This window comes from Larus michahellis, chromosome 9, assembly GCF_964199755.1.
Source record: "Larus michahellis chromosome 9, bLarMic1.1, whole genome shotgun sequence".
NCBI classification, from domain to species: domain Eukaryota; kingdom Metazoa; phylum Chordata; class Aves; order Charadriiformes; family Laridae; genus Larus; species Larus michahellis.
The window spans coordinates 12067909-12124802 of NC_133904.1; the positions used below are offsets into that span (position 1 = coordinate 12067909).

The 56894-nt window shown below is 35.9% G+C and overlaps 1 protein-coding gene across 1 annotated transcript; it reads right to left on the reverse strand.

The window, feature by feature from the left end:
• Window positions 1-1182: 1182 nt before the first annotated feature.
• Window positions 1183-31072, reverse strand: FGF7 (fibroblast growth factor 7). Its single transcript, XM_074601347.1, has 4 exons — window positions 30882-31072; window positions 29800-29994; window positions 2657-2760; window positions 1183-2259 (listed from the first exon to the last, which is right to left on the reverse strand). The coding sequence occupies exons 1-4, from the start codon at window positions 30919-30921 to the stop codon at window positions 2065-2067; spliced, it is 534 nt and encodes a 177-aa protein (XP_074457448.1). The 5' UTR covers window positions 30922-31072; the 3' UTR covers window positions 1183-2064.
• Between the last annotated feature and the right edge of the window lie 25822 nt (window positions 31073-56894).

Below are 56894 nucleotides of genomic sequence, written 5' to 3' on the forward strand. Positions count from 1 at the left end.
GCTTTTAAGCACAAACAATCTCAATGAGATTTTGTTCTTTTAATTTTTATTTCAAAGCTTCAACTAACCTAGTTTAGATCTAGAAACTTTTGCTAGTAAGTTAATGTTGATAATGAGTATGAACTTTGTTTCGGTGTTTATATATTCACAGAAAGTGCAGCCAGTTAACAGCAAAAGAGTTTCTTTGATAGTACAGTCTATTGTGTTCGGTGAACAAGTAATAGATAAACTAGCAAAAGCACAGTGAAGGTTTACTGATATAGCTGCATTGACCTTTTTTTTCTGCATGCACCTGCACGTTATGGATATAAATATATTTGATAGATATTATATTTTGATATTAGCAAGTCAAAAATCATGAATTATTTCCAAATTTTAGTATTTGTTAAACAAGTATTTTTTAAAAAAAAATTGTTAAAGAGAATTGTTACCATTTTCTGAGAGTGCTGTTGTAAAGGAAGTGTCTCATGTAAGAATAAATGGATGACTCTAGACACTTGTAAGTAGAGGATTTAAGACCTGTAGTAATTAACTTGACTCCATACCAGTCATCAGTCATCTAGCAGCTGTTTTAGCTAATTTTTTGTGATCTTTATCTAACAGCAATTATCACAATACCGAGACAACTTGTAGGCAAACTGAACGGAATGAAATGATATAATGCGTTAGTCATGTAGGGCTCAGTTGAACACTTTAATAGCTAGAAAATTAAGACGTCTTTTCTTCATCAGATCACATTGATTTTGGCTGAAGTTTCAAACTAGTCATGTAGGCTCTTACGTATATCTGTATCTGTGAGTATAGCTTCTACCATCTGAGGATTAAGCCCAGTACCTGCTAGAACTGTAACCTTCTTTTACCTGCTGTAACTCTGAGCATGCTCTTCAATACAATTAGCAAGACTATGTGGCAAAGATTTCTTACATTTTTGCATTGTTTCTTTTGAGATGTCCATTGTGCGATTTGCTGCAGGCTGTCATTTTTGTCTGCCATCCAATGTATGTTGGCAAGAAGGTTGTGTACTAGTCTTTGTGTCTGGTCGCAGAAAAAAATTCATGCATTTCAGCCAGACCATTTTGTTATTCCTTTAGAATTAAAAGCATATGAAACAGATGCAGCTTAATAAGTATTTTTTTTTTTATAAATAACATTTAAATAACTTAGAACAATAAAGTTCAAATACAACTTAAAATAAAGTTTAATGCTGTAACAACAGAAAAAGCATGTATAAGGATGGAAAAACATTATTGAAAGCTGTATGCCCTAACAGGAATTATACAAAAGATAGGATATGTTACATAAAAAACCTTAATATGTCTGAATTTTTGCTTCATCGTTATATAAAATGTTAATTTGTGAAAAGTGAGATGAAGTACATTATTTATTCCTATTCTTATTTTACATACACTATTTGAAACATCTTTTAGAGCAGCATTAGGTATTTGTTTCATTAATAGATAGGAACATTTTGTAGTAGAGTAAACTTAATTTTTCCAAACTAGCTCTTTTATCTGAATACAACAATAAACATTTACAAGATTATATATTTTTTTCTGATCATATAGTTTATGTATAGGGTATCAGTTTCTTGGGGAAAGTATTTAAAATACTGCTCAGCCTCCACGTTTACTATTGACTTGATAATCTGACAACTCATTCCAGCAGCCTTAAAGTCTGACATATTTTACACATTATCATCTGCTTATTATTATTATAGCAGCCATATTTAAGAAGCAGATAGGTTTTTTTAAATAAAATATTATCAGATAATCAAGTCATGACTTATTCTTCAGGGTAAATTAATTTAAGAAACTACCCAGTTACAATGACTAAGATAATGATTGTACAACTCTTTAGAATTTTTTACAACTTTTAGTTAGTAAATCTGGTTTTGTGTATATTTTCAAATCTTTTTTCATGTAGTCTCTTAAAAATAAACATAAATGCGCAAGTCCAGCTTGTTCAGTTTCTCAGTAGTATTCCAGCCTCTCTTGATATCTTGTCAAATAGTCTTCTTAAAAATAATCTTCCTGCTGGAACTAGTTCTTTATAGATCATTTGTGATTAGGATATTGCCAGAGGAAGAAAGTGGGATGCTCTGTGTTCTTTCTTTGTTTTTTTACCTTTCATGGGGACCCCTTTGTGGTTTAATGTAACAAACATCTCCTTTCCTTTGTGTGTCCATTTTGCAGAAGCATATGTATTATAATGGTTTTCTTCAATCAGTTCTATGAAGTTGCAGTCCTCATTGCATACTTTCTGTTCAGAGTAAATAATAAAATAGAGTGAAATAAATACAAGTGGTTTGTTAAATACTTAGATTAGGGAAGATGTGAGAAGAATATGCATTATAAACCCCGCATATTATTAATATTTTTAATAAATAAATTGGACATCTGAAATCTGAGGATTGCATATTTTAGCTTTGTGTCCCCCATTAGTTTTCCACATTTTTAAAAAAGTATGTAAGCTCTAATCACTGAATTTATTAAGTGGACATAGAAGCCTAGTATGGGATGTATGGGATAAGTACAGGATACCTTTTAATTTTTTAGGAATCTCTTTTATACAAACTATACAAATGCTACATCTAAAAATATGTATCTTTAGGACTGTACGTGATGATTGTACACACAAGAGAAGTTTGCATCAATACCTTTCCATAGAGTCTTCCTGACTTGTTCATTGCCAGAAAGTATTCACTCTCCACTCCTTTGATTGCCACTATTCCAACTGCCACTGTTCGGATTTCTAGAATACCTGCAAAGGCACACAGTAAGGGCTGTAAAATGGTTGTTTGTTCTCCAGTCAACTTAGAAAGGTTTAGTTAAACTAATATACTGCAATACTTCTGTGTTTATTGAAAATCTGCAGCAATCATCCTTAAAAACCAGAAACATTATGTATTTATTCATGTGAAGAAGGGGTTAGACTTTAAAAATCATCTGTATGTGATCATATCTCACACAGCCACTTCAAAAATTGTACAGTGATAATTTTAAAGTAGGTACTGAAGTTGCAATGTTAGTATACGTAATTTTTCTATTTTCAAAGAATCAGTGTATCTTAGAATTTATCAGGCTCAGGGTTTCACTTGGAAGATTTATATACACAGCCATCAAGGTTCACAGAATTTGTGTAAAGCCTTTATTTTGAAGACTTATGTATTAGTATCATCTCCTTGAAAGAGTGTAAACCTTAGAACTTGCGAGTGATAGAAAACAGACCACAGTGTCTTAAATAAGATAAAGTATTTGCTTGACCTTTGTATGCTTTTATGACTGACCAGAGCTGTAAAGATACGTGTATTTGAAAATCATTAAAAGCTGCTCTGAGAACTTATTTATTCAAAACCAGAAAACATTTAGAGTTGTTTTTTATAAATTATTTTCATCTAGCTCATGCATATCTGCAATAGCTTTCTGGAGTCACTATGATACATTTAAGTTACCTGCAACACGAAAAATATTCTTAGGTTAATTAAAATAAAACAACTGAGCAAAGGCAGGAGGATGGCACAAGTTATTAAAAAACACCAGGTTGTTTTCAAGCTTAAATAGTATTGTTGTTGTTCTAAGCGATTGTTTGGAGTTAAACTTCTGAGTTTGAGCTGTTTTCTTCCATATTGAGTCACCCACAGAACTGCGTGCAGTAGCATCTGTACTGTCACTCGTTCTCCAAAATGGGGTCTTTCAAAGCCAGCCAACTCTAGGCAAATTCCAATAGCTAAGGATGTGGGAAAGAAGTGAGGCAGGGGGAGAGAGAGGCTTGTGTTACATTGTCACCTGAGAAAACATATTTTTTTCTCTTTCAAGTTTGTATTGACCCTTCACAGCCACCACACATAATAATTTTTCGTTAATTGGGTTTTTTTAGAAAGGCATGAAACATATATGTTATTTCTTCTTCCCTATGCTTTATTTATCTCCCGATGTCCTTTGCCTTCTTTACTGTACTATTTTGCTTTCTTCCTTCGTATTACTGATATATCAGTCCTAGCCTGTATTGCTTACTTTTTTATTCCTGTTTTCCCTACCAGTAGATCAGTTACCTCTTCCCGTGGTGTGTGCCCTGCTGGTTGTTCATCTCTGAACACTTACATTTCTGCACTTCTCTATAATGCTAAGCCAACTTTAAGCTTTTAGAATTCTTTGACAAGTTCCACTCTGCTGCAGGCCTAGCAGCAATTCTTACACAGGGTAATTTCTAACTGAAACTTACAAAAATTATATTAACTTTCATTTAAATTTCACTTTAGAAAAACCACAGTGAGGCTGAAAAACAGATGAACATCTGCATCTAGCCAAACAAAGAACATAACAGTGGAAGGGATCTCTGGGTCATCAAGTCCAGTGCTCTGCTAGCCTGGGAATTGCATCAGATAATTCTCTTTTCATAAACTTTGCCAATACTAAATTGGAGTTGTTATTTCTTTGCCCCCAGTGTTTCCGCCGAAGGCTGTTCCAGAGTTTGATTTATTTTAATGGCTAGAGACTCTGTAGTAATTTGCAATCTGCATTTTTTCAGCGACAGCTTATATCCATTTGTTCTTTTGCCTGTGCTGGCCATTAACTTAAGGAGAGGTTTTTTTAAAAAAAAACCTATGTTTGAGTTTTCTATTTATACAGAATTTAAAAAAATGAAAGATTCGAAGTGACTTTTTAAAACAAGTCATGCTAGTAGGAATTGAGAATTCCTTGAGTAAGCTGATGTTGGCTGAAGTTTCAGTAGTACGAAATACTACTACTTTTAAAAAGGAAATGCCAGAAGCTTTTGTCAAAGGCAATATTATTACTGTTCAGTTTTTTACATTATTTTTTTTTCTTTTTTTTTCTGAAGTGGATGGTGACATTCATACTAACTTGTAGGAATTATTTTGGTTTTGAGTACTTGTTTTTCTGCTTTATTTTCAGTTGAGACATAAATGTCTTTCATGTGGAAACTTTACACTATCCATATACAATTTGGTACAGGATAGAAATTTGGGGTGTAAAAATATTTTTATAAGCCTCCTGTACAGGAAATTTGAATGGCAAAATAAAATTTTATCTATCAAAGTTATATTCTACTTATAATTTACAAGGGCACTGCATGTAATAGGTTTATTGTATTCAGATCTTTACATGGTTTTTCATCTTGTTTGTTAAAATCCCAGTGTGCATAAAAAGCAATGCATTTTAATTAAAAAGATAATTTAAGATTCCTAAATTGTTATGCATAATCAGTACTATTTGCTATATTATTATGTGCTTTTCACAATTTTAAACAATTATTTACCCCCAGAATTAGAGCTAGCTCTCACATAAATAACATTTGACACCTTGACTCAGAGGTGATATGAAATCCAAAGAAAGTTTTACATCTTTGAATGGCACCTTTATACAGATACTCTCTCTGTGCATCTCTCCATGAAGGGTAGTGAGGGAACACCACACAACCTCTCCAATAACTACATTTCATTAAAAATGTTGTAATATTAGCAATGTAAAGAGTAAGAAAAAAGACCATGAAGTGTTCAGTGGAAATAGAGCTTGTGTGTTATTGATTCTTTGCTCAGACCATGTCTATCTCAGAATTAAATGGCCCATCATAAACTGTATGTGCTCATTTTTCTGTTCCCAGTTCTAGATCATGTCTCATCTGTTGTGATGTGTCTTAACATATCCCTGAAGGAGAAACAAAGCATGAATTTTCCCTTTTCAGCAAAGCATTTGTGTGATTTAGGTCTCTGAGGCAGCATCTCACATGCACTTTTGTATTTGATGTGCAAGGAGGTTGTGCATCAGTAATTCAGAAATGTAGTGTTGCTGCAATTCATTGCATATTTTTTTCTTAAATTAAATAAATTATATAGGAAATGGAAACACGATTTTTAGGAAACTGGGAAAGTAAGACTTTACTGTGTAGTTAGAACTGTGATGGCTGATTTTAGCTGAGAATTTGGTTTATGATCTTTCTTTATATAGTCTTTTGTATGGAACTCACCTGTTTTTTACATGACATTGCAAAATGTCATGGACATATATGACCTTAAAATTTCTTCCTTTATGTACAGAAAGTACGGAAAGAGACAATTAAGGTTGAGAAGTCATACACTGAAAATTTTTTAGTTTATCAGGGTCAGCATTGCAGTTGTATCAGATGCTTAAATTTCGTATCCAATGTCAGAGGTCTCTCACAGACCAGGAAGAAAGATTCTTGAGTAGTATTCAATTTAATACAGACAGAGATTTCAGTACTGTAACTGTTCTACAAGGTGCTTCTGAACTTACAAGATTTATAAGGTGACTAGCTTTTTCCTGCACACCTGTTATGCGCTGCATAATTCTCAAAGCACAAGTTGTTTGAAGACGTAGTTAATGGAATCTGTAACACTTATAAATAACATCTAAACTACTTTTCTATTCTTTGCATGCTCAGTTTGATATATAAACACTCAACAGAAACTTTGAGGTTAAAGAGATACGTGGATAATAGAAATCACTGTCTCTTCCAATTATAATTTTATAACTTATATTTAAATATAAAAATGATCTATTATATTAGTATTATAGCACCAAAGCAGGAAATTCCTAAAGGATATGCCAAATAATAAAGTAATAAATCCATAAAATAGAGAAAATAAGTTGTGTTTTTCCCTCTTTGTTTCATTTCCTTTCAGTATCTCTGTTAAGTCAAGATGTCACGTTATATTACACTACATGATATTATAGCCATATTGGTCTGTCTTTATTTTGTATGTGTTCCTGGTACACAATCACTGTAAGAGAAATTACATAATAGTAAATAGACAGTGGAATGTGTTGTTGCAGATAGGAACCTTATTCATTAGTAGGTGTCAAGAGGTAATAAAACTGTTTAACTAGAATTTTGGCCAACTACAGATATTTCCTGTTTCTTCTATATGTTCTGTAATCATCTGCTACTGGCGATTCTTGCCAACAGGATGTTGGGCTAAATTAAATTTGGATCTGAGCTGATATGATTATCCTTGTGCTCTTAGTGTATACGGTTTGTTATACAGTTGTGACTGTTGCATTCAGCCAGGTCTGTGAATGTCATCTTTTTAGTTAGTTTGGTTTTTAAAAAAAAAGCTCTTATTTTTTCTCTGCTCTTTTGTTTTGAAATTCTGCGTCATTGCAATGCCTTTAATAAGACTAGCCAGGAACAACATTTGGTGTACTGGAAAGTAACCCAATAATCTCATTTTTCCATAAATGCAGGAAGAGCTTTGCATCTGAGCAATTGACGGTATTAAATTCGACAACAAAACAATAATATACTCTGAAAATTAGCTTTATAAGAATGGTAACCTGAGTTAAGCAACTCTTCGAAGCTAAAGAGTGTCTTTTCTAGTATACCATTTTTGACTGCCTTCAAGACATGAACTGATTTAATATGTATTAGTTTCATTGCTCCTCTGCTGTGAACCTATGTGTAGCTGAGCTTCAGCGTTCATGCTAATTCTTGTTAGCTGATTAATTGGAAGGAGGTAAATCTCTATATCCATAGAAAAATGGTAATAGAAGTAAACCCACTATGTTCAGTTATGTTGGCCATTTTATACATAAGGGCAAAAATTCTATCCTCATTAAAGTGAATAGTAAGATTTCAGCTAACTCAGTAGAGCTGGGATTTCATCCCTAAGGTAGTTCCTTCAGTGAGGCAGGAGATGTATAGTAAGCTAAAATTTTTTCAGAAAAAAAACCAACACAGGAATAGAGCAAAATGCTGAACAGGCACCCATGTGAGATTTCGTCTGTGCCAGTTTCTAAGTGTCAGTTTATGTAGCACCAGACACTCCAGCGAAATGATAAAGAACTAAAATCTACAGTCAAAAATTCTACTAAAGAAAACCTCTTCTCCTCAGTCTACTAGTATACCATTCCCTGTCTTAAATTAGCAAGTCCATTCTTATGTGCTTCCATTTAAAGTAAAAGGTTATAATCCTGTCAATCTCTATTCATAAAAAGGTAAAAGTCACCAACAGAGTGGGAAATAGAAAATTCTTATATATATAGATTGCTTTTTTAAATACCCTCAGTTTAAAAATTAAAATGTAAACTATGTTTTTCAGTTACTTTATCTAAAGCATCCACATAAAAGTTCAGAAGAGGTTTAAGAGAAGACTTGAATATACCACAAAGTAACTGGGAAAGAAATCAGATTAGAGCCAGAAAGATAAAAAAAACCCTGAAAATGGGCATGCAAAATTGAAAACAACTGTAATTTCTATAAAATCAGCATGAAATTCCAAACAATTTTATATGGTTGCATGGTCAGTGTAACAAATGTAGCTTAAAATTCTGTCCAGTGTACGTGAAAGACAGTCAGTGAGGTGGGCTATATTCTCTTTAGAAGAAGATGACATGGATGCTGGCAGCAGCCTTTTTAACCACTTGGTGCAAAGTAAATAACAGACAGTTGGTACAAAATCCAGCAGAAAAAAAACCCCAAAACAAAACAAAGAAGCAAAACAACCCTTTAGGTTGACACAACAGTTTCAGTGGGTGAAATATATATCATTTTTTGGAGACAATTTACATAATAAATGAGGTGAGTTTCCTGGCATTCTGGTTTAGAATGACAGTTGCTCAGTACTTTACAAGTAGACACTTTTATGTCCGGACTTACTCCATGGCTGTGGCCTGGAAGTCAGGACAGTATGTCAGGCTGGAATTTTATGTAGAAAAATTAGCATTTACCTACATCATTGATACAAAATTGAGCATTCTCATGCGAGATAATTCTTTCCTGGCAAGTGGTATTTGATAATTTGTTTTTAATCACCTGATATTAAGTATCTTTTTCTGATTTAATTAGTATTTTCACATTAACATTTTCATCTTTATTTGTTAAACTTTTTTGATTTTACAATGCAATAACACCGTGACATTTTATTTGTTTTAATAAATCTTTGCTTTTATTGCTACATAATCTGTTCACACATTATATTAAACTAATTTCTAACTGTATGCAGCCATAGCTGAATAGGCAGAGTTTCTTTGTGTTTGCCCGTGATATCCTCGAATAACAATATCCTATCTATAACAAAGTAGTGAGAGCCTTGTGATTTAGCAAAATTGTCTTTAATAATTTTGCAGCCAAGAGGCCGAAAGGGCAATTGCAATTCTTGCTTCTCAGAGCTGTAAGGAAACCAGTAAGTGCAGCACATTCCTGAAGAGCAGCAGGTGGTAACAACCTGTCCAATGGGTCTTTGCAAGTGAAGAAAGAGCAGAAACACTGAGCTAGGTATCTTTTCACACACTGGGGAACTGCCCAAATATGTTGGGTGATAAGATTGTTCAGGAAGAGTTCAGAAGAGGTTTTAAAGTACACATTGTGTTCAGTCCCTCATCAGCTGGCTCTTTTTCTGAACATTTCATATGTTGATGATACCCCTCAATATCTATCTCCTAGAGTTTCTGGTCACTGCTTCTCGATTTGTTAGTGTCAGAGTTTCTGTAGACATTAATTCAAAGAGAAATTTTGCCATCCATTATATTTTTCAGCAAGGGCAACAGCAATTTCTTCCCAGTATTTTTCTGTTCTGTCAGGTACCTATGTTATGAGAAAATGTTTAAGGGTAAGATGGAAACGGCTAAGAACAGCTTCAATTAAGACTTCTGTAGTCTTCTAAATGCTGGAAAGAAGGGAAAAAAAAGAAAAGGAAAAGTATGTTTTTTAAGGAAAGAAAAGCAAAAGCAAACATCCAGAAGCAAGTTATGATTTTACATTCTTGTTATTTCTTTTTTTTTTTAAATAGCTAACAGATACTATATCTAATGCTGATTTTAAAAATGAATCTAAATGTTTTACAATACCTAATTTTGTGTGGTATTTACAGCACTGTATTTCTTGTGGCCTCTCTGTGCACTGAAGTTGAAAAAAACAGTCTGTTGCTGATTTTTAGGGGAGGGAGGCTGACACTGACAGTTCAGCACTTGTGAGGAGCGTCATTGCAAAACACCCTTTCCTAGGCAGAATTGTCCTAAGATAAAGTCTGTGGAATCTCAAACAGAGAAAGAGGGGGCAGAAAAGACTTAAGAAGGAGAACAAGTCAAAACAAAATGAAACTTCTAAATTTCACTAACTGGTGTTTCTAATCAAATTTAGAGTACATATTTATGAATTCAAGTGACCTTTGCAGATGATTCAAGGCCAAGAAAAATGCTCTCGTCATTGCTTACAAGACAGTGTTTAATGGTATTTAGTGCAATTTGTTCTTTTGTTCTGAGATTTAATAAGTGAATATTTGTGCCTCTTAAAGCAAGAAAGTACAAATCATGATGGTCAATCATACAGTATTTTGGAAAACTTTCATGGTGTTATTAGCATGTGCGTGCATTCCGTGAGCCAGCACAGTAAATACATTCATTAGCTGGGTTATTACACTCGAAATGTTTTTCCAGAGGAGTCTATCAGTATTTGTTTTCTGAAAGTAAATGAATACTTTCATTGGATAGTTTTGTAAGTCACTGGTTTCGGGAAACGTTACCCCATTCTATCTGTTTTTTAAAAATAATGTGTATTTGTGAAGTACTTGTTTGTGCTTAAGTTATTTTGATTCTTAATAATATTTTTAAATGGATGAGTCTTAAAGTTCATTTTTAGGTAGAGCAATCTGTGTGCTCATTTTCTCTCAAATATAAAATCTAATGGTAAAAACTTTACTGCAAATAAAGGGATTAAGTTACGATATATTGTAATATGATTTAATTCTTTTTTCGCCCTTTCCCATTATTAAATTTCAATTGATAGAATGTAGAATTTGCATTTGTATTTTGTACTTCCCTTTTCAAGAGAATGAAAGTTTCCCAGATGGTACCTCATAGAACTTACGTTCGTAAGTTTTGTAAGTAGAAATAGATATACAAGTATACGTTATAAGAATTTTCAAAGCAGAGATAAGATTGTCTCCACCCCGGGAATTTTCTGTCTATTGATATGATTTTAATCAACAGTTAATTATGGTAACAGAAAACAAGCTGTTACATACATTCCCTATCACTTTCTTTTTTCAACTAACATATAATTGCTTCTCCTTGCGGTACTCACAATTTGGATTCATGGCGTAAACACATACGAAATATGTTGCTATTTATGTCATGGGCCGATATGGAAGGCTGAAAATGCTTCTATTTAGAGGCGTTGTGCTGTATCCCTGCATGCATTTGCTGTGCATGTGTAGCCTATCTGAAGCGCTTTAGATATGAATATGACTGTAAAAATGATCTGCACATAAACAATGAATCTGTCAAGGATTTTCAGTAGAACAGTTGAAGCTACTGCTTCAGGGAGGTGCCAGACATCTGGATATCATGGACAAATATTCAAAGCACTCAAAACTCCTGGTTTGTCCCGTGTGTAATTTCCAAGCAGGAAAAACTGTAGTTGTCGGAGGAAGCAAGATTAGTGCTAGAGAGCTATTCCTTGAGACCTTGATGCGGCATATTGTTCATGCATCCTCAAGTAGCAGAATTTGCTTATAAGATTTAGTCTGCAGAACATATTTGGTTAAGCGTAAGTAGCTGATGTGTAATTAACTTCTTGCAATTCACTGGGCATAAAAACAGTAGGCATACTGTGTTAAAAACAGTCAACTAATTGCTAAACAGAAGTCCATCAAAGTATTTTTGTACTTTGTTGGATTTTCAGTTATTGATAATTTTAAAGATTCCTTACTTGACATTACATTATCCATAAATTTCTCTACTGTTTGCCAGTCCTACAAACTGATTAATACATGCATTGCAAGATAGAATATAATAAACCATTGTCCTGGTGGTATTCAACAGTGGACAAATAAGTTAGTTATGGAATTTGAGCCATGTCAAGGTTTCTGAAAGAAACTGCTAAATTGATAACTGTGTGAAGAAAGTATAAAAAACGCAAGATGATAACCAAACAGAAGAGAGAAGGTACAACAGGCAACTAAAATAACTGTTTAGTAATGCTGTTATTTTACTTACAAGGCCTGTTCTTTGCATGTGTACTTGGACTTGTGGGTGTTTACCTTTATGACAGAGAAGGACAGAGTAAGCTAAGTTCCACTTTAAGTCTGCGTTGTTCAAGGTGTTCACACAGTTTCACACGCATTGTCAAAGGTATAATCTGGCCTTCTGAATTTGTATTATTGGCACCACAGCATGAAAAGGAAAGTCTGGTTTGAACTTTCTGATCGATGTTTAGGAAATATACCTTACTATTTCCTTACCAAGCTACCACATTTGATCTGCAGTGGGAAATATTAAAAGCCATAACTTTTCTAGTTGCTTTTCAAAGTGAGTAAGTATAAAGCAGTGCTCATCCGTTTACAACACGCCGTAAAGCTTACCTCCACTAATTACTGTAGTGAGGATTTCAGTGACCATATTGCAATGAATTATTGCTGAAGAGAAATAGCTTAGAATTTCTGAATATTTTTCCTTATTGTACAACCTGTTTGGCCTCAATTTTGTATCAACTCTCTGCTAATGTGGGTGAGTTGTATAGGTTTGTAAATCAAATGTTTCATTCTAAATGGTAGTGTAATAAGAATTGGTTTAGGGTATTCTGACTCTAAATTGCCTTCTCTCTTTCTGTGTGTGTCTCTTTGGAATATTAGCGCTTTGGACCATTGTCTTTCCAATCTTTCTCTTGATTCTCTTTTGATCTTCAAAACCAAAATAGTGAAGTAGATCGTAAAACTATGGAACTTTTCAATTTAGAAGTCTGACTTGTGAATAGCAGTATATAGTAACAACTGAATAACAAGCTGCCCCAGGCATTCCTTCACTTCTGTATTTCTCATTAAACTTAGAGCCCTTCACTTTGCTGATCTCCACTGTGCATTTCATGTAAATATTTTCTTGATCAGCCTCTTATACAGCAAATAGTCATTTCTCATTTTTGCAGGAAACTACATTTCTCTCCAATAAAAGTTGCCTTGGAGCTAAACATATGGTTATAATGAAAAATAATATTATTCTTTAGAATTAATAATGTCATGTAAAATCCAAGTCTTAATCCTCAGTCTGAAAAAGTACTCTCTTATTACACCATTAATAATTTACTGATATTAAAAATGTAAAAAAAGGGTGGAATGACTGTTTTCAAAATATAATTGTTTCCAAGCAGTAAGAAAATTAATGGTTTAATAGTTTAGGGCTAAACTTGTACAGCACATACTTTCCCTACAGCTCAGAGGAAGGATATTTCTAGTATTTAAATCTTTCGGGCTAATTTCACTACGATAAATGGTCTTTTCAAGCTTTGCAGACTTTTAGAATCTAACTTCAAAATCGCAAAAGTAAATGTAGACTGCTGCTAATTAACCTTTTCAAAATAAATTATATATATCCATTTAGTGGTACAAAACTTCCCAAATACAGAGTTTCAGTACCTACGGCTATTTTGATTATCTGAAACTTGGAAAATCACACATAGGACCAGAGCCTCCCATCTCTCTAAATTGTTCTGTAATGCAAAAGTCTTTAAATATATTAATTTGTTCTTTGATATTTGTTACTATGCTATTTTGTGGTTTCATCTAGTAAAGAGCTGGTGTCTTGTTGTCTTGCATCAGCATCATCACTGATTACATTTCCTTCCGCCTTTCCTGGGTAAAATCAGTGATCATAGTTGACATAAAATTAGTCATGTCATTTCTATGCAAGATTTTTTCTTCTGTTTTTCTTAGAAAAACAGGAGTGTATACTCATACACCTTCTCAGCGTATAAGAAATTGAATTGAATGATTCATTATCTGAATCGTGTTCTGAATTGTGTTCCTCTTTTCTAACAAAAAGAGGAGTGCACATTCACATACCTTTTTGGTGTTTAAGAAATTGAATTATTCATTATCCGAATTGTGTTCTGAAGAACTTCAATTCCAGGTGCATCTCGTTTGCTATTATGGCTTATCACCTGTATAAGCTGGCTGCAGGCAGTTGCAAAGATGGAATAAATATAACATGGCACTGTGTGCTGGACTTATTCAGTTAAAGGCGGGAAAAATACATCTAAGACAAAACCTCTTCTTTTTTACATGAAGTGTTCCTTCACCCTCAAGGTCTGGCTGTTTTGTTCTGCATATTGTTCTGTCTCCAGCCATTCCTGTGGCAGCTTTTCTGGTCCCTGAAACAGGCTTGACAAAAGAAATAGCAGAGCCATATTCTGGGGACAAACTGAGTCTCAGAACTGCCTTCCTGTTCTTTCAAGATAATTTAGAGTTATACATTGTTGACAAATATTACTAGGAGCTATTATTAAATGCTCACAGAATGACCATAATGGCCTTCTCGGTGCTGACTGTATTATCAGTTTAAATATAAAGTAAAATGCATTTTTAGTAGTGAAAATGTTCCCAGATATAGGTAATAACTGAATTACTTAAAATAAGAAAATTCAGAAAGCGGACACATAAGAAAGAAGATGGCTGCAGTGTTCCAGAGCCTGAATATATACTTAGGGGCCTCTGGCATAGGAGCAAAGAGTTTTAAATGGTTTAAAATTTTGGACAGTAAAATTTTGTTTCACACAGTTAAGAGAGCACTTCATTCTCTTGTCTACTGCACTCTAAGTAGTTATGTCAAATGTAGGGCAAGCACTACCCAACTGAATACATTTTAGTTCAATTTCCAAATCAGATCTGCTACTTGGTGCAGGAACAGCTGAAGCCAGACATCTAAATATATCAATTACAGCGTCTACAAGAACACAAGCAGGCAGTACATAATTCCTTTCAAGGTACAAAATGCAAGAAGCTGCTAAGAAAATCATACTAACCCCTTGCTGCACCAGAGAGTGGGGATTGATAGAAACCATCTGGCTCACTCTTTCTGCCTTCAAAACACTACTGGACATATATTTATACAATATAGTCTCTCAAATTGTTCTGGTTTGCTGCCGACAAATAATTTAGATTTAGTTGAACTTTCAAAATCTATAGTAGACCAAACACTGAAATATAAACTAATAGATGGAGAAAATTTAAAAAAATCCTCAAAATCAAAACCAATCTAATAATTTAATTCAATTATGATAAATAAATTGGGATTTTTGTACATGGTGTTTCTCCTGTCTTGCTCAGTATAGGGATCAAAATATGTGTCAATTATCCAGCAATCTTTTTTTTTTTTTTAAATATCTTAATAATACCGTGTCTTAATTTTGCCTAATGTCATTAACTTACTTCTAGCCACACACTGGTTTTACTTATCTAAGATGAAAGCCTGATGAAAGGAAATTAATAGAATATTTGCCATTACACCCAGGCAGCACTTTGAAACCTCTATCTTTGTTTACATGATCAGATATTTATAAATGTGTTACTGTTGTCCAGTTAATCTTTAGTTATCTTCTAGTTTTACAATTCCGTATCAAAACTGAGAAAAACAGCAGCATCAGCAGCAGTGGATAAAATTGTTCCTCTCATTCAGGACCAATTGCTATTACCAGAGCAAATATACTATGGGAGCTGTAGCCAAATTTCTCTCTTATTTTGTATTTATTTGTGTGATTTTTAATCTGCCTTTTTAAATTCAGCTGAATTATCCAATTTAAAAATCAGGGGGTTTTTTTTCAGTTTTGACTTAAAATGCTAGGATGTAGAGGAAATCAGGCATTAAGTGTTTGAGTTTGATGATACAAATATTCGTGCACACACTTAGTTTTGCCCATGGACGTAATATCAGGAAGTCAGTGAGAAAACTAGAGCAACTAGTGTCATGGAAATATTTTCTAGAGTCCACAGCCTTTCTGTGCTTTGCGTTTCTCCAGTGTTACGTAGAAATAGCGTCCTAGCTTTTTAGTGCAAGTTACTTTTACCCTAAAAGTAGAAAGAAGGACTCTAGAACTGAGGGCTGCACACGTTCCAGTGTGTTCTGATAGAATAACATGATGTTGTCTTCTGAAGAGAAGTTACCAGTCATAGCTAAAATGTAAAAAGTCATGGAATAAAGATAACATTACGGAACAGTTAACAGAGCACAGGATTAGCCAAATTATAGGAAAAATTTCTTTAAAATCTTTAATAACTTTAACACATTTTTATTATGTGTTGTTGGTTTGTACACAACCCAGTTTCCCATTGTTTTTGTTCTAATTTTTATATCCAGATGTGTGAATCAGTGCAGTTATGTTTATTTCAATTAAATTGTCGTTGTTTATACCAGATAAAGATATATAGAAGGGACATAAAGGGAAACAATGAAGTTAGAAAGCTGCCTTGGGTTGTTAGGCACGGTTCCTTTGCATTATCACCAATAACCCCACCTACAGGCTAGTTTAAAAGAAGGGTTTTCGTAAGTATCTAATGCTGCCTAACTCCACCTTTAGTTACCGAAACAGTCTTAAAAACCTATCCCTTAGTGATTTAGAAGATCAAGTCTCTTTAAAAGACTCTTCAAACATTTTGGCAGGAATTGCCCTAAAGCAATTAAATCAAATTTTAAAACGTTAGTAAAATCGGTATGCCCTAACAGTAATCTCTTAATTAACCAGAGGAAAGTATTTAAAATGTGGTAGAAACTACTTCAATTTCTTTACCAACTAAGGAAAGTTTCTTGTGGCCCTGAACTGCAGAAGGAAGGATGCGAGCTCTCCTGTGCCTGTAAATGGCAGTAGTAAGTTTTCTCGGCTCTCAGAGCACACAGGTATTACTATATCACTATATGGTGACTGTTTATAATAAAGTTACCTGTGAAAAGTCTGTTAAAGGATTTGATCTCTTAAATTGGGATCCGACCTGGCAGACATTATTATTATATTGGCAGAATTCCAAATTTCCATCTCTGACAATAATCAAACAACCTGTTTGATAGACTACAGTGCAGTGCACTGGTATAAGCATAAAGACGTACTTTTCTCTTGATCTTGAGACAATTGTAAGATTTCATACCACTCAAGCATTTGATAACAGCTTCAGCCAGGGGCCTTGGGAATGCTTCGCTTTTCAATTTCTCTGCCACAATTTGCATAATTCTTATTTTGTTTTTATATGTATTGGTGTCATGAAGTTTTGATAAGCTCCACAGAAATAATACATAAGCAATCTGTAGCAGAATATACGGACCCCGTTAAAATCTGGAAAACAGCTGGTCTATGATTTGTAGATGTTTGAAAACATGCATTTCAGCTAGTGGGCTTAAACAAGGGCCTTGTTCAAGCAGGGAAGAGTAAAATGTTTTCCGTAAGGAAGGAGAGTAACATGGTAGAGATTTCTTCCATACGTTCATAGGGCTAGGAGCTGGAGAAAAAGTACCAAAGTTGACTGAGAAGGTGATTGTTTTTTACCACACAAAATAAAACAAAGTGCTTCTGCTGTTCTTAACTTGGTGCTTTTGTGCCACCTTAATTCCTCCATGACTATCAAGGTATTCTTGATTCATATGTGAATGCAAATGTTATACGGTAGAAAAATTTTTCAAAAATAGATTATATTTCTACTATTAAAGATACATTCAGTATAAATAATCAATTCAGTTTCTACTCAGTATAAAAATGTGGATCGGTGGTTTTAATATAGCTCCAAAAAACTTAGAATAAACTTCTATTTATATCTTTCATACAGAAATATAAATTTGCCTGTATATTTGAGAAGGAATAACTATTTTTCAAGTCAAATATCCTAAATTGGGTATATTCTGGTGTATTGTTCTCTTAAGCCTGTATCTTGACTAGAATAAATATAGATAGCAACATTACCCCTAGATGGGTGTTGGTAAGACACAGATAAGTCATTCTGACTTGAAATTCAGGAAGAGATCAATGGTGGAATAGGAAATTAATTTTTCTTTATGCCCAGTCTGTATTACCAATGTTATGAAGCTGTATCTTAAAGTAAAAGCGCATGGATTTGCAGAAGCAATAATTATTATTTGGCATCTTTTAAAATTAACTCCTCAAGCCATTGATAGGCATCAGTAACAAAACTCACTGATTTCAGCAGAGCCAGGCTTTTACAAATGCCATATATTTGTCTCTTTCCTAATATGGGTCTTTCAACTCTTGAGCAAATTTTTCCTAATGAATCACAGTGTTAGATAGCTTTTCCACTAGTCACTAACTTAACTCCTCCACAGCTGCACAATATTTTTTACTTTCAACAGCAACTATTTAGACTATTAATGATAGTTCTCTATAGTTCACCAGTAAGTCAATACAAAGAAAACGGTCATATTTTGACTGTATGTTGAAAAGAGCTAATTCTGTACTTCTCAACAATTACTTTCTCATGTTGATTACATCTCTGTGTTGCTGAGAATGTATTTCAATCAAATACCATGCACACAGGGAAGGAAATATTTTTTTTCATGTAGAAATCTATGTTAATGAAATAAATATGGCACAGTCTGCACATCAGAATTTTTAGTGCAATACCACCTGTGAGGTAAATTGCAGCACATATGATTACAATAGATGATGTATATATAATTCTTTAGGGATCCACTAACAGAGGCTAGTTTGGGATGCGGCTGCCAGATAGCTGCTAAGGGGAAAACAGAGAAAGAAACCATCCCACTGTGATGGGTCTGGAGCTGGAAAAGAGTAAACTCATGAAACAGGAGCCATAACTAGCAATTCTACTTTGCTAAGCTGAGTTCAACTGAAAGTACCCATAACTGCATTGCTGAAGTATGAACGAGAAGTCAATATAATCAGTTGTGATCAAAAATCTTCAATATTTACAGTGCTGTATACAGGCAGAAATATCCTGCATTTTCCTTCGTTGCCTACAGTGGGGCTACAATACATTCTAGTTTTGGAATTCACGTTGTTAATTGTTTGGGAAAATAAGCATGATTACTTTCATGTGCAATTTGTACAAAACTAATGTTTGTTAAATATTCTCATATATGGATAAGTATACCCCAAACAAAATGGTATCACAGACAGAAAAAAGTGAAGAGCTAATGTGAAGAGGGAGAAAGGGAAAAAAGGCTTTTGTAATGGCAGTCATATATTTTAATTTATCCTTAGCAGGGAAAAAAAACTGTGTATCTTATGGATACAAGATGATCACTTGCAAGTGATTAGGAGAAAGTCAGGAAATATGGGTTCTATTATTTATTTTGTCTCACGCAGTTGCATAACAGTGGCTACTTGCACATTTTTGAAAATACCATCTGAAGTGATTTAGAAATGTAAGTACCATATATATGCTGTGGGGTTTAGACATAAGTTTTGCTTTTTGAAATGTAACTTGAAATGTCCCTTGAGTACTTGTCAGCACTTTTAGAAAATTGTCTCTGGGACAGAGACAGATCCTATCTGAAAAGGACAATGTACAGACAATACTGACTTGTGTTTAATAAGTATTTTGTTATATAAGAAGAAAAAGTGGGATTAGTATTTAATTTTATTTTGACAAAGATAGGTATTTATAACATTCCAAATGTTAAACAGTTCTGAATGATTTCTCCATTAATTTCTCACAATAATTATGATAAATATATCTTCTATCACTAGATCATTTTCTGCTTAAATGATACGGCCATTGAAACTCATCACGTTCTCTTAAATATAGTTGGATCAGAGCTAGGCTGTTCACCGCCTTACTAAATTAGGGGGTTATGCCTCATATGTTATGAATCATCTGAAAAATTCTGCTTTTGGTCTAGTTCGGTCTAATGTTATTTTTATCATTTTGGTATAGACCGGTTTTCCTTCCAGTGCTCCTTCTGGATGAAAGTGCCGTTTCAGAAATTCTCATTAAATTATTCAGAACGTGCCCTAGAACAATATGATTAAAATAGATGGATTCAAATTCAAAACACTGGATTACTTAGCTAAAAAAATTAGCAGAGCATGATTTCCTTGAAAGATGTGGTAATAGTTTCCTAGAAAGATGTGGTAATCTTTTTTTTTTTCCTTTAATTTTGCTGCATGACAGTTACGTTCAGTAATATAGACTGAATTTCCCAAGTCACACTCAGTTGCAGTCAGAAATGAAGTCATATTAAGTAATTTTAGTTTGGTATTTATAATCAAGTAGCCTGAGCACCAGTTTGCTGATTTGAACCTTCTGATTGAGATTGGTGTATGCTAATTTAAAAGAATCGTTTTATTAATACCTGTATTATTTTCACTGCTCAACTTAAGGGGAATTTAAAGGGACAGGTATAAGTCCCCAGTAAGGACTCTTGACATTTACTTTATAATTTGAGCAGACCCTTGTAAGGCTACTCTCAAAATTCATGTAACATTTTGTTTCCTTTGAACTAATAAATATTAACTACAAACTCCAATAACAATTCACCCAAATATATGGCTGTTGCACTATTAGTAAGGTAGGAAACATGCCAGACTGTTTGTCTTTTACAGCCTTAATAAGAAAACTTCCTGACTGCTGACAGAGGTGCTCAGACGGACCGCTCAGCACTCAAACCCATGGTGCCAGTGCTGTAGTGGTGGCAGGACAGAGGCTCAGAACACCTGTGTAATTGATTACATTAGTAAGTGGGAGGAAGGAAGGCATAGCCAGCCCCTTGTAGCTGGCCAGCAGCGAGAGAGGAGGGTCCCTTACAGGCTCCATGTGCTTCCCACTCTGGTTTTCTCCACGTTTATTATGTTGTCTCTTACCTGATGAGGTAGGTGGTAGTATTTGTTTCCTGACTGGTCTTTTTGGAATCACAATTTGGACATAAGGTATCAGAAGGTTTCTTTCTTTTTTCTGACTTGTATACAGTGTTTTAGACCACTCTAAAGAAGAATTTTCTTGCCCTGGAAGTTTTGTACCTTTTAATTTGGTTTTAGTTTTCAGCCTTTGTTGGAAACACTGGCCAGGATCTCCATGCTCAATAAAAAACATAGAAGGTTCAGTTAGAAGAATGGAGCTTACTTTAATGGGGAGAATGGCTTTTTGTCACCAGTTAGTTTGAAATAGCCTCTTGAAGCTGTATCCAATTTAGTTTTTGATTAGTAACAACATTGTAGGCAGAGTACTGTTTGAGTATTTGTTTTTCATATGTTGTCAGACATGGTCTGAGTACGTCATGGAGATTTCATACTATGTTATAGCACAGTATTGCTAAGATGATGCTAAACTAATGCAAGCGACAGTGCCGTGTGGGGAATTTAATTGGTGATATTCTCACTTTGGGCACAGGTATTTGTCCCTGTCCTTATGTAAAGGTAGTATTACAGTTTTTTGCTGAAGCCTTGGAAGTGATATGGCTGTGATGACTTCAAGGCTTCTCAGGTGTAGCTTCCCCACATAAGCCAACATAAAGAACCCCTGCTGAGGAAGATCTTGTACTGGCCTTTCCCACAGCACAAATCTGTCCCTTATTGCAAGGTGGCCCTAACAAGCAAGTCTTGTTACTTGAGTCATTATGTGCTGGACTTACATAGCTAGTTCCCTAAATCCGTGTAAAATCTCACCAATAAGCACTCAAGAACTGGATTTCTTTGTATCATCTTGCATATTATGTGCAGTCCCTGAGCTGCATAGGCTATACCAAAGGAAATAAATTAGCACGGTGGAATAAAAGTTGCTTTTGCTGGTGAAAGTTGCACTTTCCAATTGTACTGGTACTGGCTGCACTCTCTAGGATTCAGTTATCCTTTCTATTTTACTTCAGAGTTTCTTTCAGGGAGTACAACTCTTGTTTTCACAAGGTCTTTGCTGCAGAAGCTACACGAGCACCAGATGGAATCAGTCCATTCCCCACTATGTGCTCCCTTATTCCCTTGACTTAGCTAGATCCACGTTTTCTCCCAAATCTGTCTGCTTAGTGGCTACCTAGAGTGCCTCAACATTGCCACCCTTAGAGCTCCAAGGGCGAGTCTATCATCATAATGCAATGTTGTGCGTGTGTTACGCAAGAGGCCATAAAGCTCTTGCAGTGAGCATTTCCACACGCCTGACAAGCATCTAAAGTAGATGCCACTACATTGCTTACAGCTGTGCACACAAACAGCCCGCAGAACTATGGCACCAGTTCACCTGAGCAGCTCTGGGACTTCAGCACAGATTCAACACATGCAACCTTTTCAAAATTTCATGTTGATTGTGATTATTTTTTTTTCCCCTAATATCTTCAGCTCTAGTTAATATGTATGTTCATCTATAAGAATTTGTCTTTAACAATCATAAAGGTCTCTAGTTACTTTTCTTTTTCTGCAAACGGTTACTTCCGATTGAAATATCAAATCCTGTTTGATATTTGAAGTTCATAATAAAATCTCATAAAATTAGCACAGGTTATTAATGAAAATATGCTTCTTGTTAGCAGGTGAGGTTTTTTCTGTTTTGAAATACATTACCTTCTAGTTAGACAAATCTAAACATTCCAAGGTATCAAAATGGCCAAGGACAAGTCTGATCAGCTGCTTCTTATAGTCTATAGCACCTCCCAGTGTCTATTAACATGTTTAAAAGAAAGCAAGCCACCTTACCAGAAATGGAAGTAAGGTAAGGCATGTATGCTGTTAAAGGTTGAAGTACTAATGCTAGGAAGCTCCTTTGAAAAAAGCCACTGGTAATGAAGGTTTTCAAAAAGTGTTTTGATCGAAGTGATGGAGATGAGTGGTGTTTGTTACTCCCTATTGAAGTTATTGTGGTTATAAATGCTATGAGATCGTCGTGTTTCCTGTGGTTTTGTTTATAGTTTTGCATTGATCTATCAATGTTCTGACTGTGCTTAATTGTGTAAGATTGCACACTGAAGAAAAATTTCAGTGTTTTTAACAGGATCTCCAGGCTTTTCAATCATTTCATCCTGTTTTTGAATTGTCAGATTCCCATTATAACTTTAAAAGAGCAAATGCTCAGTTGGAATACATTGACACAGCTTTGCTGATGTTAACTGGGATTTACCTGTCTGATTGTCTGACTCAGCCCATTTAGAATATTGTAGTTTTTTGTTGATAAACTGTGCAGGTACTATTCATGTTGTAGGCAGTGTGTGAATACTGTAAAAAAAAAAAAATTCCCATAAGATTTTAATCCTCATCTTGTTCTTTGTTTCAAAAGCTAAATAATAGTCAAGAGAGCGTATTGATTGCATTGGTATTTTTATTGCTTTTTTGGTGTGTTTTCATGAAGTTGTGGGCCACATCTGTGAATATCCACTTCCAACTTTTCAGCACCAATTGTTACAAAGAATTTTTTCCATTTGTATAAATGATGTCATGTGTTATGAAAGTTTTAAAGTGTGACAATTCAGTGCTATGATTGTTAACCTCTATTATGTTATTGCCATAGGAATTTTCACTGTTAACTTTTTTTAATAATGTTTCTAAATTACATACACCAGAAGGCTAACTTGACCTTTCTGTCAGCTCATATCCAGAATTAAAAATTAAAAATAAAGTCAAAGGTCAAAACAGACAATTGAAATACAGTTGCCAAATATAGTCATAGACAGTCAATTATGCAATGAAAGCAGTGTGCCACCCAAGAAGAGTAACAGCCTTCATTTCACTAAACTTATTCTGTTTTGATGAGGAAAGTGTTCCAAAATATACTGCTAGTTGATACATCTTGTAGTGTGGAACAGTCTATTTATATGCTTTAGGATGTCTTGGTCTTCCTGAGCTTTAAGGAAGATGGAGGGGAAAAGCAGCTTTGGTTTGTACTCCAGGATCCTAGAAATCTAAAAAAATCACTTTCATATACTCAAACAATACAGAAGGCTGGAAGCTGTGAAGGGAGGTATCTGGATTTTGGTTTTGTTTTGCAAGACGGACTGTATAAGGAATTAAATTTTCAACCGAATTCTATTTGCCTGTGTCCTTAAGATTCATCTGAGCTGTGTGTGTTTCTGTCCAGCTACTGACTTAAGTTACTTTAGTTAATATTCTATAATAAAAAATATTTAATATCTAGAACACTGACACACAATTATTTTGTAGGTTTGGAAGTTTTTTCACTAATAATTTTTAAAGATTTTACACAGAGGTGAATAATTCTTTTTCATAGAGGCACAGAGAGTTTGAAGAATTTTCCCAAAGTCTGTAAGCAAATTGCTTAAAAGTTTGGATTAGCCTCAACTCTCTAGAGTCTCAGGTCAGGGCCACTTCAGCACATTTTCTTCAGGATGGAGCAATAACGCGCTTAATGATACAATACTGAATTTTTTGTACATTCAGAAATTGTAAACAATGGGGGGAAAAAAGCTGTGGGGGAGAAGGGGCTGCAATTTATCACTTTAAATGTATCCTGTAACTACTCCTGCAGTCAGCTGCTAAACTTGATTGATGGTTCCATAAAAATGCAACATGACTCATTTCTGATAAATCTCAATATTGAGAGATACAGAAAAACTGCCAAGTCACAGCTGAATTACAAAGGTGTATCAAGGTCAAATGAATCAGTTTAAGCATGATGTGTATAGATTCAGCTTAGATGTTTTTCACTGCTCGTACCCCATTTTTGAAGCACACACAGGCAGACGTAGCCCTGTTGGTGTACGTTGGCTTGTGCAACTGCTGCCTGTGCCTGAGCCCAGAGGTTTGGTTCACCCCTCACAGAGCTTATGCAATCGCTTTGTGCTCAGAGTGAGAAGAAAGTGAGTATAAACTGCTACCGTTCTGACTTTACACATATTTTTCAGCTGGTAAATACCACAGAATAGACAAGCTGATGATTCAGGAGGTAAATTGAGAAGTGATGAGCAGTTTTAATTATGTTTTGTGGCACCCCTGTCATACTGTGTCAGTTGAGCGCTGATCTGGGCATTGATACATGAGATCTGAAGAATCTTGCTGCGATGGCTCAAGACTTTACTCCCTCCTTTCTCCTCATTTTCCCCGAAGGGTACTCTTATTGAAAAAGTCAATAGAAGCTGTAACACGGGCATAGCTCAGCTGCTTCTGTTATCTGCATCTTTGCTAAAACCCATCTTCAGCAGCAGTTGATGGTGAAAAGCTGGGATTTGTGATCAGGTAAAGGCTAAGGGATAGGCATAGAGTCTCTTCTGCTGGTTGAAACTTGAAGGGTGGCATCTACCACCAGTGCTAGACAAAGAGCTTGAGAGGGAGCAGGGAAATCAGTTATATTTAGATCTGATCAGTCACTCTAAGAGAGAAAGTCATCCCTGGCACTGTAGGCTAAGTTTTGAGAGGATACACATATATTGCCATGTGGATTAAATCTCTTTCTGTTATAATTGAAAAGATTAGCAGAATACTAATGTGAAGCAAAAGCACTTTCACATTAGTGAAGTTTTGTCTTCTCCTGACACCAATGTATTGGTTGAACCAACAGCCTCTTGAAAAATCAAGGATACAGTCGTAAAGACAAACTTTCTGTTTGGTTGGAACACCCATAACCCTTAACTGAATCTGGTGCATCAATACCTTCCTTGAAATACCTGATTTCCAGATACTGAATCTTCTTGCTCCTCTATATAATGTGTATTTAAGCAACAGAAATAAAATTTATACGGGGCACAGCATACATAGTAAAAAGTATTTAAAAAAGTATAGTAAAAAGTACTAAAAAGTACACATAAAATGCTATTGTAAATAATTTTTATTTCTAAGCAAGTTTGAATATTTAACCACTAAGATGCATATAAAGTGTATTTTGTCATCTGTTAGGGGTTAGGTTTGAACAAAACTGAGTTTAAGTTCATTTAATATCGCTGAAAACTATGACTTGTTGGATTTTTATCAAAATAGGAGTTGTTTTCCAAGACAAAAATTTTAATCAAGATTTCAGCCATTTCATGCCAAGATCTCACTGGACTATCTTTTCTTTTTTTACTTTTTTTTTTGGTTGGCTTTGTCCACTGAAAAGAAGAGGAAATAGGCACTTTCTGGGTTTAGAGCACACATGGAATATGATAGGATCAGACATCTTAGGATTCAGGTTCCGGGAAGGCTTTTTTAGCAACTAAGAGACCCTTTGAAGTCTTTAAAATGAGATTCCAAAGGCAACAGAGCGTGGAAAGTCCTAAAGCATCATCCAGTCGTAGTTGTAAATCCTCTTGGATAGAGTCAAAATAAACTCTGTTTTTTGCTGCCTTTTTCTGAACAAAATAAAATAAAATCTGTGAAAATTAATAAACACAAACTGAAATGAAAGAAGGAGGAAGTGGTATTAAAGAGAGATTTATTTTCTATCCAAGATAAAGAGTTAACAAATTGCCATATTATCTCCAAGATTTGTTCAGTCACTCTCACTTTTTACAATCATGAATTCAAAAAGTCTGTTTTATGTGCCCACTTAGATTATTTTACATGAACAAGATACAAAATTTATTTTCTAATAAGAAGTATATAGTTTAGGCTTAGACCAGGTATAATAGGTTCTCTTGTCAAAGAGAAAATTTTTTATGAATAATGAGAGATTTTTCTGGGTGACCTCATCTCTTGGCTGCTTCCTAATTCTTGCTTTAGTTTTTCAGTGTGTGACTGTCAGTTCTCAGTCTGCCTTTTAGCTTTCACAATGAAAGCAAAGCTGTCAGGTGAAAAGTGATTTCCTCTGCTTAGTGGAGATCACTGTCCTCTGATTTGCTTAGTTTACTCTTGAGTTATCACCTTTATGTCCAGCGGAAGGCTCTACTGTTTTCTGAAATGTGCACAGAATAATATTCTTTCAGGTACCTAACAAACTCATCACTATCGTAAACAGGATTCAACAATTTGCTTTCACTGAAACAGGACACACATTTTTCTTGGACTAGGCAGTTAACTTCTAATGTGTTTTGAAACAAGTGAATGATAAATACAGACTAATTATAATTGGTGATCAAGTATTTAGTTCAATATTTAATTTTGTCATGGAATTTCAACCCACACGCATTTAATACAGTGGCTTTTGAATGAAAATCTTAGGAAAATTTAACACTTTCATTATTTTTGCTGTTACTGTCTTGGGGTGTATATATATTTAATTCTGTAACTCACTAGAGAAGTTTGAAATACAAAGACTAATTCCTTACTGTCTTGGCATTCTCACATTTATAGTCTCAACTGATGAGAGAAGCTCTGTGGATTTTGGCACTTGCCAAAGTTATGGTGAAGTTATCATTCTACAGATATTTCTCAGATTGCTCTTCATTCTATTCATGCTTCACAATTCATGGGCTGAAAACAAGTAATTGACTCTGTCTGCAAAACTGTCAATGCAGCTTCCTTTATGAAACTGAGTTATGATAGTTAAAAATATGATTTTTTTTTCTTGTTTTCATTTTATTTGCACATGGTAGTGATTCAAAAGGGAAAAAGATTCCTTTTATTTATTATGTAAGTGGAAAATTAGGATAAAATAAGAAGATACTTCTGGACCAACACTTTTCATACCCATGGATTAATTTGGCTGCAACTGTGCTGGGATTCCACCCTGAGAAATAGGTCTGATTTACCTTTTACTGACTTTCAGAACTGGAAATCACAGAACAAGAGTATTTGAACACCCAGATTCATACATCTTTGTAATGGGTATGATTTTAAAATGATGCTTTTCAAAAACCCTGGATAAAAATAGCCTGTTTACTCTTCTAATGTTGAAAATTTTGCTTAGGGAAAGTATTGGTCCAGATGGGGATTTTAGGGGGGTTGTTTTGGTTTTTTTTCCCTCTCATATCATATTATTTTCTTTATGGTTATTTTAGTATAGAGCCATAAACACATCTTCAAAAAGGCTTCTTACATATTCTGTTAAAGAGAGGGTACGACAAAAAAGTTTTTCACAATACTAATACTTTTTTAGTTTCTCAGAAAATCTGGCTTATCAGCATACACATTTTTCCCGTCCTCTTTGTCTATATTTTCCTATTCTACTTGTTCCAACAAAAGCATTTGGATATTACTTCCTAGTATACAATAGATAAATTACAGCGTGAGACTTCAACTTAAGATGGTGGGAGAGTTCCCACATACTTTAGTTAAATTTAGTGGAGACAGTTCATCATAGCGCACATCAGTTACCAGATAAACCATTCAAGTATTGATTGGGTTTGCTCCTCATGCTTGTTGCATTTACCAGAAAAAGAATTCATTTTTTTTTCATTGCAACATAAACGTAAGGGTTTAATGACTCAAGGTTGCCCTTCTGTAATTTGTAATAGTTGCCATCACTAAATGTTCATAAAGTGTTCAGAAAACTACAAGAAAATGGATTGCCTTTAGCACAAGATGATATGATGTTCTCTAACGGTTTCACTACAGAACATTTCAGGGTGTCATTAGTGTGCTGCAGCAGCATGGGATCCTGCAGACAATTGGGAACCTTTACTTCAATTTGAAATAATGCTACATTACTAACTAAGTTTTTACTTAAGCATGGAACTAAAAAAGGCAAATTTATATAATTATTCATCTCTATATGCTGTCATAATCTTACAACTTTAAAGTGTTTGTAAATAATAGAAAAAAATGGGTATGGTTTGTACCCAATTTGCAGATAAGTGGGTATTCACTTATCTGCAAAAATGGAGAAGAAACCATTTCAACAGTCAGTAACAGTTTTTCCCAGTGATTTTTACGGGAGCAACATTTCATTTTTAAACTAGCCCTATGGATCTCTATTGTAGCAATATCCTCCTGAAACTCAATGGGAGTCTTCTTGAATGTGGACCAAATCATTTATTTGGCTGCTGGCCATGGGTTGTCTTTCAGAGGAATATGGTTGTTCACTACGTAATAGTGTAGAAGAAAGGAGACATATGGAAACAAATTTTAAAAGAAACAGGAACACTAGTCAATGAAGTTTTAACCACGCAAGTTGCCAGGCAGTCAAAGTAAAGAAATAAATTATGAAGCCAGGCGCATAGCATGCAAAAGTGCTGTTCTTATAGAAAATAAGCAGTCAACTTAAGTTGAAAGCTGAATCACACTAACAGTTCTTGAAGTTTGATTTATTGATTTCTTTTGTTGCTGCTGTTATAAAAAGCAGAATAATATGTACAACCGACATTACAACTATGTTTAATAGCATCATTGGAAATATATTTGTCCTTTCAGTTGTCTATAAACACTAGACCAGCATGTCTCTGGCCCCTTTTCCTTATAATTTTGTTTTGAAATATGCGATGCAATCCTGTGTATTTTCCTGATGTATAAAGTAACATCTTTTGAAGTAGATGTCATATTTCTCTAAATAAACAATACACTTTTAATAACATGAATGCCGAAGAGGCAAAAATAGTGACTGTAAAATTGATGCCTTCAAGTGTAAATGGAAGATATATATGTATTTGTGTGAAAAATAGAGATTCGTAGAACAATTCTTTTTCCAGTTCAAAAATTGTATTTGCTTCAGCTTTGCAAAATATAATATGTCCATTCTCTCTAGATGAGTCATGTTTTTGGAAGAAAGGGGAGAGAATATTTTTCAGCATCATGATCATTGTAATAATGAACTGCAGAAACTATAATAGATTTTGTTCCTGGCTTGGCAAACTATCTAAAAGATTTTGCAAGAGAGTTTACATAATTCTTTCCATTGAACTTTCTAGTATTGCATATGTTTTAATTGTTAACTCAAACACACCAAACTTTTAGGTAGTCTGTGGACTACATAAATGTGGTTTAATGTTTCATAAGTATTTTATGAGCAGAGCCTGTGGTTATACATTTTCATACTTACAACCTTAATTCACTTGTTAAAATAGGCTCTCTGTTTGCTAATCGTTAACAGCTGTAGCTAATACATTAGCAGATCTACAATGTAGTATTTAAAATGACGCATTTCAAAATCAATAACAAATGTCCTGCTGTAGGATTAATTGGAAAACTTGTCTTATACAATGGTCAGCATACTATACAAAACTCTCTTGAAATTACTATAAATCAAGGAATAGGAAAGAATGATGTGTAAATTCAAAAAAACTTAGAAATAGGAAAAGTAAAAATATTACTTACTGTAGTTGTTGTTTGCTTCTCTTGTCCCTTTTACTTTGCCTCGCTTATCAATCCTCATATACCACTGAGTTCGACAGAAAAGTCTTCTCACTCTTACATCCCCCCCTTCCATATAATCATAGCTTCTGGTATGTCGCTCAGGGCTGGAACAGTTCACATTTGTAGCCATTTGCTCTGGAGTCATGTCATTGCAAGCTAAAGATATAGTGCCCATTAGAAAGATAATGTAAAAGTATGATCTGTAGAGCAAAATTGGCAGGATCCATGTCAGTATCCATTTGTGCATTATAGTGCAGTGTTCTGGGTGTTCATGAACAACATAATGAAAATTAAATCTCAAGTAGGCTGTTGCTCTTAGGTCACCGACCTGCCTTCTGTCTTTACGAGTTACAGATTCATTTAAATGAGATTGTTCCCTCTTCTAGAATTCTGATCGTTATTCCTTAATAGTTAATGGCGAAATAGAAGAGCTTCTTAAATATCTCTTCAGTCAGAATATCCTTTAAAGACACAAGTTATAAAAACCTTTGTTGTCGTGACCTTCTGTGCTACTTGAATTTGCTGCTTGCACTGAAAGCAAAAGATCTGTGAGAAAAGGTGCATGTATAAGTCTTTATGCTCAATTGTTACAAACGTGCAAGGATACATTATGCTACTGAAAAGTACTATACATAAATGTACGACATTTAAAAATACGCAAACATATATACAATAGATACCTCTCTCACAACTTTTTACATAAACAGACATTTAAACTGATTGTAAACATAGTTCTGTCTTCATTTTTAAGTCCTTCCAAAAAATCTCTTATTGACTCAATTGTACTACTTTCTCATGCATGGTAAAAGTCTGCTGATTACTTTGTACCGATATATTCACTATTAGCAAAATCTATCGGATAACTTCTCTTTAGTTCAAATTTCAAAATAGACCTCATAGTCTTAGCCCTGTATTTACATTCCTACCCTTTTCAGTTATTAATAGAAATAGTTTTCTTAATGCTTTTTTAGCATCTAGCATATACAAATGAAGAAAAAAGCTATTACAAACTGTTGAATGTTCTTGTAAAGGACAGAACTTACTTGTTCCTGTTGACAAGAGCTGGATACCCAAGTATTCCATTGCTGTTGTCTGCTTTTTGCAACATGAGACACTCTACTGTAGCTACAAACTTTCTCAGCTCAGAAAGACTCCACCAGAATTATAATTGTTTCCATAAATCAACACGCTGGAGAGATGGTGTGTATGTGCTTATGCGTGCGCGTGCATGTGTGTGTTGAGCCTGTTGTTCAGTCCTTTTCGATAAATACCTTTGCTGACCTCACTTGGAAGCAATTAGAATTTAACCAGTCAGCTGTCAGTTGAGTGCACGGACAAAAATAAAAGGAGACTCGCATTGTACCGTGTCCAATGGTCATCAGAGGGAGCTATGTACATAGTTTATACTTTAAATCTCCAAGAATCTACTTTCTAAAAACATATATTCCGTGGTGTGTGGGTAGAATTGCTTCGCATGCTAGCTAGTGTTGCTGTGCTTTGATTTAGATCAGTATTTTTCTGTCCTTAAAAAAATCCTCCCCCTCTCTTTCGTACACACACACTTATCTCAGTTTGCTTTCAAATCTATTCTGCAGTTTAGTGGATTCATAGGCTGCTTAGTGCCTTTCTGATGGGTATGTGAAACATGTGGGTCCATTATGTACCGTGGAGAAGGGTGTGCTGTGGCCATTATAGATCACGCAGTATATTTTTATATCATGGACTTGGAAAGAGGAACAAATGCACTGAGATTTTTATTTGATCAGCCACTAGGTGAAAATGAGAATGTATATTTGGATGTTTCAAAGTCTGACATTCGAACACAGCCTTTTCAGCATGAAGGAAAAATTACTACTAGGGCACAGCCTTCCTTAGCATATGTAATTATTAGTTCTTGAAATTCACAACACAAGAACGAAATGTTGTGGCGGCAATGCAAGAAAAACTCTTATACGCATACCAGCCAATGGGTGACCAGCAGGCTTAAAATACAGAGAATCAAAATGATGGGTAGATAAGCCTGCTTTTCTCCTTCTGTATGCTTATTTCCATCTTTGGCCCCAGTCTGCTATCCACAGTCCACGTTCCATTTCACCCTTAAATTCTGTTGAGTTTCTGGTGAATGTATTTTTAAAACATACTGAAGCTAAGTTTTCAAAAGCTCCTTATCCTGTTTAATATCCACGCTGTTGATGTGACTACACCTCAGACCCTTTAGTAAATAATAGTAACAAGGAAAGTTTGGAATTAATCCTCACACTAAGAATAGTTTGCTTACCTTTAGTTGTCTCTACTTGATAATATAATGCAGTTTATCATTCCCTGCTTTTATCTGCCCCCTTCCCCTACAGAAGTAACCTGTAGAGGCAGTTAAAAATCATAGAGAGTACATATGTGCCACCTTGTGGTGAGGGGGACAGAAGTAAATTGGGGTTTTTCCACTGGAGTGATCCAAAATGAGTGTAAAGGTGTATGGCACCAGGCACCTTTGTATTACTCAGCCTTTCCTATACACAAACACAGAGAATGAGTCATTTCCTTCCTTGACATCCTCAACTTCCTTCTCAGCACCCACTTGGATTAATCCAGTTTGTTACTCACTTTACAGTGGTTTTTTAGCCACTTTCATTCTTGTCGTTATCTCCATTTCAGCATATTGGGCTGTTCCCCATATTGTGTGGCTCAGCCTAATTTTCCTAGTTCAGCGAAAGGCTCGACGCATGCACCTTTGCGATATGAAAGGTACAACGCTTAGGGCTTTCAAAGGCTGGATGCCTGCAGTAGATATGCAAAGAAGTGGCTTGTTAACCCTTGTAAACTGTGAAAACAGCTATTTCCAGTTTGACTTGTATCTTGTTAACCCATGACCACCGTTCTGACAAGAAGTGGGGACTGAAGTGATTTATCCCAGTTGCAGTTTTCCAGTACACTTGCTGGATTTATATCCGTATGTTCTCTGATCCATTCCACAGTCTGAATTCAGAATGACAGCAATGAAAAAAATTTGTGGTATTCAAAAGGCTTATCTGTTGTGTATTATAAAGAAAGCAATCAAGGATAAAAAGTAATCTGTGTTCTACTTGGGAAAGTAGGCTGCAAGTAGAAGCGTTTTTGGAAATATTCTGAGTCTTTTATGTGCAATACCAACTTTCACCTTTCGCTTTCAGATCCATACTCTTTGATTTTTCTTTTTCCTTGTTTACTTATTGTTTCTGACAGTTAGTAGCAGGAGAAAAAAATACATACCTGAGGTTTTGGTTCCAGAAAGCTGGAGCTACTGCTGCTCCAGGCATAGGCATGTATTTCTCTTGGCTTCGAAAAAATAAATCACTTGTAAGTGATTTACACTGTAAGTGTGTTTTTTTTAAGTGGTGCTTCAGTTCAGATCTTTATGAAGTTTTGTATTTAGAATAAATGAAAAGCAGCTTAAATAAGGCACTAGCTGTAAATTTAGTCAGTGAACAATGCAGTTAATCTTTAATTACTGCTGATAACGTTCATGTCCTCACATTTTCTAATTATAGAGTAACTGTTTTCCACAATGCTTTAACTGCAGTTTTATTTAATCACACAGTTTTATGTCTTGCTATACAACAAGTACAACTGCATCTTTTTTAATGAAAGAATGCCATCTTGGTCTGCATATGCAAGTCAGGATTCCTTGCATAAATCTCTGACCCCTTGTACAATCCAACCCACTCCTGTTTAAACCAAGCACCACTAATACCTCTCTCAAATTGAACTGGTTTAATGTTATGGAAAATTTATCTTGACTGGCACTTCTTCCTCTACCTTCTGACAACTGTGCATGCCCAGGGCTTTGCAAATCCAACCCCGAGGGAGTCCTTACTGATATATAGAAATTGTCTAGCTAAAATGCTAGTGATCTTGGGTTTCGTTTCTTTGGTGAGACTGTACTTGAAGAAATGTGTCCAAGTATCAGGACCCCATGAAAATGTGCAAAATACACATGCTGTAACCCATCCTTTCATATTTAAACCTGCCACCTTTTCGTTACCCCGTGCATTGGTTCCTGCTTCCTAGCTGATAGACGGTTGTCCGCAGCGCTGCTACAGTGCACATGCTGAAAAGAAAAAAGTGGAAATGAGTCGCAAGCACTTTGCTTCCAATTATGCATGTTGTGCATAGGCCTCCAGTTCAAATAGAAACAGTTTAATAAAGTCTATTCGCTTTTCCCTCATATAGGAAATTACTTTTAGTCCTTTTAGATGAAAACGTGAGTGTGGGGATCCATGCTTTCCTCATCTCCAGACTGGCCTCTTGTAATGTGTACTGACCAGGTTTGGCACTGGGTCATGAATGCGACTTTTTAAAAAAAAAAACTCCATTTCATCCAGTTTGCCCTCAGGGCTACACATACCTGCTAAGAAACTATCATTCTGCTGCTCCTTGTTCCCTGATCCATTTCAAATTTGCTTTAGAACATCTTCCAGAACTTTCAGGATTTAAGACAGTAGAAAGATAAAAAACTCTTTATCAAACTTAAAACCTGAGATGTTGGGTTTTAATGCCCTGCAGAAATAGCTAAAACGGGATTGGAAGGTCCTACAGAAAAAATTCGGTAGATGTGAAGGCGCTAAATGTTCTCATGGTTAAATCCTTATCCTTAGTCTCCTGATCTCAGAAATCAGGATTAGGTAAAGGTTGACTTTTGATACGTACAAAAGATACAAGAAAAGTGCTACTGTTTGTGCAAATCTTCTGTCAACATTAATATCTGAAAAACACTGCCACATGCATGCAAAATAAACTCATTTAACAAGGTGGTAAAAACTAAAGAGAGATGAGGAACATGGCACTTCAGTTTGGATTTATCTTTTCAGGTTGTAAACTTAAGCGCAAATTTAAGATTAAAAACCATAATTATGAATCCTTTGTCTGCCTGCCTATAAGAATGTCTTTTTGTTCTTGGTAACTGGTATGACTTATTAAAATCGTATTGAAAAGACAACAATAAATTTTTCCTAGCAGTTTTCAAAACAGATCCCTTAAACATCATTCATTTCTTTGTTTCCTTCTATTCATTGAGATCATATTGAGCTGATTTAAATCTACAGGAAAATTGGAATGGGATGCAGTAGATACCAAAAAAACCCAAACTATCAAATAGTTGACAACTATATAACAACTTCCTTTTTTTGCTAATTAGCTACAGCAAATGTTTTTTATATTACTTATTTTAGGGAAAACAAAGGCTGGGAATACCTTAGCTCACTCAGTAATAAACTTCAAAGGTAAAGCCATCCAGGCTTTTTTCACTAGGACAATGGAGTATCATGATACCGACTTTTGAAGGGGTTAGAATAAAAAAAGAACGCAAAGGCAGTCAGATGAATCCTTCCTTTCTGAATGGAGTCTGCAGAACTTTGCTGAAGTATCTTCTTAAAAACTTGCAGAAAACTATTGTTCCTATGACTTTACATGTAATCATTAAATTTTACATTAGTAGCAATAAATATAAAATAAAGTATTCATGCTTAGCTTTTAACTCATTGTAGCTATACATAGCTATGAATATTGCATATAATTCAAGACTGGATTATGCAAATTACTTCTGTGTTTTTTCTTATTAAGTGATCAAACAAGCTAGCCATTTTTAACCCTTCACATAGGTCCATATATAGCATAACTATTATTATTTAATTTAGCTGGTGGTTAAATGTTTTATGGACCATATAAAAATAATTTATGAATAACATCTAAAGCAAGAATAGAGCTTTGTTACCAGGATGCCGTTATTATCCTGTCTATCTGCTGTTCTTTTAATCTTAGGAAACAATTTTATTTCCTTCTAATTGGGGCCCGCCTGAAGGCAGATTTTGGAGGACAGTTTTCAGCCTTTTTGGGTTTTTTTATAGTTTTGAAACTGTGGCTTCACTGATCCGCTACTACTATCTGTATACCTCATTGAACAAAGGTTGATTGAGAATAAGAATGGAAAACTATCCTCTTATTCAAATATTTCTTTATAACTCTAATTAAAATCTAGTCATGGAAAAGAACTAGATTTTTGGTCCTCTCTTTGATTTGCACAAGTTGCACTCCTTGGTTAAACCACAATAAAGCTGAAATTATTAGTAGACTTCCAGTAACTACCTGTTGGCACCTAGTTAAATGGCAGTGCCCTAAGCACTGCACTTTCTGCTGTAAAGATGCTACCAGTTAAAGTCAGAAAGAAAAGACTGTTAAAATTATTAGTAAAAATGTACGGCAAGTATAACGGCACATGACTTAAAATCTTAAATATATATATACCTATACATAATTAAAGGACTTGCAATATCACTTAGTAGTAGGTAACCTTACACGTATAACTGAAAGTGAGCTGGCTGTGTAGAAAGAAGAGATAGCAATTAGTCGGACTTTGGGGGAAAATGCTTTGGGTGTGAGAGCCCTAGGGTTTAATTAGGAGATTAGGATTGGGCACACCCAGGAAGAAAGAGGCCAGCACCGAAGAGAGAAACTTCAGAAGAGGAACTGGGGGAATTTGAGGAAGGGACAGGGACCTAAGTATGGAGACTGTGAGTCAGTAGACAAGGAAATAAAACGGGAACATTTCCAAAATCCTGAAGTGAAATGAAGCTTTACAGAGAAGCAATTTCTTCAGCTGCCCATGGGCCTACACTGCAACTCTTTTGGCGTGGCCCAAAATATTAGGTGCCTCTGTGTGCTTACAGCTGCCTTCTACAGCAGGGAGTTCCCCCAATTAAATAGGCATGAGAGATCCAATATATGGTGCCCCTATAGCATACTGTAGATGTGAAAATGCTCCTGTGGTGGAATTTTAAAAGCCTAGGCTCACACATATACACACTCTACATTGAAACATTATTAATGCTGTGAAGTAAAATACTCAAAAGGTATGAAGTACTAGTTATCCATCTTGTGCATTAACTCAGGGAGGGAACTTGTGAAGAAAAGAATGATGATAAAAATTAAAGTCTATATCATAGTACATACTCACAAACACAACCAAACCAAAGTTGTGAAAGTAAGCTCTTGGCATCTCCCTATACTTCAGCAAGTCCAGCATTTCACCTGAGGTTTAACGTGGATTCCTTCTTCATGATTCTATGTTATTTGCAAGTGTCTTAAGTCTTGAGATTTAACAAGATGTTTTTTTCAGTGGCTTGCTCTTTTCTATACAAAGTAGGCAATAACGCAGATTGGTATAATCAGCACAAATGCGAAATAACAAAATGTGACACTGGATATGACAGAAATGCTACTGGATTATTACTGTGTATTTAATACTTGATTTTAGGAAACAGCTGGAGTAAGACCTTTCCTAACCTTCAGCTAATTATATGGCCTATTATTACATGTGTTCTAAAAGCAAAATAATGTAGGGGAGAAGTGCACCGTTCCCCTGCAAAGCTGTGCTGTTTGCAGAGAGTTAAAAACCTCGGTAGATTCGGAACAAGAGCAATTCTCTGTAATGATTGCATTTTTTATTACCCATCTGTCAGAGACAGGGACACCACTTAGTCACAAAAATGTAAGGTTTTCCAGATGTTTACCATTTGAATGGTAGATAAGCATTTGCTGAACTGAGGGAATCTAATAAAAGGGTGCCTTTACTAGAGAATCTGTTTTAGTAATTGGTGTACAGAGAGAGCTCCATCACATTTCCTCACTTTTTCCATTCCCTCACTTACTGATAATGAAGTCCATCTTATCCTACTAAATCTATGTAAATTCAGGCCAGAATGGTCATTTGATAATCTAGTAAGGGTGTGAAAGGAGGATGTGAAGTGCTAGGGATCTGAGCGCAGCTCACCATATCAAGTGCAGGGTTAGAACAAGCATGTCAGCGTCATTCCTGAGGCATCTAGTGAGCCAGCTTTTCGAATTATAAAAAGAAGAAAAGAAAGTACTTTTGCATTCAAAGTAGCAGAGGAAATTGAGACTATGTCTAAACTGCAGAGTTTCTTTCAGAGGTCCCGCAAGAGAGTTAGGCAAGATGAGATGCTATTGATTTCAAACTGACTATAATTTAAAGATGCCTAAACTGAGAATTATCAGATAGTTTATATTGCAAGTAAATAGCACCATCCTGTTCCTCTGTACATGTAGTTCTGTAGATTGAAGGAGTGATCCCTTCTATCTGTGAACAGCTGTACTTCCAAATGTCTCCCGCTGCAGCTGTTGCTCTGTTAGATGGTTATTTGTCTGGCTTGTGGCATCAGCAAGGATTGAATTTTGTCAGCAACTGATGAAGGTCAGGCTTTGAAAGAGATCTTAATCAGAGCTGATGTTGTTCTGATCTGCCTCTACTCCTGGCTTATTTTGCTTACTGTAACTATCACATTACGAAGATAATTTCTACCCTTTTAATATTAATTCCAATTGCTAGTTTTTCACGCTTACTTTTGACAAAGACTGTCCGTAGCAACTGAAATATTCTCCACCCAAACCTAAATATTACTGTTATGTGAAGGTGGAATGCAGAACATTTGGGAGATGATAAAGGGGGGGGAAAGCTAGCACTAGGGGATCTGTGTATTCCCTTCTCCCCCATGGCAGACAACTTTTTAATCCCATAGAAGAGGAGGGAAATCTTGATTCCCTGATAGGAATTTGTCTAGCGTAGTGGCAACTTCTTATCAGCTTTTTATGGTATTGGGTTGAGTGCATCTGCAGCATCTGTCTAGTTTGTATCTTTTGCATCTCTGTTGGCTCTGCCATACTTGACAGTGTGTTACTGCAGCACAGACCTTTGCTGTAGTAGAAAATTTTTTTTGACCTGACTTTGTCAGAAAACTGTATAAATACAACCCTTTTGCTTCAAGGACTTAAATGGTACAGATTGCCTTGCCCTGTACATCATGGGTGAAAAACTGTGACATATGTGTCAAAAGCAAGTTTGAGGAATAGCTGTTCCTAAGAATGGTAATTATTCATTTAGGCAGTAGAAATACTGTGGGCAATAGCCTCCAAAATCACAAATAGTAAGTCCATAAAACAGTTCATAAATAACCAATACCCTGAAAAATTGCTTTTTGTATCTGTTCAATAAATATACGTACACTGGGCTGATTTTTCCAGATACTTTCTAAATGGAAAAAAAAAAAATCAACCAAACAAAAAAACCCACCGAAAATCCAAACCCCTTTTTTTCACCCAGAAATAAAAGTTTTTGTGAAAACTTTTTTCACAGTGCGTAGGTGTGTCAGCTCCAGTGCTGAGGTTGCTGTGCTGAGCTATGTCATGCTGAGGTACAGAACGTGGCAGTCCCTTGACATGGCAGTCAACTGAACAAATTTTGTTTTGTTTTGTTTTTCAATGCAGTTGACTGAAAACCACAGAATAAGAAGATATAAATATTTAAGAAAAGTTACTGAAAGGCTTTTTTTTTTTTTTAAAGGATTTTGACAAGCAGTTTTTTGCTAGTTAACCACATTTCAAAAAAATTCCTCTCTGAAGATCATGCCGTTGTTTGTTTGTTTGATAGCATTGTTAGACATGAACAATACATTGGCAGTGCCTGGTATGAATTCTTGGTCTCTAAAAAGTTTCTGGTGAGTAGTTTATCAACTTTAACATGTATTCTATAATCTTGAGTTACAGATTAGTTTTTCTGCTTGAGTAAATGGGCTGTGCCCTTCCTGGTTTGTTCCTGTTGGTGACTAAAACTTTTTACATTTCTTCTTGATTGAGAAGCCTGAAGAAGAAAAGACAGGTCTCTTAAAGTATCCTAAAATCTGGGGGCTCGTTACAATTCTTAGGCTCTTCTATGAGGATTGTGAGGTTTTATAAGTAATCCCCAATGCCAACATGCTTTTGATAGCCATGACTTCAACAGCAATGAGAAGATATCATTTACAGGAGTCTCCAGTTGTACAACTGTGGAAAACAATATGTGATGATGCAAAGAAAGGTCACCTCTGTACACACAAAAGTTGCAGTCAGGTTACATGAACAATGTTAATTCTGGTATTTCCCAAATACTGCGTGCTTGACTTTACAACTTAATTTTCTTCTGATATTTGAGTAGTTAATAGTTATAATTGCTGATTTACATAGTTTGTAGTGTGAGAAAGAGGAAGTGTAGGATCACAAAACTTTTACAAAAACCTCAAAAACGCCCTTTATTCCATTACAAATATTTTGCTCTGTGGAAATATTGTTTCTTATGCCTCCAGAGGGGTGGTTGCGATGTCAAGTCAAGGTACTTCTACCTCTTTCTTCAATGCAAAGGGCAAAGAATTGTATTAATATTCTTCTAACCATCTCTATAATAGTTACTGGCACCAGTATCTCAAATATAGCAGAAGATATCTCAAATAATGGAACTTTGTTCCAATACCAGTCTTTAAACATCCACAAATACTGCTTCTCTTGCAGGTTGTTGTCTGAGTATTCAAGCTCGGTAAACTTTTGCATGAGGGCAGTGATGGGTGTCCTCAAGTACCTCAAGGGGCCTGTTAATGTACAAGCAGGTGCTGGCATGTGGAAGAGAATGGAGAATCAGCTATGGGAAGAGGGAAATTGGGAGCATTAAAAAGAGTGGAAGAGAAGAAATAATGGAAAAAAAATTGGGGAACTCCCAGAAAGAGGAAGAGAGATGTGAGGCCTGGGGAGGAACAGAGGAAAGTACTGAGGTCCTAATATACGCAGTATGTCAGAAGAAAAAGGAGCTAGAAATAGGGGACCTCTGGAGGTAAACTCTAGTATCCTGTGGTCATTTTAAGAAGGTGCAGGGAGGGATCAAGGAATTTCTCATAAAAATCCCCTCTTCTGTCTGATACTTTTTCAAAACATCTCTAAGAGAAATAACATCATTTGGCAAATCAAGTGAGTATTAGGCTGTACTGCATGGAATCCTTCATTTTGAAGGTTTGTGTAAATATATTTAATATTAAATGTATTTTGGCTTTGGTAATGTGCAGTGAAAATTCTTCTAGGGATGCAGTAATTACTGTACCATACAGTGACAAAGCTTTGTTCACACAGAAAATAAGGTACTGATAGCCAAAATTGTTCGTTCATGAAAACTAGAAGTTATCTCTTCTGCCTTTATATGGTGTGCTATTTCAAGCCAAGTTTTGCAGGCCTGATTGTGTGGCCTATGCTCTTCCTGCTGGAAGTGACTTTCAGCTGCAGCAAAATGACCTGGTACAACTGGAACGGTAGTCGTTAGAGTTGGCGCTGAGCAGGGCCAAACCGGTCTCTTTGCTAGCTCTTCTGAAATTAAGGTAGGTAAGTGAGAAAGACATCCTTTTTCCTCCCCCACTCCCTTCCTCCCTAAAATTATTATTATTTTTCCTACCTAAGTGAAAAAATCCATTGTTCTCTGTGCTTGTCAAAGGAGAGTGCCACCCTCTTCAGCGGTCTCAGGTTCCTGGCCTAGATGTAAAGGTGCAGGGGGAAAAAATATGGCTTCATCAGGGCCATACTGATATCTGCAGTAGAAGCTGCGGTGTTGAGGATTGGTCCTGTAATTTCCTTTGTGAATGGAAATGTTGCTCTTTTCTAATGCATGTGAAGAAACAGCTGGTCTACTCTGTCGAACAATACCATTAAGTCAAACTCAGTCTTCAAATTGCAGATAGTGGCCTGCGTTTAGCACAAAAAGAGCTCCCATCAGGATTGGCGTGAAGATAAGGCTTCCATTTAGTGGCTCTCTGGAGTTGAAGATAGATAATTCGTTTTGAACCTTTGTAGCATACTTATAGGCCAGTGAACCAAAGTGGTATTCCTGTAAAATGCTGAGGACTAAATGTAAATTAGTCTTTTTTTTTTTTTTTTTTTTGTTTTCCCCCCATGAGCTTTATTTCTTGTGGATTTATGAGCAAAACTGAAAATACTGATTTTTTTTCTTTGTTTTAGTGTTGGCTGGTGCACCCAATTTTAAGCTAATGGTACGTTGGAGTATAATCAAAATAGGTGTCTGAAGAACTAGATTGTTTCGTTTTTCTTAAGGACTTTTTTGTGAAAGATGAGAGTTCTGGTTTTGAGTGTTTTTCAGTTCCTGCCCCACCCTTCTAAAAGATACATATGCTCTCCCTCTTCAGCTTTGAGAAACACCCCCAGGGCATCCTTTTTATTTGAATTGATTTTCTGGTTGTTTATCTTTTTCAATCTGGTCATGAAAAGCACATCTGGTTCCTATTTTAATCAGTATTCCAGTGGGAGCACCATCATATTATAGAAGGCTAACAATGCTAAAATAATAATCCATAATGATGCAACTTCTGGTAATTTAAAACTGTTTTATCCACTGTTTGTAGAAGTGTGCTAATGATGTAGGCCAACTGATCTCTTTGTAGATTAAACTCACCCTGGGTCCTAATAACAGAGAAATATCTGACATCCACACAAGCAAACCCTTCAAACTGTCAGGAATTCCTACTTTTTTCTAAAGCGTCTGAGTATTTTAATACTTATAGAAAGTGCCAAACTGACAGTTGTGGAAACTAAAGCCATCAGTTAACAAAGAGATTGGGTAAACCAGCCCTGGTGCTAATAATTTACATGTAAACTTGTTCCGCATTTATTTGATGTGGTTCTGCATCTTAGAGGTGATAGGGTTGGAGGTCTTTGTCTTGTTTTTCTTTACTTGGTTAGTTGATTCAGTACTTGGCCTATATGGTAAGATCGCCAGAAAGTGGCAGTGGTTATTTTAGCATAAAACTTTGTGCTAGCAACTAAACTGAGACCTGCTGTTTCAAATAGGTTGCCAAACAACCTTCAAGTTGTAGGACTCATTTTCTGTATTTCTTGCCTTGGTTTGAGCCAGCAGCAAAGAGGAGAGACTGCTATCATTTCTCTGACTAATGCATACATACGTACTTTAGCAATTATGTAAAACTGGAACATGATAGCTCTGCAAGTGTCACATGAGTTTGCAATAGTCCAGCAAAGCAGCAGGCTCCAATACCTTATGTGACAAGGCAGGGCTTTGTTGAAGTGTGGACCTATCTCAGTTACACTCATGTTTGCATTGTCACTTACTTTAAAGTATATCCATTCTGATACCATCTCCAGAATAGGCTTCCACAGTATTGTAGAATAATCTGAAGAAGCTGTCTTTTAGAAATAACTTTGAGAGGTGGGGAGAACATACTCTTATTTATTGAGAACTCTGATAACAAAGTACTCTATCTAAACCTCTCATTTAGCCTTCAAATTATTTCTTGGAACTGTCACTTTAATATATACCTGCTTCTCTCTTCACTCTGATTCAGCAAAGTCTCTCACTGTAGCGGGAAATAGCATATTTTAAATTGGAAGGTCAAATTTAACACCAGTATGATCAAATCAGGAGTGACATTCTTGGCAGGATGACAGCATTATGCATTAATTATTTTAGAGACTAAACTTCCAAGTGAAAGTTGGAGTTCATGACCTCTACTTTTTTCTACTCTAACTTGGTTTTAGGAAAAGCTAAAGCCTGAAATAAATAATAATAATAAAAAAATTTTCAAATTCAGTTTTTAGACAGGATTGGTTATGTTTTAGAGCACTGTAACTGCAGTAACAGTTAGTGGAATTCTCCTAAAGGTCTGTGTTCTTGGAGAGGTACAGAAATTGAACTCAGCAGTAGGTTTCTCTAGTTCTCCAAGAAGCACTGCTCTAAACTTGTTTTTTCAGCTCACTTTCCTATCTTGAGACAGCTGATTAATGGATTAATATTTTAGTGCTTCCATGATTTCATTCTTTGGAGCAAAATAAACTATTTTTCTCGTAGTTCTAAAAGAGCAAATTCTATATAACATCACAGCAAAGTAAAGCAAATTTTAGAGGAGCTAAGCTTTTGAAATGCTGTGTCTGAACTTCTGTAAATAATCCATGCCAGAGGTCAGAATATCAGGTCAGGGATATCCAATGACTACAGATTAAAGCAAGGGAGCCACAGCATCTCTCATCACTAAAGTTTTTGGTTTGCATTTTTAAATAAACCAGGAACAAGTGCAGAGTATATTTAGTATCACAGCCCTATGTTGGCACAGGAAATGTCTTAAATGGCTTTGTTCCATCCTCTTGAAACACGGAGTTAGTTAAACTGGTGAAATGTTAGATTTTCAGCTACCCACTTGCAAGAGAGAATCTCCATAAGATTGTCAGGTGCTATTCATTGCTCTCATTTGAACTGATGCTACATTCCTGGTCGGCATGGATACATTTCAGTGGTAGATAAATGGAAATATTACTACCTACTATGTGCAAAAGTACTGTGGAACCCTCATATGGTGGAACTATTATATTTCTCTGACAGAGATATTGATATTTTGATATTGCAAAAAAACTTTAAGAAATACTTTTCTTAGTGGGGAATTATAGAATTGAAAAGAATGGGATGGTGGAAGATTCTCTTAAATGTTATTTTTGCGAGCTGCATTTTATTATTTGTTTTATTTTTATTCCTATTTTGACACTATGTAACTTCAGAATTTCAGATGTATTTTATAAACCATTCTTATCGTTAGCATGTTCCGTTTTGAAAGGACTTTCATGCGTCAAAGAATAATTTTTTTCTACTGAAGAAGGGGGTGAAGAATTACTCTACTAAAGTTTGGCACTTTTAGATTTCCCTAGTAGCCAATTGCAAGCTGTGGGTACTGAAATAAATTTGCAACCTGGGATGCTTTTCAAGTCACAGATGGTGTGCATTGGCTAACGTTTCTGGTGTTGAAATTATACCCTGAATACAAACCAAATTTGTCTATCCAGATCCTTGGTTTAATTTCTATGTCCATATGATCTAACTTCAAGTGCTTTCCTCTAGTATTTTTCTCATAGGTATCACAATTTAACTTCCAGGTGAGTTTCAGGATACTCTGGCATAACGTGTAAATAATAGAAAGGAAAAAAGCTTCCCAATATGTAAACGTATGGCTTCTGAAACCTGGCAGTTTTCTTCCAAAGAAGTTTATGAACTCCATACCAAGAGGCATATGCAAGCAGCAGTCATTCTGAAGAAATAACTGAGAAAGTCCTTGTACCTTAGGATCACAGCTGGGGAAAGTGAGGTGAAAAGAAGAGATGTACGTTTTCTAAGGCTATGAAATGAGGTAGCTGTAAACCTTGGAGTTAAGTTCAGGTGGCCTCGTTGCAGGAGCTTTCAGAATGAGAGCAACCACTTAGGCTGTATCTCACACTGTGCGTTTCACTTCCTAGTTTTCCACTCTTGGCATAATATTTTTCCTTTTTTTTGATACTATTTACAAAAGAACATACGTGTTGAGTTTTCTACGTACATGTATTTAGGAACAGTATATATGTTGTCAAATCAAACACACTCCCGGAATGGGATAAAGACTCAGTAAATTATGAGAAGTCATGGAACTTCTGTGACTTTTGAGAACTACTTTTCTGCCCGCCCCTTCCCTCCCAACACATTGCTCAGCGAGTTGCAGCTCAAGCATGTAGTTTTTCCACAACTCTGTCCTTGACGTTGGTACCAGAACAGATGGTCTTTTGGCCAAATTTTGTCAGAACACACCCCCTCTATCTCCCCACTAAAAAACATTAGCTCCATGTTCTATTTTGGAAGATGCTACTGTCTTGTTTACGGAAGCCAGTTCAATTTTTCCTTTGGCTCAAGAAACAGCTGGTTTGCTAAAAGTGTTCTTTCTATGTGCATAGTGCCAATTTGGTATTTTACTGAATAAATGACTAAATAAGATGCAAGGTGCGTGGGAGAAAGGCAGAAAGAAATCTTTGGTGTGAACTCGCTTTCTCCAAGTAGTTAGTCAAGCAAGTTAATAAAGTTTATTAAATCTATGTTAGAGTGAAATATAAATTTAGATATAGTTTATAAAGTAAAATTTCTCACTTTTTTCAATGGGCAAACTATTTACAAATCAGTGTCATAATACAGCCCTTTCTGTTTCATTTTATACAGTTATGCATCATTAATTTTCTTTCACTTTCTCACTACGAGTAAGATGATACAGGATCGTATCATTCCTCTGTTCTGGAACAGAAAACCCACCTGACTTCAATGATTTTGCTTAAAATCCGATGGCATGATAAAGTCACTCTATTTAACATCCAATATTATAAGATAAGAATATTAAGAGCAGCTTTTTTGTACAAAATGAAAGCAGATAAATTATCTCTGCTTTATCAAAGCTTTACACATTCTAGAAACAGATGCCTTTTCAAACCAATACAAAATTCCTAGATATTAAGTTTTCAAACAATAGCAGCTGTCAGAAATCAATCCCTTTTGATTAACTACTCTTGGGGTAGGCCAGATTTGTTTTAACATTAAACATTATCACAGAATGAGTTTCTAAAATCAATGTATTATTTTCATGCTTAGTCCAATGAAATTAAAGTTAATTCAGAATTCAGTACATATTTCATCCCATATTTCATAGTGTGGGAAGTCTTTTGTAACCTAAGCTAAAATGTTACTTTTGTCTTTGCTCACAGTTTAAAGACTACGTAATGCCGCTTTTCTATTTATTTTTTTCTGGTTGTTTTAATCTCTTCAAAAGAGTGACAAATGAATTAGGGCTGGTATGGATTTAGTCAGTTGTATTGCTTGCCAGGGTAAATTATTCTGGCACCTTCTTGAAGAGATGGGTCAGTCTGGGGGTTTGACCTAGTCTGTGTCTCTCTCTCCCTTTTTTTTTTTTTTTTTTTTTTTTAATTGTGAACAGATAAATGTGTAAATTAAATATCTGGAGATAAAGTTTCAAATTGTAGAAGAGTGCCTGCTCTCATCGAGCTGGACTCCTGCTAGATCCTCTGCCACATGCCTGCGTACGCGTGCAATTCCCTGTCCCCCTGCACCTGTTCAAGCTTTTTGCTATTCTGAGAATACATTTGTGTGTGTGGCAACTAGTCCGCTTTTTTAAATGGAGATGCATTTCTGGTAAGCAGTGTATCCAGAGACTTGGATAGCATGGTGCTAATAATTAGAACCAGTATCTTAGCTCCTTCCTCTTTCTAAGCCTTAAATAGCCTCAGAGAATGGAAAGGCCTTGGAGTGTTTCACTGTTTATTGAAAAAATGGAAGCAAGCTGAATTCCTAAAGCCGCTTGGAAGTTGCTCTTTCAATCAAAAGTATCTTGAAGTCTGAATGGCATAATGGGGAACACAATCTCTGTACCTGTTTTTGGGCTGGGTTTTTTTTGTATGCACGCATATTTGAATGACCAAGACATCGCTAACCATTTGTCAAGACTCATATATAAAAAAATGTTTGCCACCATGTTAAAAATGCATCAGCTTTTTTTTGCCAGTACCGTTCCTGCTGTTGGTCACAGGGTTACATGCAGTATTCAGTCAGAAAGAAAGAATATACATATTTTCTACTCCTCTTATTCTTCTGTCGTGCAAAAATATGCAAAACACTTTATATAGATTGTTTGGCTGCCATTAAAAACAAGAGAGCAAATTTATTTTCATTGTGGACTGAGTCCACTTCTGTGCCCTAAAATGTGCTGCTCTAGACTGTTGAAATATTTTGCTATTCTTTCCCTAGCTGAAAGTAAAGAGATATTTTTCTCTTGCAGCATGCAAATACCGCTCAGAGAGGTTCTGGAAGCATTCATCCACCATGTAATCTCTCTGACAGCGCACACACTACTAGTGGAATTTCCTAGATATGCGTGCAACGGTCATTTGCCTCATCTCATAAAAGAGGGGGGAGGGATGGGACCCATCAAAACTGTGTCATACTTTTTGGACTAGGTAATTATAAATAAAGCCTCACTTTCAGTTGTTAATAATTCTTCATTTCTTACTTTCATTTGTGGGTATTTCATGACATGCTACAATAACTAATGACAGTCTGGATATTCTGGTTTTTAAATCAAAATAATCAAAAACATTTTTTAAGAGTTAAATGCTTTCATTTAAGCTGGATAAAACCCAGCAGAGTAAAAGCTTGTATAGTACGATTTGTGCATGATACTAGAGCAGGCTCAGAGTTCATTCGAAGTTTCTGCATGCTAAGCGTCTACCAAAATCAATGGCAGCTGCACGCGAAGAGATATTGCAGAACCCATTCACAGTTTAATGATTGCTAAATAGTAAATACGAGATAATCTGACTCCACTTAATTTTAATTGAGAAGATTTGGATTCAGAGGTTGGGATAAAACTGTACCTAGAGTTCCATATGAGTTTATAAGGTGTCGACTTATTTCTGAATATGTCCTGTATAACCTGATTAAGTACTCATCCTGAGCAGTTTGCTCATGTGGCCTTTCCTCTACACACCTTCAATTTATAAGTCTATTTTCTAAATCAACTCTTTGTAGATATGAGATATTTTCAACAAATTCCTCTGAAAATTTATTGCAGCAAACGTGATATTGTTTCCAGCTGTTTCTACCCAGAACTGATATTAAATACTGGAAGATAACGCAACCAGATCACTTTCTCTATCAGACTTTGACACCAGGTCATGGGAATTAATAATGTTCAAAATGTATCTCAGATTGAAGCTGGAAAAGCCAGAGATCTCAACCAGCAGCAGATGTTAAAGCCAAACTCTGATCCAATTATTACCTTGCACTGCAAAAGAGGAAAAATATTCTGGAGGACAGTCATGATATTTGGTCTTTCTGGGTGGCCTGCTTGTCTTCTCTTCAACTGATCTATTCTGAATATTACTCAAGACGCTTTCAGGTCATTCAGCTAGCAACACAACATTTCATTCCTTCCCACCACACGTTAAGATATTGGTGAGATAAGATGTGGGTAAGATATCGGGCAAGACAGTATCTGAGCTAATACAGTCAGATTTGTTTTAAGTTGTTACTGACGTATTTTGTTAGGGCATAATATGGCTGTTTGGCAAGTTTCCATACTATTTCCTAATTGTGTATGGGAGATAACACTAAAGGTGTTATAATATTGAAAGATGATACAATAATATTGAAAGCACATGAACTCCCAATCGCTTGTTCACCAGAAGCAGCTGATTCAAAGTACTGGACAGTAACTACAAACTTCATATGCACTTCTAGTTATTGCTGATGTTTCTGGTGTGATGAAGGGATTGACAGCCACTAATATATGGCTACTTAGACATTCATTCATGAGGTAAGGAGTATATATTGCTCTTGTGATATAATTTGCTCATATGCAGCATATAATTTGCAGTGGTCTCTGAAGATTTTAGACTTACAGAACCCTCTTCCTGAAACCACTCTCCACGTGGGAGCAGTGCAGTAGCTGTGTTACTTCAGTGTGGCATATCTAAAATAACGTAGTGTGAAAGATTTCCCAAACTTGCTACGAGGCAGAATTTTTTTCAAGGATCAAGGTGATCACTTAACTCCAAATGTTTTTTTATAAATTCACTACGTCTTGTACGGTAAAATTTGTCTCCTAATAAACAAAGTAATCAAAGAAAAAAAAGGAAGAAGAGAATAAATCTTTCTACTGATAGCACCAATATAGGTTCTGTAGAAGCAGAAGTCTGGGCAGCAGTGCTAGTAGCAAGTAGATCTTGTGTTCTGGTAGTTGGCTTGCACCATAACATTCTAATGTTATTTGATTACTAGTTGATTGATCCTACCTTCATGCCAGGTAACACATTGATCGTGTCTGTACACCCTGAGCATCAGACCAGTTTGTCACTCCATTAAGTGGCCTCTGTTTTCAGGATGATGCCTTTCTGTATAATTTATTCTCTAATTTTCCTAGACAGAATAGTGAATGTCCAACGTTTTTGTTGTTTGGTTGGGGTTTTTTTTAAAGAATATCTGCATAAAGCTAACAGTCCCAATAAAGGAATAGTTCTGCTAGGAACAGGTCTAGGTGAGTCCTGAAAAATGGTTGTGGATCAGAGGTTCTCTACTCTTCTGATCCAGTTTATTTGCTCTTTCTGCCTTTTTCCCCTCCCTGTAGGGCTACTGAGAAGAGTAGAATTTAAATTGCTATACGCTGGCAGTGCCTCAGAGTGAATCGCTACTGAGAAAAGCTGTTTGCTTTAAACTCTAAGCTATTTGTTTTGCTTACTTTAACAACTTTGCACACTTTAACAACTGTGCATTGGTATCTTGGTCTGCAGACAAGCTCGTTTTTTACAGTGACTTATAAAAAGCTAGGGAGAACAGCTGATCTTCATCTGACTAAACACTGTTGTAGAATCATAGAATAGTTTGGGTTGGAAGGGACCTTTAAAGGTCATCTAGTCCAACGCCCCTGCAACGGGCAGGGGCATCTTCAACTAGATGAGGTTGCTCAGAGCCCCATCCTACCTGCCGTTGAATGTTTCCAGGGATGGGGCATCTACCACCTCTTTGGGCAACCTGGGCCAGTGTTTCACACCCTCATCTAGCCTAAATCTACCCTCTTTTAGTTTAAAATCATTACCCCTTGTCCTATCACAACTCAAAAAAACATAGCCTAACATTAAAATATTTGACAAAACTGCTATTAAATGTTTTGGTTATAGTATAAGAACTTGAGAATATTGAATCCAGAAAACAGAAATTCTTATCTGGCAGTTTGGGAATATTAAATAAGAAGAATCAGGAAAAGGAACCTCAGTTCCTTCTGCCAGAGGACATTTTGGGAGAAGAGCTCTCTGTTTGCAAGATATCTTAATGCACAAAAGTCTTTAGCTGTCTGTTGTAAGATTTTATATGTTATGAGAGGTTGTCTGATTATTTCCTAACTTTAAAGCAAACAAGACTAGCAGAATATTAGATTAAAATAAAATAGAAATGGCTTTTCCTACAATATTGTTAAGCACCAAAGGACACTGTCGATACTAAATTTTAAAAAGTTTCAAAGATTACTGAACTAGTTAGAAAAAAAAATTCATACAGAGCTATAAAATAGAGTGACTACCTCTGGTTCCGGAGCCACAAAATGCTTGTGGCCAAGAGATATTTCTGTGGAAATACCACTATGTGCTTGCCATGTTCTTAGTCTTCCTTAGGCATCTGATGTTGGTCAGAGCTGGAAATTGGATACTGCGCTCTACGTACCTTTGGTTTGACTGAGTACAGCTATTCCTGTATTCTTTTGTTATAACAGGAAACAATCCAGATATATTTTATTTTTTTCTACTGAGAGAAGTCAGATTTTGAAGTATAGTAAAGCAGATGCTCTCTGGTGACTTCTCATCGTACAAGGTCTCGATATGTTCATTTTGATTTTTAAAGTTTTCTCATCCAGCGATGAGCAGAAAACCTGATCTATAGATTCTATATTTAAATAAGTAGGAATCGAGAGCAAATCTTCTTAATTTTTAAATTACCTAATCCCACTCTTACTCAGAGCCTGTGCTCCTTAGCTCCATAGGCTTGCTTAGAAAGCCATTTTTCTCACTTTTTTTTTTCCTCAAGACTTTGAGAAGATTCAGAGGAATTAAGTGGTATCTATCTAATTGTTGTCAAAGTTGTTCTTTTGCATTGGTGTTAGAATGATGTGTTGGTCACATTTTGAAATATCTTTCTATCATTGACGTCTTCTTGAATATACAATTTTAAATGTCCAGCCTCTGTCTGGCATGTTTTGTGGTTTACTTATCCTTCAGTACTAAATGTCTTTCCCTTTAATCTTCCTCGGGTCACCAATCCTTACTTCTTTTAACAAACCCATTTTTCTCCAAGGCTCATAGGACCAGTAATGTAGATAATTTCAAATTGGAGAAGCAGGTGAGATTGTGTTTGCAGCATGTCTAATTTTGAGTCCCTTACGCAGTAAGGAAAGAGGATAAGCTGTTCATCTCTGGTCGATGACAAAATAAAAGCTTGTGGATCTTAAGACAGTAAAACAGACTCTCCTCCGTAAAAAAACTTGCATCATGTCTCTAGAGCAGGATGGCAATGGCACCACTCCTTTAAAGATCTCCTGTTCCTTTCTTTTTAAATTGGGGTCATATTTTGAAAAGAATTTTTGTAAATCTTTTATGTTGGGAAAACTTCAAAAGTTACAGTACTTTATACAGCAATGTTGTTCCCTGTTCAGGTAATCAGAGGCAGTGGTTCTCATGTTAATGACAAACGTGGATCTAGTTTTCCCCGTGCTGCCATGGCTGTAAAGAACTCGCACAAATTTGAAACATTAAATTAGGTTTCTTGCAGTGGTTAGCAGAATAATTATTTTTAATTCTAAGTTTTTGTATTGTATTTATATAATATATTTATATAGGCCACTAATACTACTGTTTTCAGATTATTTATTCTTATATTTGGGAAGCAAGGAGTAAAAAAAGGTCCATCTCCATCCTAGTCCAAGAACAGACTATGGCCAGTCACGATGCAGAAAAACAGATTACAATTTAGTTTACAAGTCTGTCATGCAAAATAAGCCAGTTGCTTTTGAACACCAAAAGGATGCAAATACTTCATGTGACAAGAAGAGTTTAAAATCTCCAAAGCTACCTTTAAAGACTTTTTTAAGAAATGGTCTCATGAGAAGTAGTGGCTGGTCTCTTTGCTTATTGATGAGTCTATTAAATAACGGGTTAGGTGTATTAGGTATGTTTGAGGCGGATTGGTGTGGCACACTTTAAAGTTGACCTGCTTGAATTTTTTTGCTGTCTTTTTAGAATGGCTTTTGTCATCCTAAAGAGAATTTAGTAACATATTTCTATAAGCAAACCAACTTTTCCTTCTTTCACTCCAATTTTTGCTTGTTGGGAACTGGGTCCTGTTGAAGAGAAGGCACTAATTCCTTAGCAGTGAGGGAGAAATCAGATAAAATGAAAGCCTGTGAGGCTCTTCTCTGTAGGATGACGTGTTGTAAAAATACAACTGTATTCTGAAAAGTGACTGTGGAGATGGCATCTTGGGAGTGAGTGGGGGAAGGTTATGTTTATTATCTGTTAATGACTTCCAGATTAAGTTTGCTCAGTTTGCAAGTGAAAAAAAACAACCCTTTTTTAACTGCCTTCTCTGCAGACTCAATTTGGGATTTAAAAATCACGCTGTGCTAATTTTAATCCAAGTATTACTGTCAGCAATAAAAAGGTTCTTTGGGGTATAGTGTGCCTTTAGTTAAACTGTCCATCAGTGGACTGTAAATGAATGTTAATTCTGTTGATGAGAAGCTTGTCAAAATCAGGTTTTGTCTGGTCCTGGTTATTCTTGAATAAATTTTCCTTAATTAAGTCTTATTAATTCTTTTTGAATACTTATGTCTGTTTAAATGGTTTCTGGACTTACCTACTGTGGAGGAACGTAAAAGGAAGATGAATAAACCTCAGAGCTATTATTTTTGCATTGCTCATAAGGATTGATGGGTGAGGTCATAGGAGTTATAAAAGAAGTCCTGTTGACATACTGACCATCTTGTTAAGTTTAAATTTCTCGAGGATTTTGGTATTTAGTCTTCATGTGTAACACAAATGAGAAAAGTTTGTGGGAAGAAAAAATATTTTAATTAAACCCAATGATGTAATTTGGAAAACGTTGGCTTTGAGAAATGCAGGTCCTTCTTTAGATAAAATTGTAATCATAATGTTATCGGAGACAGAGCCAGGATTCAGGAAATGTTGGGATGCGTTTATGTGTAGCCTCTGACAGTGCTTTTATGGCAGTGCCGCTGAGCTTGGTGATTACAGTAAAGGAAAAAGGGGTATCAGTGGTAATGTCCTTCCTCTTTCTGACATATATCCAGTGATTCACATTGTACTCGGATCTTGTCAACAAAGCCCTCATTACTGACTTGCCCGGCTGCAGGGCTCAGGTGTGTTCTGAGACGTGACTTTTCCACTGCAGCTCTCGCTAGGCTGGCAAACTGGTCTGGATACTGCCTCTCCCTGTCTCTTTCAGCCTGGGACATTGGGACCCTTTGGGGATCAAGGTAGGAGGAGAAAGTGTTCATGTTCTTTGGCATCCTTTTCTCCTTTTTTTTTTTATTCCTCTGATCATCTGGTGCCATCTTTGATGACAGCAGCTTTTCTATAGCCTCATCTTGTTAGTTACCAATCCTGTTCCACTCTGCCCATTTTTGTCTTTCCAGGGAGAACGCTACTGCACAGCAGGAGAGCACCACAAGGATTTGAGATCACTCATGGTTTTAATAAGCAGTATAACTTCTGCCCTCAGTTCCCCATCAGAGGAGCTCTGTCTGCTCTGTTCCCGGTGTGAGGGTGTTTCCCCCCGCAGAGGTACCCTGAACCAGTGACATCTAAACTTGTTGCTTCTATTGCTCAGCCTTTCAGGCCCTTGCCCACCTGCTTGCTGCTGCACCTTTCCATGGAAGCGGTATTCTCGTGCCTGTCACCTCTGCATGCAGTGGGGGATTTCTGTACAGCACACAGATGTTATTCCCAGATGGCACGTCTCTGAACACCACGTTGTGAACAAGGTTAGATTATAATTCAGTTTGAGTCAGGACACTACTTTATCTGTTTTCTTCACTAAATTCACATCTTAGGGCTAAAGTGTTTTCTGTTTCTATGCTCACTGGTTTCAGAAAGTCCCAAGCTATGTCTGAGAAACCAAGCCTTTTCAATGATGTCTTCATTTGGTTTTATTGCTGAGCCATGTCACTGCCTGCATCTCTGCAGAGGGAATAACCACGTAAATGTTGGGTCATGGAAAGAATCACTATGAGGTGGTCAAAATTATTTTCTTCATTGGTGATTAGACTTGCTCCAGGAAGAGTTTACCACAACAAGGATGCGCCAAGGAATTGTTCCACATCATATCTCTGCAGTGCAGCTGCCTGGAGCTCCATTTGTGCTTTTCTGAAGCTCTGTGCTTGAATACAATTCCTCATTTGCACTCCTTGAATCATTGCTTTGCCAAGAGAACTCTCAGACACACTTTGAAATTATTGTTGAGCTTCTGGAGGTGAATACTGCCTCCTCAGTTACAGCGTAAAAATGGACAAGTGAAAAAAGGGAAGAGTACTTTCCAGTACAGATTTTACATGTGTTGCCCAAAGACACTTTCACTGTCACAGATCTTTCTCTTTTTCTACAAATCTCTTTTCAGTGCTTCTGGAACTGTGAAGAACCGAGTATCCCTATGACTCTGCACATGGCAGGGCTTGAAAAAGGTGGATGACTCTATATAATCTGCTAAGGGGAAAATAAAAGTTGTGAGATGCAGGCTCCTGGAGTAGATTTTTGCCCATGAACCAGCGTATCTCAGTATAAAGTAACCTTTCTTCCCATCTTTCTAAGAATTCCGATTAACCGATCTGGAAGTGCTTGGGACCTCCTTCCCCCTTTTGCTAATTTTCAGCAGTCCAGAACGTTATTCTCATATATATTTTTCTTGTGAGTATATAAATTGTTTTGAAGCCCTATGGGATAACTGTTATTGCTGGAAAACTTTTTTTGAATGGCATTTGTCTGCCAGCATCAGAACTTGAGGAGGTTATTCCATCTTGGATTTCATTTCAGTTCTATTTTAGCAGTTCTTTGTCTTCAACTCCGTCATCTTCTCTGTGCACTGAGCCGCTGTGTTCAAAGACATTTTTTTGAAATAGAATTCTTCACTTTGCGGTTCTTATTCGATGATGTTATTTCTCATTTTAGGAGCTTTTGTATTTCTTTAAGGCAAATGAGGCATGTTAGTGGTTATTTGTAATTCTTTTTTGTTCAGTGGATTTCCTGTTATGCAAAAATGTAAAGTTTTTCTCGCTGTTCTTCCAAACTTTTTTTTTCCTGTCTTGATAGTTTTATACATCTGCGTCTGCTTTGTAACCTGTGGCTAAGATGTACTTGCCCAGTTGTCTTCATGGATGCCTGACAACTTACTTTAAAACTGCAAGTTAGAATTCTCTTACTTGTCTGTTCCAGTACCTTCAAGAAGTGAACAGCTTCCTCTTTCTTAAATAGCTTTTCTGAACAGACAAGAGGGTACCGAAGACCTATCTAAAAAAATTCAGCATGTCATGCTTACGTACCCCATTTCTCCGGCAATCATTTTACTCATTTGTTACTGTAACAAAAAATTACAGGGGGAGCTTTGTAGAACATAAGGCTTGCACTTGGACAACACGTGCGCGTATGTGTGCACTGCATGAAGCGCAGGGTTTCTATATGGCACACAGGCAAAGTCCCATCAGCCTGTTTTCTGTCCAGACTGCTCAGGGTTGGGTACTCGCATGCCTGTGTTTTACAGCTTATTTTTCACTTCAGCGGGCAGGCAGGGTGGGGACAGGCGGGCAGAAAGACGTCGGTTCTGCGAGACTGGATGTTTACTCTCTGCTTTCTACCACCCTAGGAAGCTAGGATTATTAATAGTAGTCTTTTAAAAACATCTGAGATGGGCAGAGCTAAGGATCTGCGTTTTACCGCTAGTGTTAGTAAGATGTTGTCTAGTTTCCAATGAATCTGCAGATCAGTATGTTCCCACTAATGTAGTTTAATCTTTTAAGGTACAGAGAGTCGATTAAATGACCTTCTTAGCACCAGTTTTCACTAACTCCTTCATTATCTGTAGTGAAATCTCCTTGCATAGCATTTTGTCTGGAAAAAATTGTGGAAAATGTACTAAGGGGAGATTTGGTTTATAAAAATTTCACTGAAAGTGTGGTGTGTATCCTACAGTATCAAGAAAACGCTACGTGGTGAAAAGGGATGTCAGAAAAATAGGAAAACAGCTATATTTATGTATTGCCAGTAATGAAAACTGTATGATCTTTGTATTTTTGTTAGCAGGGGATACAATTTGCAAAGATCTACTTGAAGATAGGAAATATATGGTGGATGAAGAAATAAGTGAAGATTGTGAACATATAAGTGATATGCCAAAGGAATCCAAAATCATAACAGAGGTCTGCTTTACAGACTTCTGATATTAAAAAGAGCATACTACGGGTAGCTCACTACCAGAAGCCATTAATATTTATAAACTACATAAACTACTAAAATGCTCTACAGAGAAAAGTTACATACATAGTGGCAATATCAGAATATAGAGGATTATGGAGAGAAAACAACAATACATGTAATTGGAGAAAATAAACTGAAAAATGGGGATTTTTCTCTGCTGATCTGCAGTTGCAGTAATTTTAGGTGTGATTTGTTTTTAAAAAAACAAAGTAGACAAAAAAGGCAGGCACATATGTAATCTTTAAATTTGTCGTATAGATTATACTATTAGTGGTTTTGAAGAGTGCTGCATTTAATTTGGATGCCTCCTTTTA

Coding starts and splice junctions, on each gene's coding strand:
- FGF7 (XM_074601347.1), bottom strand. CDS start 30,921: ATGGAATACTTGGGTATCCAGCTCTTGTCAACAGGAACAA. Junction 29,995..30,881: donor GCTCTTGTCAACAGGAACAA/GTAAGTTCTGTC, acceptor CTATATCTTTAG/CTTGCAATGACATGACTCCA. Junction 2,761..29,799: donor AGAAGCAAACAACAACTACA/GTAAGTAATATT, acceptor GTGCCTTTGCAG/GTATTCTAGAAATCCGAACA.